This window comes from Opisthocomus hoazin, chromosome W (genome assembly GCF_030867145.1).
Source record: "Opisthocomus hoazin isolate bOpiHoa1 chromosome W, bOpiHoa1.hap1, whole genome shotgun sequence".
NCBI classification, from domain to species: Eukaryota; Metazoa; Chordata; class Aves; order Opisthocomiformes; family Opisthocomidae; genus Opisthocomus; species Opisthocomus hoazin.
This window is the reverse complement of record NC_134453.1, coordinates 25,312,110-25,384,198: the sequence shown is the minus strand read 5'-3', so window position 1 is coordinate 25,384,198 and position 72,089 is coordinate 25,312,110. Positions and strand designations below refer to the sequence as shown.

At 44.0% G+C, this 72,089-nt stretch overlaps 2 protein-coding genes across 2 annotated transcripts; one reads left to right on the top strand and one right to left on the bottom strand.

Annotated features, from left to right (window-relative positions):
• Positions 1–19,328: 19,328 nt before the first annotated feature.
• Positions 19,329–43,960, bottom strand: LOC142358788 (polyadenylate-binding protein-interacting protein 1-like). The gene is made up of 11 exons (XM_075446497.1): positions 43,566–43,960; positions 42,193–42,362; positions 32,855–33,043; positions 29,430–29,542; positions 27,508–27,619; positions 26,065–26,190; positions 24,557–24,663; positions 23,012–23,129; positions 22,825–22,879; positions 22,114–22,207; positions 19,329–19,691 (listed from the first exon to the last, which is right to left on the bottom strand). The coding sequence occupies exons 1-11, from the start codon at positions 43,786–43,788 to the stop codon at positions 19,598–19,600; spliced, it is 1,401 nt and encodes a 466-aa protein (XP_075302612.1). The 5' UTR covers positions 43,789–43,960; the 3' UTR covers positions 19,329–19,597.
• Positions 43,540–57,596, top strand: LOC142365590 (uncharacterized). The gene is made up of 3 exons (XM_075446496.1): positions 43,540–44,100; positions 45,007–45,193; positions 55,575–57,596. Exon 3 carries the CDS (start codon positions 55,636–55,638, stop codon positions 57,118–57,120), a length of 1,485 nt encoding a protein of 494 aa, XP_075302611.1. The 5' UTR covers positions 43,540–44,100; positions 45,007–45,193; positions 55,575–55,635; the 3' UTR covers positions 57,121–57,596.
• Positions 57,597–72,089: the final 14,493 nt, after the last annotated feature.

Below are 72,089 nucleotides of genomic sequence, written 5' to 3'. Positions count from 1 at the left end.
TAGAACTATTCCCTGTGCGTTCAGTACTGCAGTAAAGAATGCCTGCTTTCTAGAACTCCAACATTAAGTTTTAGGAAGTTAATTATTTTGCTGCTTTCTAGTAATAGATTTTGGGTACCCAGGTAGGACGCTGCTCTTGAACTTCAATGGTCCGAGGGATTGCAGGACCTCCAGCCGGCACCGAGGGATTCTCGGGGAGAACCTCTGATCACTGGACCAAAAAAGTTCTGAGCGTGAACCATTAATAAGGCAAAGGCATTCTTCCAGTATTGTTTTTTGTTGCCTATTTGTTAGTCATAGTAAAAGCTTCACAGCATTGAGCTATATCCCTGACGAGAAGGGAAAGTGTCCTTTCTAATCCTGAATTTAAAAGAGAGTACTCTTCCTGAAACTGAAGCTTGGGAATTTGTCTGGTAAATGTTGAATTATTATTGTAAGTCCTGTCTTTGCAATATTTGGATTTATGCTAAAAACTTGGTGTGCCTGTGTGTGTGTGTGGTCGCGACCATGAACGTGTGGTTTTATGTTACCATGTTTGTATTTCTGTGTTCTGATGGATTTATTTGGTTTCTGTGATCTAACGGATTTGTCTGGACTAAGTAACTGTTTTGTGTCTTTTGGTTTGGTAAGTTCTGCAGGTATTGACTATTTCTGGTTTTTGACTTTAGATTGTTGTATTTGGACTCTGATTTATCAAAACTTCGGAAGCATTTGATGCAGCAGGGAATAGATGTGGTGATGTTTGCAGCTTTATGCTTTTATGTACATTAATTTTAGCCTATATAGTTAATGAGTCATAGTTCTAGGTACATTGATCTTAACCTAGGTAATTAATATCGATAGCCAATACTAAATGTTATGGATGTTTGTATGTGTGATGAGTATACCTATAACCCAAGTGCAAATTTACTGAGCTCATATTATTGATACACTGCTATTTCGATGCCTGACGCGGTGAGATGCATTCCCTCCCATTGACAATAATGATATGTTGTGGTCAAGCGGTACTTTAGTCCCACCATCCACACAGGAAGAAAATTGGATACAAGTAAATCCAGCAAGAAAATTGAATACAAGTAAATCAATCTACACCAATATGCTAGATAACAGATTTACCATCAGTATGTATCATTCTCAAGTTAATTTAATCTTTCTTTATATCCAGCAGGTTGTGGTATGCACTTCACATCTCTATGTCTTCAACTAGCATTTGTGTTCTTATACTGTTAGTATTGTAGTTTGTGTGGGCCTCTGAAAAAGTGGTAGCAAGCTGAAGACCAAAATTAATGTCAGCTCTCATCATCATCAACAACCTCATCAACTATACCTGGCTTGCTCAAAAAACAAAAAGGGGGAATTGTGGAGTCCTGGCTGGACGAGAGGGGACATAGTTTGGTGCTGTTGAGCAACCCAGTCTTGGTAATGGAGATAGACCTTGAAAGTTGCGAACACGGAACACTGCTACAGAAGTAGATTGGTGAACACGGAACGCTGGGCAGAGAAGCAAGCCAGTGTTACCACAAAAGTCTTGCAATCCCTGCTAGAAGATCAGAGTAGTCTACGACATGCAGTATTGCAAAATAGAGCCGCAATTGATTTTTTACTGCTGGCCCAGGGACATGGTTGTGAGGATTTCGAAGGCATGTGCTGTATGAACTTGTCCGATCATAGTAAGTCCATCCACAAGCAATTATAATGGCTTGAACATCACGCCAATCAAATACAACAAAGCCAGGGATTTTTTGATGGATTTCTCACCTCGCTCTTTGGTAATCTGCCCGCTTGGCTTAACGGTTTAATTATAGAAATTTTGCGCATATGTATTGTGTTACTTGCTGTTGGAGTTATAATATGTATTTGCCTTAGCTGTCTTAAAAAGGCTCTCTCCAAGATGACGAAGCAAACCTGGCTTGCTCAAAAAACAAAAAGGGGGAATTGTGGAGTCCTGGCTGGACGAGAGGGGACATAGTTTGGTGCGTTGAGCAACCCAGGTTCCGATCCGGAGGTGAGCCTTGGGAGCGGCTGACACGGAACCCTGCTGGGAAGGCAGAGCGACGAGCTCGGGACACTGGAGCAGGGGGAACGTCACCGTTTCCTGCCACACTGTCACTTGCTTCCTGCCACGTTGTTGTTTCCTGCCACAGTACTGTTTTCACTTCGAGATGCAGCTCTGCACCAATCACAACGAGTTGCAGTAGTTTTGCCTATATATGGGTTGGGGTTTTAACCATTCAGATGCTGTAATAGTTTTGCTATATAAACCTTGTTTTGCTGACTAATAAAGCTGTACGATCATACTCATATTGGGGTCACATCGTTACAACGGTCCGTTACCCACGCCTACAGGAAGCTACTGAAGGTGAAGGGCTCTGGAGTAGAGGCTCGCGCTGAGGGACCCTTTCTCCAGTGGCAAAACTGCAGCGGCGAGGCGGCAAAAAGCGCCGAGAGAGAGAGGAGATCCCAGCCCCCCCCCCGTCCCCACACAAGAACACAGGTGTCCAGGTCTCTGGCTGCAGGGAGTGCCTGAGCCTGGCACTCGTACCAGAGGACAGCAGAGACAACGGCTGTGTTCAGTGCGAGCAGGTGAATGATCTGCTCAGCCTGGTGGCAGAGCTGAAAGAGGAAGTGGAGAGGTTGAGGAGCATCCGGGAGTGTGAGAGGGAGATCGACTGGTGGAGCCGCTCCCTGCCCTCCCTGAGGCAGAGGCAGCAGGAGACAGCTCCACGAAAAGCAGAGAACCCCCTACCCTCTTGACACCGAGCAGAAAGAGGGGCCCTAAGAGATGGGGGGGAATGGAAACGGGTCCCTGCTCAGGGGGGCAAGCGAATCTCCCCCCGGCCTCCCTCACCTGCCCAGTTGCCCTTAAGCAACAGATATGGGGCTCTGGAATGTGAGGGACCGGCCACAGAGGATGTGGGTGTAGGTGAAGCTCCATCCAGGGGGTTGCCCAGGACGAGTCAGACCGCCCAACGTATTACAACTGCCTCAGCTAAGAAAAAAAGGAGGGTAATTGTCATAGGTGATTCCCTTCTGAGGGGAACAGAGGGCCCGATCTGCCGACCGGACCCATCCCACAGGGAAGTCTGCTGCCTCCCTAGGGCCCGGGTTAGGGATGTTGCTAAGGAACTCCCTGGTCTGGTGCGGCCTTCTGATTATTACCCCCTCTTGGTAATGCAGGTTGGCGGGGACGAGACAGCAAAGAGAAGTCCCAAGGCCATCAAAAGGGACTTCAGGGCACTGGGGAGACTGGTTGAGGGATCAGGGGCACAGGTGGTGTTTTCCTCCATCCCATCAGTGGCAGGGAACAGCACTGAAAGGGGCAGGAAATGTCACCTGGTTAACAGGTGGCTCAGGGACAGGTGCCATCGGTCAAATTTTGGCTTCTTTGATCATGGGGAGGTGTACACAGCACCGGGCCGGCTGGCGACAGGTGGAACTCAGCTATCTCAAAGGGGAAAAAGGATTCTTGGCCACGAGCTGGCGGGGCTCATTGAGAGGGCTTTAAACTAGGTTCGAAGGGGGAAGGGGACATCACTCTGCTCACTAGGGCCGAGCCCAGGCTTGGAGTGCCAAGGCCAGGGGTGAGATTGACAGCCCAGCTCAAGTGTGTTTACACCAATGCACGTAGCATGGGCAATAAACAGGAGGAGCTGGAAGCCATTATACAGCAGGACGGCTACGACTTGGTCGCCATCACAGAAACGTGGTGGGACAACTCGCATGACTGGCATGCTGTCATGGATGGCTACAAACTTTTTAGGAAAGACAGGCTAACAAGGAGAGGTGGTGGAGTTGCTCTATATGTGAGGGAGCAACTGGAATGCATTGAGCTTTGCCTGGGGGCAGATGAGGAACGAGTTGAGAGCTTGTGGGTTAGAATTAAGGGACAGGCTCACATGAGTGACATTATGGTGGGTGTGTACTACAGGCCACCTGACCAGGAGGAGGAAGTTGATGAGGCCTTCTACAGGCAGATGCAAGCAGCCTCACAGTCACAGGCCCTGGTTCTCATGGGGGACTTCAACCACCCTGACATCAGCTGGGAAGACCATACAGCTAGGCAGGCCCAATCCAGGAGGTTCCTACAGAGCATAGATGATAACTTTCTGATGCAAGTGGTGGAGGAACCAACAAGGAAAGGTGCTCTGCTGGACCTTGTATTAACAAACAAGGAGGGACTGGTTGAGGATGTGAAGGCTGGAGGTAGACTCGGCTGCAGTGACCATGAAATGGTCGAGTTCAGGATCCTGCGTGGAGGAAGCAGGGCGATAAGTAGGATCACAACCTTGGACCTCAGGAGGGCTGACTTTGGCCTCTTCAAGGAGCTACTGGGAGGAATCCCGTGGGCCAGGGCTCTCAAAGGCAGGGGGGTCCAAGAGTGCTGGTCACTGTTTAAATGTCACTTCCTCCATGCTCAGGAGCGGTGCATCCCCCTGAGAAAGAAATCGAGCAAAGGAGGCAGGAGACCTGCATGGCTGAACAAGGAGCTTCTAGTGGAGATCAGGCAGAAGAGAAAGGTCCATGGAATGTGGAAAGAGGGGTAGGCCACTTGGGAAGAGTACAGGAATGTGGTCAGAGCGTGCAGGGATGCAACAAGGAAGGCCAAAGCCCACCTGGAATTGAAGCTGGCAAGGGATGTCAAAAACAAGAAGAAGGGCTTCTTCAACTACATCAGTAGCAAAAGGAAGGCTAGGGACAATGTGGGGCCGCTGCTGAATGAGGCGGGTGTCCTGGTGATGGAGGATGCAGAGAAGGCAGAGCTACTGAATGCCTTCTTTGCTTCAGTCTTCAGTGCTAAGACTGGCCCTCAGGAATCCCAGGCCCCAGAGGTAAGAGAAGAAGCCTACAGAGAGGATGCCTTTCCCTTGGTCGAGGAGGACTGTGTGAGGGATTGCTTAAGCGATCTGGACGCCCACAAATCCATGGGCCCCGATGGAATGTACCCACAAGTGCTGAGGGAGCTGGCGGATGTCATTGCTGAGCCACTCTCCATCATCTTTGAGAGGTCCTGGAGGACAGGAGAGGTGCCCGAGGACTGGAGAAAGGCCAATGTCACTGCAATCTTCAAAAAGGGCAAGAAGGAGGACCCAGGGAACTACAGGCCGGTCAGCCTCACCTCCATCCCGGGAAAGGTGATGGAGCAGCTTATCCTGGAGGCCATCATCAAGCAAGTGGAGGAAAAGAAGGTTATCAGGAGTAGTCAGCATGGATTCACCAAGGGGAAATCATGACTGACCAATCTGATAGCTTTCTACGATGGCATGACTGGCTGGGTAGACGAAGGGAGAGCCGTGGATGTTGTCTACCTGGACTTCAGCAAGGCTTTTGACACAGTCTCCCATAACATCCTCCCAGGGAAGCTCAGGAAGTGTGGGCTGGATGAGTGGTCGGTGAGGTGGATTGAGAACTGGCTGAATGGCAGAACTCAGAGGGCTGTCATCAGCGGTGCTGAGTCTAGTTGGAGGCCTGTAACTAGTGGTGTCCCTCAGGGGTCAGTAATAGGCCCAGCCTTGTTTAACTTCTTCATCAACGACCTGGATGAAGAGTTGGAATGTACCCTCAGCAAGTCTGCTGATGACACCAAACTGGGAGGTGTGGTAGACACACCGGAAGGCTGTTCTGCCATTCAGCGTGACCTGGATAGGCTGGAAAGTTGGGCAGAGAGGAACCTGATGAGGTTCAACAAGGGCAAATGCAGGGTCCTGCACCTGGGGAGGAACAACCCCATGCATCTGTACAGGCTTGGGGTGGACCTGCTGGAGAGCAGCTCTGCACAGAGGGACCTGGGTGTCCTGGTGGACGACAAGTGAACCATGAGCCAGCAGTGTGCCCTGGCTGCCAAGAAAGACAATGGGATCCTGGGGTGCATTAGGAGGAGTGTGGCCAGCAGGTCGAGGGAGGTTCTCCTTCCCCTCTACACTGCCCTGGTGAGGCCCCATCTGGAGTACTGTGTCCAGTTCTGGGCTCCCCAGTTCAAGAAAGTTGAAGAGCTACTGGAGAGAGTCCAGTGGAGGGCTAAGAGGATGATGAGGGGACTGGAACATCTCCCCTACGAGGAGAGGCTGAGGGAGCTGGGCTTGTTCAGCCTGAAGAAGAGAAGGCTGCGAGGGGACCTAATATATACTTACAAATATCTCAAGGGTGGGTGTCAGGAGGATGTTGCCAAGCTCTTTTCAGTGGTGCCCAGCGACAGGACAAGGGGCAATGGGCACAAACTGAAGCACAGGAAGTTCCGTCTGAACATGAGGAAGAACTTCTTCCCTCTGAGGGTGACGGAGCCCTGGAACAGGCTGCCCAGGGAGGTTGTGGAGTCTCCTTCTCTGGAGATATTCAAGACCCGCCTGGACAAGGTCCTGTGCAGCCTGCTGTAGGTGACCCTGCTTCGGCAGGAGGGTTGGACTAGATGACCCACAGAGGTCCCTTCCAACCCCTACCATTCTGTGATTCTGTGATTCTGTGGGAACCGACTTTCTCAAAAGGGGAAGAGGATCTTTGCCCAGGAGCTTGTGGGGCTCATTGACAGGGCTTTAAACTAGAGGTGAAGGGGGAAGGGGAACCTATCAGGCTTGACAGTGACAGGCTAGGGGATGATACACAATGGTTAGAGGGATGGGGGGGTTAGTAGCAGCCCTCAACCCGTTGCCCAGCAGCATGCGAGGGACACTGCAGCAATGTGGAAGTCTTGCGGAAGGGAGCTGGAGGCGCCTGAGGTATCAGGTGCCAACAAGAAAATACCCATGAAACACCTCAAGGGAAAAAAGGGGTGCTCTGCTATGAAGGTAACGAGGCCGACAGCTCAGATGAAATGCCTCTATACAAACGCACGCAGCATGGGAAACAAACAGGAGGAGTTGGAAGCAATCGTGCTGCTGGAAAGCTACGACCTGATTGCCATCACAGAAACTTGGTGGGATGAATCCCACGACTGGAATGTAGCTCTTGATGGCTACAGGCTGTTCAGAAGGGACAGGCGAGGAAGGAGGGTTTGGGGGCGTTGCCCTTTACATCAAGAAAACATTACAGAGTGAAGAGCTGTCCCTGAAGAATAACCACGAGCGGGTCGAAAGCTTATGGGTAAGAATCAGAGAGAGAGGCAACAAAGGGAACCTAGTGGTCGGTGTCTACTACAGGCCACCAGATCAAGAGGAGCTGACAGACGAAGCGTTCTTCCTCCAACTCCAGGAGGCTTTGCGCTCGCAGGCTCTCATCCTACTGGGGGACTTCAACCACCCCGACATCTGCTGGAAAAGCAACACGGCAAGCTGTAGGCAATCCAGCAGGTTCCTAGAATGCATTGAGGACAACTTCTTAAGCCAGGTAATAAGCACCCCTACCCGAGGGGATGAGATACTAGACCTGGTGGTCACCAGTGTGAGTGAGCTCGTTGGGGATGTCAAGATCGGAGGCAGCCTGGGCTGCAGTGACCACGCGCTGGTGGAACTAACGCTACTAAGGGAAATGGGAATAACGAAGAGCATAGTCAGGACCCTAAATTTTAGGAGGGCAAATTTCCAGCTCTTCAAGGAGGTAGTCAGAAGGACTCCCTGGGAAATGATCCTCAGGGACAGGGGAACAGAACAGAGCTGGCAGGTCTTTAAGGATGTATTCCGCAGAGCGCAAGAGCTCTCGATCCCCAAGTGTAAGAAGTCGGGCAGAGAAGGGAAGAGACCAGCGTGGCTGAGACAAGAGATGCTGGTCAAACTAAGGAAGAAGAGGGAACTGCACAGGCAGTGGAAGCAGGGACTGGCTTCCTGGGAAGAGTATAGGGAAGCTGCCCAGTTGTGTAGGGATGGGGTCAGGAAGGCCAAGGCACAGCTGGAGCTGAACTTGGCAAGGGATGCGAAAAATAACAAGAAGGGCTTCTACAGGTATGTCAGCCGGAAAAAGATGGTCAAAGAAAGCGTACCCCCGCTCATGAGCGAGACCGGCAAACTGGTAACAGCAGATGAGGAGAAAGCTGAGGTACTCAACGACTTTTTTGCCTCAGTCTTCACTGGCAACCTCTCTCCTCACCCCTCCCGAGTCGATGGATGGCATGAAGGAGACCAGGAGGGTAAAATCCCTCCAGCTGTAAGTGAAGACCAGGTTCGGGACCTCCTGAGGAACCTAAACGTACAGAAGTCCATGGGACCCGATGAGATGCATCCCACAGTCCTGAGGGAACTGGCTGATGTAGTTACCAAGCCACTCTCCATGATATTTGAAAAGTCATGGCTGTCAGGGGAAGTCCCCAGTGACTGGAAAAAGGGAAACATTGAGCCCCTTTTCAAAAAGGGTAGAAAGGAAGACCCTGGGAACTACCGACCTGTCAGCCTCACCTCTGTGCCTGGGAAGATCATGGAACAGATCCTCCTAGCACATATACTAAGGCACACGGAGGCCAGGGAGGTGATTCGAGACAGCCAGCATGGCTTCACCAAGGGCAAGTCCTGCCTGACCAACCTAGTGGCTTTCTATGATGGTGTAACAACAAGAGTGGACAAGGGAAAACCTATGGATGTCATCTATCTGGATTTTTGTAAAGCCTTTGACACGGTGCCCCACAACATCCTTCTCTCTAAATTGGAGAGCCATGGATTTGATGGGTGGACTGTTCGGTGGATAAGGAATTGGTTGGATGGTCGCAGCCAAAGGGTAGTGGTCAACGGCTCAATGTCCGGATGGAGACCAGTGACGAGTGGAGTCCCTCAGGGGTCCGTACTGGGACCGGTGCTGTTCAATATATTTATCAGTGACATGGACAGCGACATCGAGTGTACCCTCAGCAAGTTTGCAGATGACACCAAGCTGAGTGGTACGGTTGAGACACCAGAAGGACGGGATGCCATCCAGAGGGACCTGGACAAGCTGGAGAGGTGGGCCTGTGTGAAGCTCATGAGGTTCAACAAGGCCAAGTGCAAGGTCCTACACCTGGGTCGGGGTAATCCCCGCTATCAATACAGGCTGGGGGATGAAAGGATCGAGAGCAGCCCTGCTGAGAGGGACTTGGGGGTACTGATAGATGAAAGGCTGGACATGAGCCGGCAATGTGCGCTGGCAGCCCAGAGGGCCAACCGTGTCCTGGGCTGCATCAAGAGAAGCGTGGCCAGCAGGTCGAGAGAGGCGATTCTGCCCCTCTACTCTGCTCTGGTGAGACCTCACCTGGAGTACTGCGTTCAGCTCTGGAGCCCTCAGCACAAGAAGGACATGGAACTGTTGGAGCGGGTCCAAAGGAGGGCTACAAAAATGATCCGAGGGCTGGAGCACCTCTCCTATGAGGACAGGCTGAGAGAGTTGGGCTTGTTCAGCCTGGAGAAGAGAAGGCTGCGGGGAGACCTGATTGCAGCCTTTCAGTACTTAAAGGGAGCCTATAGGAAAGATGGGGACAATCTTTTTAGTAGAGACAGCAGTGACAGGACGAGGGGTAATGGTTTTAAACTAAAACAGGGTATGTTTAGGCTAGATATAAGGAAGAAATTCTTTACAATGAGGGTGGTGAAACACTGGAACGGGTTGCCCAGAGAGGTAGTGGAGGCCCCATCCCTGGAAACATTCAAGACCAGGTTGGACAGGGCTCTGAGCAACCTGATCTAGTTAGCGGTGTCCCTGCTCGCTGCAGGGGGGTTGGACTAGATGACCTCTAGGGGTCCCTTCCAACCCAAAACTTTCTATGATTCTATGATTCTATGGTAACCTTTATAGGGCTGGACTAGAGTTCAGAAAGGCACATTGTAGTCCTTGCTGAGTTCTGAAATTTGTATTTTATCCATCAAAAATGCAAATAATGGTACTTTTCTGTGGGAAACCACATAACTTGAGACAGAACAGCACTGTCTCATGACCCTGAAGGATCAGCGCATCCTGTGCCTCCCTTCTCTGTTCTCAGGAGATAAGCTGCTTTCACACATCCAGCTGCAAAAGATCCTGGAAAACAGCAACCGTGAACTGGCATTCGCAAAGCCACGAATCCAAAGCTGATTGGCTCTAGTAACTATTGTATTAGTATATAAGGTGTTCACTTGAGCAATAAAATGATTCTGATCGAGCACAAGATTGGGGTCCGTGAAGTCATTCACCACAAATGGCACCTGAACGTGCGTTTTCGGACATGAAGATATTCGGACATAAAGATATTTGGACATGAAGATATTCAGAGCTGGAGATTATTACCAGTGGTGAACCACAGCTGGGACCAAGAGGAGACACATATGCATGCGTGCGCACACACAAGAGGAGACATCACCTTTTGCTGGAACGATTAAGGTGAGCAGCTGTGGAAATTATAAGATGGGACAGTCAGCTACAAAGGAGCAAAAGCTCCATCAAGAGATTTTACAGAGAATTTTGAAAGAGCAAGGGTTTTCAGTATCAGTTACAAAGTTGGTTAAATTGTTAGTTTGAATAAGAGACTATTGCTCGTGGTACCCTTCCTCAGGTTCCTATGATAGCTCGTTGTGGGCAAAGGTGGGGGAGGAATTGCAGACAAAAAAGGACTTGTGGCTTGAAGTCCCTGAGGAAATCATTATGACTTGGAAAACAGTGTATACAGCTTTAAATGCTCTAAAACCTGCACAAACTATCTTACAAGCATCGGCTGCCCCTCCTCCACTATCTCAAAAGCAGGAACAGACTGAGCTGCAGTCTTTTAAAATATTTCGTCCTGCATACGATGAAACCCATAACTGAACACAGGGAATGCGGGGGGTAGATCCGCCAGAATCTGACGATCCTTTTGATCTCGGGGAAACAGACACCAAGGAGGGACCTGATGTATACCCACCACTAACTCCGGTGAAGGTTATGGCAACCCCCGCCCCCACAGCAGATGAAATTTTACAGGCGCAACAACAAAAATCAGTATCACGCATGTCACTTATTAACCCCCCCCCTTTTGCTCCTAAACTGCTCCCTTCTGCTCCTGCACCCCCCCACCCCCCACCCCCCCCTTTGGCTCCTACACAGCCTCTGACTCGTACGGCACCACTGAATGTTGTCGGACAGTTGAACGTATTGTTAGATAAATGTAGGATTGATGCGCTCTGCAAAGGAGATGTTTGATGTTTCTATCCTTCAAGCTATGCCTGTAGTATATAAGCCTAACCAAGCCCCAGAGTATGCTTATTTACCATACGAGGTTATTAAGGAAGTTCAGAAATCCATACGAGAATTTGGTCTCCAGGCTTCGTTTACTATGAACCTCATACAGGCTATAGGAGAATCTTATGTCATGACCCCTTCTGACTGGCGATCAGTACTTAGAATGGTTCTGTCATCTGCACAATATACCATCTGGGCATCAGAATATAAGGAACTTGTAATTGTGCAAGTTATGGAGAATATTTCTGCTGGATTAGGTATTGGAGAAAACGAGTTGCTGGGTCAAGATAATTACGCCATGGGGGGAGTGCAAGCGACACTGCCAAGACTGGTATTTGTGCAAGCCACAGATTTAACTCTCAAGGCCTTGCAAAAGGTGCCAGATCTTCGCTGGCAAGAAATATCTTTCATATCAATTCGACAGCGATCTCAGGAACCCTATGTTCAGTTTTTAGATCAGTTACAAACTGTTATTATGAGGCAAATTGAACAAGAGGAAGTCACTGAGATCTTGCTATTTCAGCTTGCAACCGAAAAAGTACAACAGGGTCGCTCTACAACAGTTGGTGTACCAGACCTGGGATCAAAGCAGGGTGAATTCCAGCGTAAAACCGCATATTCCGTCCGACACAGCACAGCCCGCAGTGCCGGGCTGGGTCTGGCCGCAGCGCCAGCAGCCACCACACCGGACGGGTCAGCAAACTTTACACCTGGTGGGGCACACGGCCCCCCCCGGGCCACCCCTTCCCGCTAGTGGGCTCCCCTCGCTCGACAACCAGCGGCGCCGCCCGGTCCGGCCCCCCCCGCCCTTGGCGCGTTGGCCTGTCCCGACCCAACACAGAAGCGGCGTGGCGAGAACCGTTTTCCTTATGTTCAAGCACTTGGTTGGAAAAAGTGTGTACAATTCAATTACTGCACTGTAATTCCTTGTGGACAAACAGCTGGCATTAGGTCACCTGGTACCATCTACTATTCCATGGAACACCCCTATATTTGTCAGTCCAAAAGAAGTCTGGTAAATCTGCCACAAGGCACGATGAATAGCCGCACAATTTGCCAGGTAGTCGTGGATGCAGCGCTAAAAGAAGTGCGGCAATCTTTTAAACAGATCTACTTATATCACTATATGGACGACATCCTCCTTGCTGCTGAAACACAAAATGTGCTGCTCACTGCTTTCACTAAATTAGAATCGTCATTAAAGATCTTTGGGTTACAGATAGCCCCGGAAAAGGTGCAGACAGAGCAGCCCTGGAAGGATCTAGGATGGAAACTCTTTACTTCACAAGTGTTCCCACAACCATTGCATATTGTTGATCAGGTCACCACTCTACATGATCTACAAAAACTATTAGGAACAATTAATTGGGTACGACCCCTTTTAGGCATTACGACTGAAGAGTTGTCCCCTCTATTTACCTTGTTGAAAGGGGACTCAGATTTGTTATCTTCCAGGAGATTGACACCAGAAGCAAATCTGTCTTGCAGAAAGTTTCGGATAAAATCGCAACTTCCTTTGCCTCCAGAATCAATGTCAAGTTAGCAATAGATTTGTATATAATTTATGCTTTTTTCCAGCCTTATGCTCTTTTAGGTCAGTGGTGTGCTAATGCGCAGGAGTTGAAGACTCTGGAATGGATCTTTTTGTCTCATACACCCAGGAAAACATTAACTACAAAGGTAGACATGATAGTGTCCTTAATAGCACAAGGTCAGAATCGCTGTCAGCAATTGACAGGATGTGACCCTAATGCTATTTACCTGCCGCTGGCTACAGATGACTTTGTGGTATTAAACAGGGAATCCTTATCACTGCAAGCCGATCTAGCTGCTTATTTAAATGAGATATGTTATACCCTTCCACAGCATAAGCTGTTACATTCCCTCTCTCAAATTCCATTGCAGCCAAAGAACCAATGTGTTCCTGTTCCTATTAAAGGAGCATGAACAGTGTTTCTGGATGGATCACGGAAAACACATAAAGCTGTGGTTGTGTGGAAACAAACAAATCTGTCAGATTGGCAGCCATCTATTTTAATTGTTGAAGGATCCACACAAATTGTTGAACTATCAGCAGCCTTGCACGCCTTTGAATTGTTTTCGACTGAACCACTCAATGTTGTCGCAGATTCTGCATATGTTGTGGGTCTTGTTGAACGCACTGAAGATGCAATGATAAAAGAAGTCAATAACAAACAGCTTTTTTCCTTGCTATTAAAAATTGTGTACATGTATATTTCATAATGCATATACGGTCATATACTACTCTACCAGGACCCATAACTGAAGGAAATGCTGTAGCAGACAAATGGACAATGGCAGCAGTACTGCCGCGCAGTTTTGAGCAAGCCCGATTATCTCACGACTTCTTTCATCAAAATGCCTCTTCCTTGCGTAAACAATTTGCTTTGTCTCGAGGGCAAACCACAGAAATTGTCCATGCATGCCCTGATTGTCAATGTATTACACCTGTATCATCATATACAGGAGTGAACCCTCATAGTTTACGAGCTAATGATTTGTGGCAGAGTGATGTTACACATTCTGATCATCAGTTATTTACAACAGCAGCTGACCGCCAATTCGGGATGGTCCCTCCATTTGTGGCTCAACCAAAAGTATGGTATAAAGAATTTGGGGAATCACAATGGACAGGTCGTGTAGAACTAATAATGTGGGGAAGAGGGTATGCGTGTGTTCTTCTTTCAACAGGCCCTCGATGGTTACCAGCAAAATACGTGAAAACATATCATGAGCTGAAAGAACGCAACACAGAATCCGATGCCAGAGATGACCACGCTCACACTCAAGGAGAAACCTCTGACGTGGAAGCAGAAGAGATCCACTCTGGATGATCCTATTACACGGGGAAAACTGAAAAAATTACAGCAAATGCAAGTACTCTGATGACTGCAGTGGGTGCACCACCCACACCGATTAATACATTCCTTGCATATTTGGCAATTATCTCCCACAACAGCTTTTGTATAATAAAGCAATCTTGGAGGACACAGTATATGTGATTTTAGAACTGAGGTTGTGCAGAAGCAAAGGTCAACCAGCGGACACCGTGAGAAAAAGTATGAACCTTCATCTGAGGGCTCCCGACAACTGCCCAGAGGTGCCAATGGACATGTGCAAAGGATATTAATATATGCTAAAAAAAAAAAAAGAATGCTAAGTATTTCTCAGAAATTTAGTGAATATGTATGTTAACATAAAAAAAAAAAAAAGAAAAAAAAGGGGGAAATGATAAGTGCTTCTCAGAAATATAATGATTATCTGTGTTAACACGGCATAAATATCTAGTAGTAGTGTCTTTTCGGTACGCACATTTGGGTGGAACTATCCCCTGTGCGTCCAGTACTGCAGTAAAGAATTCCTGCTTTCTAGAACTCCAAAATTAAGTTTTAGAGAGTGAATTACTTTGCCACTTTCCGGTAACAGATTTTGGCACCCCAGATGGGACCCTGCTCCTGAACCTCAACAATCCGAGGGATCACAGGACCTCCAGCCGACACCGAAGGATTCTCAGGGAAAACCTCCAATCCCTGGACCAAAAGCTTCTGAGCAAGGACCATCAATAAGGTAAAGGCATTCTTCCAGTATTGTTTCTTGTTGCCTGCCTGTTAGTTGCAGTGAAAGCTTCACAGCATTGGGCTATATCCCCAGGGAGGAGGGCAAGTACCTTCCTAAAACAGTACTAAATAGAGAGAGTTCTCTTCCTGCAACTGAGGCTCGGGGAATTTGTCTGTTATATGTTGAATATTATTGTAAGTCTCTATTTGTAATATTTGGACTTATGTTGAAAACTTGGTGTGCTTGTGCGTGTACAGTCGTGACTATGATTGTGTGGTTTTATGCATTTGTTGTCATCGTGTTTGTATTTCTGTGATCTGATGGATTTATTTGGTTTCTGTGATCTAACGGATTTGTCTGGGCTAAGTAACTGCTTTTGCGTCTTCCGGTTTGGCGAGTTCTGCAGGTATTGATTATTTCTAGTTTTTGACTTTGGACTGTTGTATCTGGATTCTGATTTATCAGGACTTCAGAAGCATTTGGTGCAGCAGGGAATAGATGGGCTGAAGTTTGCAGTTATGCTTTTATGTACATTGATTTTAGCTTATATAGTTAATGAGTTATACCCTTAGATACATTAAACTTAGCCTAGGTGATTAATATGGATAGCCAATACTAAATGTTATGGATGTTTGTATGTGTGATGAGTATACCTATAACCCAAGTGCAAATTTACTGAGCTTATATCATTGATCCACCATTATTTCGACTCCTGACATAGTGGGATGCATCCCCTCCAATTGGCAATAATGATCCGTTGTGGTTAGGTGCTGCTTGGGTCCCACCATCCACACAGAAAGAACATTGGATGCAAGTCAGTCAATCTACACCTATATGTTAGGTAACAGATTTACCATCAATATGTACCATTCTCAGGCTAATTTGATCTTTCTTTACACCCAGCAGGTTATGGTATGCACTTCTCATCTCTAGGTCTTCTATTAGCATTTGTGTTCTTATGTCTGTTTTTAGTGTTGTAGTTTGTGTGGGCCTCTGAGAAAGTGGTAGCAAGCTGAAGGCTGAATTATGTCAGCTCTTATCATCAACAGCATCTGGCTAAACAAAAAAAGGGGGAGATGGGGGAAATCATACAACCTGAGATAGAACAGCACTGTCATGACCCTGAAGGACCAGCACATCCTGTGTCTCCCTTCTCTGTTCTCAGGAGATAAGCTGCTTTCACACATCCAGCTGCAAAAGATCCTGGAAAACAGCAACCGTGAACTGGCGTTCGCAAAGCCACAAATCCAAAGCTGATTGGCTCTAGTAACTATTGTATTAGTATATAAGGTGTTCACTTGAGCAATAAAATGATTCTGATCGAGCACAAGATTGGGGTCCGTGAAGTCCTTCACCACACTTATCTGCTTTATTACTTTTTATTATTTATGGAAGATGCATTATATCTTTCTGTCAACTTCACTACTATGGTCAGAACCGTAAGTGTAGGAACTGTGCAATTAGATCAGGTAGGCTGAAGTAGAGATGACAAATCAGCAATTTACAGAGTGCAAACAGTGCAATATCTTCGTTAACTTTTGTCTGGAATGTCATTTTCTGTTCCTGTGTCAAGTACTAGGATCCACAGGCATAAACTGGATGATTAGAACTATAATTGAGTCAGAGAGAAGTTAGAAACTTGAACTATCACTAATTGAATGAGTTCTGTGCAGTAGGAAGGAAAGACAGAACGTGATAATGAAATACTGGCTCAGAGAGAAATAAACCAACATTCAAAAACCCAGTGACCATCTGTTTTCCTAATAAGCAAATATTTAAAAAAAAAAAAAAAAAAGGCCAATAGCAAGAAGTTCTTAGCAGATTTGAAAAGAAATTACTGAGAAAAAGTTGACTTCATTTCTGAATATGTAACTCATTGAAAAGCAAACCACATGCAAAGCAGCACCTCTTGCAGCGCCGTTTAAAACAGCTTTAAACGAAGTATGATTTTCAAATACTGAACATTTTCCTTAAGTCACAATTGATTTGTCAAGAGTAGCAAATATTATGCATACTTTTTCTGATGTATGAAGCTTGGTCATGTTCCAGAATTTGAACGTGAAGGATGTTTCTTTTCAGAACCAGCACTAAATAAGTTTGCTTCACTTCTCCCCTAAAGTTTACTTTCCATGCTTCTGTGCCTTCACTGGCTTACCAGAAAGCTGCTTGCTTCTTTTGCTCCCTCACATCTCACTCCACCATCACTAATTTGGCATTAGACTCCTGTGAGATTTAAGACAAGTAGGACAGATTGTTAAACATTTAAGGCAAAGATCATCCTGTCTTCCTTACTCAGTAGGACAGAGTTAAAACAAATTTTTCCTTACTTGCAATGCAGGCTTAAAGCTCTTACAAACCTTCATATGCAGAGACACCACAAACTTCTCCACTCTTTTGAGCAAAAGTCCCACTTTGATTTTTCAGTATTTCTGGTGGAGGAAAAAAGTTTATTTTGCAAACCTTGATCTGAATTCCCTTAAATACACAATTCTTAGTTCCCAAAATTTTTGTACAGGATGACTTAGTGTATTTCTTATCTACATCTAAGACATACTGTCTCCACAAGCTGACAGAGTATACATCTGGGGTCTGACAGCTACTTTTCAGGAAAAGACACTGTACAAAAGATGGAAAACTAAACATGTATGGCAGAGTCCCTCGAAGACACTATTACCTTACTATAATGCATATTTGAATGCAAAAAAAAAATTAAAAAAAAGTTTTTTTAAAAGCAAAAAGATAGTGGAAATTATACCAAAGGAAACAAAGCTAGTTAAATCTTCTTTTCCAAATCTCCAACCTAAATAAGTATGTTAAATAAACATCCAGAAAAGAGTCAGTGCTCGCTGTACTATCAGACACACAAATTATTTCACCAAACGAATAACAGAATTATTTGCGATGTGTTCTTTACAGTAGCTACCTTTTGGGAAATATTTCCCATGTGTTTTTGGTAAGAGGTTCTACTCAGTCTAACCAATAACAGGTAACAGGAAGAAGTACAACCGAGTTTGGCAACAACAACGATGGTGTATCCTAGGAAGACTAACATGATTATATGGGGTCAAAAAAGAGCAGTTTGCTTCAAAATGTTAACATATGAAAGGTCTTGAAAGCACCCAACTTCCAAAATACCATTTGCTTTTTCACATATAAACATATATTTTGGTTTGGTCTGGATAAATGCCAGGTGCCCACCAATACCACTCTATCACTCCTCCTCCTCAGCTGGACGGGGGAGAGGAAATATGATGAAAGGCTCGTGGGTCAAGATAAGGACAGGGAGAGATCACTCACCAATTACTGTCACGGGCAAAACAGACTGAACTTGGGGAGAAAAGGGAGTTTAATTCATCACCAATCAAATCAGAGGAGGATAGTGAGAAACAAATCCAGATCTTAAAACACCTTCCCCCCACCCCTCCCTTCTTCCCAGGCTCAGCCTCAACCCCTTTTTCTCTACCTCCCCCCCCCCCCCCGAGCAGCGCAGGGGGATGGGGAATGGGGGTTACGGTCAGTTCATCACACATTGTCTCTGCTGCTCCTTGTCCCTCAGGGGGAGGACTCCTCACACTCTTCCCCTGCTCCAGCGTGAAGGTTCCTCTCACAGGAGACAGTTCTCCACAAACTGCCCCAGCGTGGGTCCTTCCCATGGGCTGCAGCTCTTCACGAACTGCCCCAGTGTGGGTCCTTCCACAGGGTGCAGTCCTTCAGGAACAGGCTGCTCCAGCATGGGTCCCCCACAGGATCACAAGCCCTGCCAGCAAACCTGCTCCAGAGTGGGCTCCTCTCTCCATGGGTCAGCAGGTCCTGCCAGGAGCCTGCTACAGCGTGGGGCTCCCCACGGGGTCATAGCTTCCTTCAGGCTTCCACCTGCTCCAGCATGGGGTTCCTTCCATGGGCTACAGGTGGATATCTGCTCCACCGTGGACCTCCACAGGCTGCAGGGAGACAACCTGCCTCACCATGGTCTTCATTACGAGCTGCCAGGGAAGGCTCTCTGCTCTGGCATCTCAAGCACCTCCCCCCCCCCTCCTCCTTCACTGACCTTGGTGTCTGCAGAGTTGTTTCTTTCACATAGTCTCACTCCTCTCTCTCTCACTGCTGTCTCACCCAGAGTTTTTTTTCTTCCCTTTCTTAAATATGTTATCACAGAGGCGCTACCCGTTGCTTAGGCAGCGGCGGGTCCATCTTAGAGCCGGCTGACACTGGCTTTATCAAACATGGGGGAAGCTTCTTACAGCTTCTCACAGAAGCCACACCAAAACCTTGCCATGCAAACCCATAACAACATATAACATATATTCCAGGAAAAAGAGTCCAGACCTCATTCAGTGTTTTGGAAGAGGAAGGGAAAGAAAAAAAAAAAAAAACAAACCACAAAACACACACCACACAAAAACAGAACCCCCCCCAAAACAAACCCTTTGCAAACCACTTGTCATGATTTCATGATTGTGATGTACAGGAAAAAAAACCACACACCACCATATTTGGATCATATGCTCCTTAGTATACATTAGAACTTATCCTTTTTACAATATACAAGATCTGATTTTTTTTTTTTTTTAACTAAACCAAACAAACAATAAATTCAGATCAAGTTTTTCTTCCCCTTTTACCTCCCAAGGGAAATTTTATAGGACCCCATTAAATTTTAATTTCCATTATGATACTTTTAAAATCAATTTTATTGCAGCCAAAGCATGGCTCATATACCTGTACATAGAATAATCTATGATATATACACAATATTTAAAGTAACAGGGCACAGGGCATAAGTTCACAATTTTTGGCAGATTCTGTTTAACAAAATGGAAATTTTATGACTTTAGCACTTGAAAAAACTAAACTTCCTTGTTTTGGTACAAATGTTTTGTTCCCCCCTGTATTCTAACCATACCTAAACTGGCTTAATAAACTAACATTTGTGTGTAACATCTCACTGATTTCTCTTATGTTCTGATTCTAGACAGAATTTTTCATATGCTGCTTCAATTTCTGGATCCATCTTGTCATCAAGGTCATCAAAATACCTAAAATAAAAAAAAAACAAAAACAAAACCCAAAAAACACCACAAACAAAAACCAAACCAAAACATGCCAAAAATGTTAAGGTTATGTACAGATTTTCAGAAACAGTAAATAGGTGAAATACTTGTGTAGATGTCAAAAATAAAACAGAGCTTTATAAATGGTAGTTAAATATAACATTTACTAAAAGGGGACGAAGAAAAAAAATTTTTGGGTACTAGGAAAACAAACAGAAACCTCAAAGCAGCATAGATATGTACAAATAGCTACAGCGTTCATCACCATTTTAGATCATCTTACGCTGTCCACAGACTAAAAGACAGAAATAGTTTACAAGATGACAGAAAAATGCAATAATGCAATAGAAGCTTTCCAATAGCCGGGTGGAAGTTAATCACTGCTTGGGAGCACAGGGGCACCGGGCAGTGAGAGTTGATCTGTGCATTTCACTGTTTTGTTTTGCGTATTCTCCTTATCAGTATTGTTGTTACTGTTCTCTTTGCTTGCTGTTCTGTTAAACTGCCCTTATCCCGACCCACCAGTTTTTGCCTGTTTCTTTCCATTCTCCTCCCCCCCCCCCAGCAGGGGGAGGGGCGATAGAGCGACCGCGTGGCCCTTTGTTGCCAGCCAGGACCTAAACCGTAACAAGCAGTCTACATATTTATTTTATTTGTTCCTCCTTTCCTGTAGAAGTGTAGACTTGAGAAGGAACTCAACATAGAACCCTTGTTCCTTATGTCAGTCATGAGAAATAGCTAGCAGAGGATCAGGATAGATTTGTCTAAGCTTTTCTTAAGCCTTCAGCAAAGAAGGTGTCACAGTCACCTTTGCATGAAGGTTGACTCAGTCTTCCACATGTCACTCTTCAGATTTGCTATGTTTAAATACTGTCTGTCTCCATTTTGCATTTAATTCATTCTAAGCACAGCAGTTCACGAGGGTAGTTTTTTCCACAGTATGAGCTTGTTCATTTCTGATGACATCTCTATCTTCCAAAGTTCCTGTAGCTCCCCTCAGCTAGCTGCCATCTAAAAGTTTTCTGATTTGCTAACAAAAATATCGATCCAGACCAGCACTCTTATCACACATAAACACAACACTGAAAATGTTTTTGGGTATCAAATCATGATCTTGTAACCAAGGTGATGGAATCAGTTAACCATAAATATGAACAATGCTGCTATGTCCCTTGTACAGCCCTGCCCATCTGGACATTAGGTCTGGGAACAGAGGGTTTAGTCCCTAGGTAATCATTAATGTTAAACAATAGTGGTGGAGGGGGATTTTTAATAGAAATAGCATTACCTAATGGTTGCAGGTGCATTTGTGGTACCTATCTATTGTGTAAATTAACTGAAGCAAAAAGTCATACATCTCCCCCCCCCCAAGAAGTTAGTTTTAATTAAAACTAGCAGTTGCCTAGAACTGGTCAAGACGACCCGTGCCGCAGGGACAAGTGCCAGAAGAAAACTGAGTTTGCGCAGAAACTGTGATGAAGAGGATAAACCTTCATCTTGGGACCCCCGACGACCACCACTAGGAGGCACTGCACAAGTGCGGGTGGGAGGAGTGTATGAAAATGGACTGATTTGACTATGAAAGGAAGAGCTTATGTAATCAGATGAATATGTATATTTTGATCTATATAAACTGCACGGAAGGGGTATGGGGTATGCACGTTCGGTGGAATTATCCCCCGTGCATCCAGCGCTGCAATAAAGAATGCCTGCCTTTTAACACTACATTGGTGTTACGAGGTTTATTCCCGGATTTTCGGTGACAATCTGAAAGTCCTCCTTCAACCAGATGAGCACAAAGCTCAGAGCAATTTGTTTTAGACTGTATTTCTTTCATTGGTTTCCTATCAAATTCTTATAAACTGGTGTCAAAGTCAGACTATATTCCCACCTATTGCTTCCCCTTTTGCCACTAGGTTGCTTTTCTTGTTCTACAGGAATACTGAATAGCCATTTAATTGGGGGAATACTACTTATCCTGAAGAGAGAAACTTAATAACCTCCTCCCTTTGAAAGACACTGAAAATTTTGTAATTATCTCTAGCTAGGATGTATACGTGCATCAGTCAAATAAATTCAGGTTGCCTCACTACCAACACTTGAAGGTCTGGTGCTTCATTTTGCTTGCAATTTTATTTTTTTAAAATGCAGAAGAGAATATATTTGTACACGTGTAAAAATATCTGAAATTCAATTGCCCTACTCAGTTGGATAAATATAAAATTTGTTTCGAACTTGTGCGATTACAACTCAACTTACACCTGAACAAATACATAACTTCCAATGTAGGGCTAAATAATAATTATATAATTTAGTTTAATTTTCACCAAGACTGGATTCCTAAGTCTGCAGTAAAAATAACTAATGTTAAAAAAAACCCCAACTATCATTCAAAAAGAAAACATACTGATCTCCAGGTCCTGATAAATCCGTTCCATTTTCTTCATAATCTGGAAACAAATCCTCTCTTTCAAGCAGCTCTTGGTATTTTTCTTGGTAATCTGGCACAGTAAAAATGAAACCAAGTAACATATAAGACTAATCCTCTAAATTAACGTACATCTATACAGTTTAAAAATAGCCTATTTAATGAAACCATAAATGGCATGAAACATATTATAAAAAAAATTCCTGCTACGGTGTTTTCTCAGGACATCAACCAACCTCTAAGAACAATACCTATCTTCCCAGAGAACTGTAAAAGTAGTCAGAGATGTCTTTACCTCAAATGATGTTATGCCATGTTGTGCTCAGATTATAGAAAACAAAGAAACCAATGAAGAAACATACCCTTTTGCTACTAACAATGGGCAACCAAAAAAAAGACTTGAAGATTTCTGGCTTCCTGAAGAGACCAAGTGCTGAGGACTATGGCACAAATTCTTCTGAACTATATGAACTCCAATGCACATTCTCCATTTCAAACATTTACCTTCTTTTAATACAAAATAAGGCACATGTTACACAAATCCAGGAATTCAGACATGATTTTGTCTTTTAAGTTGTATGAGTTTCAGATATTTTAAGAATAGCTTTTTATGCACTTCAATAGGACAAACTTAATTACAACTTCTTAAAAGAAGATTGAGAAGACAGGTATACTAAGCTTGTGACGTACCTGGATCTGCTGCAGTGAAAGGAACACCATCAGAAGTGTAAAATGTTGGTTCGTTCTAAGAATAAAGTTATACAGTAAATTATATGTGTTCAGAGACAGCTGTTTGTAACTTTCAGCAATGTGACTGTCTATGAATCAAGTTAAATTCACATCAAATTAAGGACCTGAAGTGTCAGTACATTCTTACCATAAAATAGTTTGGGTCATTTTCAGGGGTAGCTTCTGTATGTGGAGAAGTTCCATGAACTCTACCCCAGTTACTTGATCGTAGTTCTACTAGTTTCAGAAGCATATGTTTCACATCTCTGAAATAAACAGAAGCATCACAAAAGTTAGAATGTTTTGTGCTAAGCAATAATTGGACTACATCTTGCATATACTAAACAGCTAAATCTCAAAAAAGCTCCAAAAAGGACAAAATTTGGTCCAGACTGCAGACAGTTTTGAGTTAGGTTTTTTTTTTTTCTCCTGCAAGTGTAGATGCTTTATGTGTCCCTCTGAATCATGAGACACTCACTCTCTCCATTTCCTCTGTGGTGAAATAAGGAGTCCATATAAAATAGAAATTGCTATAGTTTTTAAATCAAGATACCAAACCTGCAGCACAAGTTGAGGAACAAATCCTTTCCTTATAAAAGGACAGTACTGAGGAAAAGTGGACATGATCTTTAAATTGTATTTTAATCATCTAACTTGTGCTCCTAACTTTAGCTCTCTAAATCACATTGAAATTCTGTAGTCAACAGTGAGAAGTAATGTCTACAATACATTAGATGCCACCACCCATTTAATCCCCAAAATAAGAGAAATTGCTTTCTTCTTTTAAGCAAGTCCATGGAGAAAAGTTCAGTGAGTCTCATTAAGTAAAAAAAATTAAAAATCATCTTCATTTATTTCTTCTATAAAAAGAAGTTCATATTTCTGTGTATTTGAAGCCTTAGGCTTGTGCTATCTGTTTTCTCTGGTCCCTGAAGCAAGATTTTCCTTGTCTTTCCTGGGAGTCAGCTAAATTACAACCAACAGATACTACCAGCTATCTGCTGTCCTCCCTCCATATGGCAAGAGATCAGGTCACAATGTCTGAACCCTCTATAGGGTTTTAGTAAGTTTGCAAGAATGAGGATGAAATACAGCAGAATAAGATAACCTCATGCATGCAGTTGATTGCAAACTGAGAAGCAGAATACATTAGCCAACCACTCATTCTTTTCCAGCCTGTAGTAAGAACCTGCAAAAAATGTACAATCTCCAGAAGAAAAAGCATATTCCATTTTACCCTTACATTTATAGTGATTTGTATACTATATTTAATGCTGTTAAATTCAGATTTAAAAAGATAAACTATATCACCACTATTGTATTTTTGTATTTATACATGCTTTTAGAGTCTAAAGCACTCAAGGGAGATTTCAACACCTAAAGGTTTAAAAAAAAAAAAAAACCAAAAACCAAAACCCCAAACCCTCCCCAAAAAAACCACCACCATCTCATTAAGTGGAACATGCATCTCTAGTAAAAGATAAAAAAAAAAAAGACCAAAAAGTGAAACAACACACACACGCTTCACTGAAAATTACTTATAGTTACATGGGAAGTGACCCAAATATCACCTTACTTTTTGTAAGTGAAAGTTTTTAATGTAATGTTTTGGACATGTTCATTATTCTTGAAGATTTTTAAGGTGTTCTTTTAATATAAAAACAGAACACTGCACATAAATTGATCTTCTCACCTGCTACAGTTTGCATCCAACACAACATTTTCAATTCTCTGAATCATTTCCTCCATATCATTCTTTCCTTTTTCTTTCCAGGCATCTTCTAAAACTGAGCCTGTCAACTAAAGACAAGGGATTAGTAATTTTTTTTTTTAAAAAAGTAAATTATAAAACTTTAAGAAACTGTCAACAGAAGAGATTCTGCAACAATTCATCACATTTAGATGCATTGTGTGACTACCTGAGGGTTGAAGGTCCCAATCTCCTATATCTTTTTGCTAAACAGATTAACAGACCTTGTAAATAGCTTATTTTAGAATTACCATCCTGTCTGTAGTCTATGTCCAATGTTTATGTTGCCTAGAAGTTCACAGCCACTTCCCTCCTTTCAGTCTTGATTTTGAAACAACCCTGCAGCGATTTAATTACACTGTCAAACAGTCACATTACAACAAAACGCATAGTTGTAACAATTTTTTTTTAATATTGCAGCAATTTCTTGTGAAAAATCATTATACTTCTTCATCTTTCTGAAGTTGCACATCAGTGGGACATGGAGATTGCATTTGACCATACTGTTACTTGGGTCATGTCGACACAGAAATATTGCAACATTCTGAATCCTGCTCTCAAAGGTACGAAAGTACATCCATTGTCTCAAAAAGAAATATAACGCTCCCTGCGTATCTTTCCTTGTCTAGTAGGGCTTTTTGGGAAAAAAAAAACAACCCACACTCTCTCCATTTTCTCTTCCCAATCTTCAAGTACTTCATTTAGATATGCGAAAATTCTCATCTTTCTGACAAGAAAGTGTTTTATAACAGTATCACCTACACTTTATGTGTTCCAGAAGCACAACCCACTGCTCATTTCTCTTTTGAGGCATCCAGTTAAAGCATTCGCAGGGCATGGAAGCATACGAGCTGGACATCCAAGAATGACAGACAGTTGCTTAACTCCAATAATGTTCACGCTGATTAAGAGACGAAACACTCCCTCCCCTCCTTTTATCTAATAAATTCTGAATTTCTAATTACCCATAATTAGAAACCTCTCCATATTACTTCATTTAATTAGAGCTGTTAACCACATACTATAGTACCAACCTACAGAAGGAATCATGTGATGTGGCTACCTCTGTTAGCCTAGATCTTGAATCTGTGGCCCAGGAATCCATTCTAGCCTGTGACACAGAGAAATAGACTTTCACTGATTCCCCCCCCCCCCCCTTATTTTTTTTTCCCCACCAGTTCACCAGCAGGAACCATGTACGACCATATCTTGTTTTCCTCACTTTCCACTGTCAGCTGTCATGTACTCTATTTTTACTTATCCCAGATTAAAAAAAAAAAAAAAATCTTAAGAAGAAAAAAAACACAAAGCATCTTAGTATTTGTATTTAAAATATATTACGATCTACATATAATTATATAAACAAGTAGTGCTCATGAGCTTCCTTCTTTCATTCAGGACTATGATAATATATTTTAAAAAATTTTTTTTTTTTTAAACTACTGTCTCACCTTCAGCAGTTTCACTGCACATATCAAATTATTATCCACAGGATTAGAGAAGAGTGCATTTAGTAACTCTCGAAGGCCTTCTTGAAGAATTTCTGCTCGTGTTACCTGTCCCTTTGTTCCTTTAATCTGCAAAATATATTTAAAAAGAATCAAAACCAAACCATATTTAAAAGACTTAAGTTCTATAAATTAATTTAGTCACATTTTCTCTCTCGAATGCTGTATGATTTGGTTTGTGATTAACATAGTTGAGCTCTTCAGTTGGAAGAATACGCCAAATACTGTAAACACAGACTTTGAGTAGTATCCTTACAATTCTGACATATACATAACAATGCTCGCCTAGCATTTTGTTTCTTTACTAATAAATTGCTAAGAAAAGCTGGAAAATGCCTGGCAAGTGGTCCACATCATCCCAAATTCTCAGAATCCCATGTTCCCTCCCATCCTGTGTTATGCATTCTCTACAGCTGTAGAGTAGCTTACTTCTAGAAGGCCTCTTTATATATTTAAAAATTATAGAAAATGGTTTAAAAATAAATTATATACTCCAAACTGGGCAACTCCCCCTCCCCCAAACCCTTTGGAAAGCTTCCTTTTTACTTCTAGCAAGTGAAAATTAGATTTCAAGGCCCACTTATGAACAAAAATGGAAGAGTCAGAGTTTTGTTTCCTCATGCCAGCAGAACATTTTTATAGTGTCTGCTTAAATTAAACCTTTGAAATAATCCAGTGAAAAAATACTTTTAAGGACACTATAGTAGTCAGTGAACTTACTGAACTCACATGTACAAGAGTCAAATAATTTTTATGTGTACATACACTTTTTTGCATGTATTGGATACAAAAACCTGATCTAAACACAAGATCTCATGTTTCATTCATAAGTCAAGGACAACCTTCAGAAGAAATCTCTTTCAAGGTATGCATTTTTAATTGCTCATTTTGAAGACTCCCACGCCTTCCTCAAGCATTTGATAATAGCTTCTATTAGTGGCTGAATACTGAATTACATGGGTTATTGATCCTGATCTGCTTCTGCTAGGTTGTAAAGTTTCCTATGTTGGTTAAGTGTAGTCATCTGGTGATTTTACTAGACAAAAGAAAATACCAAAAGCTTCATTCCAAAGGTGGTTTATGGTTGGTTCTTTTTATGAATTATTACACTTCTTTTTTTTTTTAATCTTTATACATTTCACTTCTGATGATCTTGTCCTTTTTTGTTTATCTGTTTCTTGGACACACATAATGAAACTGTTCTGAAGTAGTTCTACTTTATTCCCCTCTTCCTTTAAAAAAAAAAACAAAAAACACAAACAAAAACCAAAAAACACCACCCCCCAAAACCAAAAAACCACACCTCAAATGATATTCCATTTCAGTGTTTACCTAAACACAACAAAAAATAATGAAGAACTATCAGACATGCAACTTTCTTCTTACCTCTAGGTTAAGGTAAAGTTCAGCTAAGAACAACACAAAGGCATGAAATTGTTTTCGAGTAGTCTCATCTCCTTTGGCAGCTTCATCTCTGTTTTCATACTCTATTCGACACCTGAAAACATTAAAACAAAAATCATATAATCTTTAGACATCCCAACGTATGTAACATGCTACTTATTAAACAGAATGCTAAGAACTTATTCACTGCATTAAAACTGTTAAATGCTGAATGCTAGGAAGTATGATTTGTGAAGGAAGTGAGAGGACTTCACAAAGACAATGTGGATTTTTGTCCTTCTAGATGACTACATATGATTACGTGATTGTGTTTTCAAGCACTGAGATATCTGAGACGGCAAAACGAAATAGAACAAAATTGCAACATGTAAAAATTAAAAGACAGTTACACAGTTTATATACTAGAATATGGGTCCAGGAAGTTTAACATGGGCAGCCAAAAATCAACAGAAATAAAGTAGGTATACTCTGAAAGACATTTTCCCCCTTTCAGGGTGCTGCCCACATTGTCTTAGATGCCTTTACACTTATTCGATAAATTCTTTGTACTACCATTTTAAGTGATAGTAATGCGTAATTTAAATACAAATGCAAATACAGAGGATTAAGATAACATGGTAGTAAGGTAATTTTCTAGTATTCAGCAACTGTGTCAAAAATATACAAATTTACATAGCAGTTCAAAAACAAACTTAAAAATATTTGAAATAAAAAGGAAAGCAAGACCACCTCCAATGTATTCTCAATGCTTATGTAACAGATTAAGAAACACCTGAGAAACTGAAAAATCTAAGGAGTTGAAATAAAAAATTTGAAGTAGAAACTTGAGCTGAGAAACAGGAGTTCTCTGTATTCTTATTATTAGCTTGTTTATTTCCCTTATCCCCCCCCCCCATTCCATCTATATTAGCAATAAAAACATAAGCAACTTTAAATTTATGCCTTCAGGGTGCTAAAAGGAATGTTGTCTATTGGGTTGGCTTTAAAATCGGGAATCAGATAATCCAATATTAACAGGGATTTCCTTCATGGTATTGTTCAAGTAACAAACGTATTTAAAAAAAACCAACACAAAAGTGATAATTTTGAAGGCAATTTCAGCTTCTCCATAAGGTACTGCTCCTGATTCACAGCAATGCAATGCATTTTGATGATCTTTTAAGTTTATCATGCCTTTGCTCCTAAACATAGGTGGAATAAGTGAAACTTTTAAAATAAGAAGCAAGTCCGAAGCTTAGAAAGTCAAAAGTCCTTAAAGAAAAAAGGTTAATTTCTAAAGAATTCTGAAGTATTGAAGTGTACTACTCCTTCAAATGTCATACAGTAAGATTTAAAAGGAAACACATCCATTTAAAAAATGCTGCATTTTTGTCAACTATGAGGTCTAATCATTATTAAACTGTAAGCCCCCAAATTCTGTAGTAACTGAAAACTGAAGAAATTTATCTTTCTGGATTTTATGCATCTACTTCATAGGTGTCAAGTCAGTTATGAATAAATCTTACATAGCAACTCCAGCCAGAAAAGTAATTAAAGAAAAAACACAATGAAATAAGTCCTAGCAAGAGTCAAAGGACAAGGACAGTACATATATGTGCATTTAGTATACTTTTAAAGTTGACTAGCTTTCAAATTTACCCTGTAATTTGGTATCAGCCTAATATACTCAGTTCAAAAGAGCCTACAGAACCCCAAATTGAGTCCTATTTCCATATTTAAAAATATAAAAATATTTTAAAATGTATGTATTCAATATCCAGTATGTACCTGTGCTTTAATAATCCTAAATCTAAACTTCTATTTTAAATATATACTTCTTTGCATGCTATGTTGAGTTACATACAAAAGAAGACAACACTCAACCTGAGAAAGTAAGGAGCTTAAAATGACATGCTGATACTGACCTTTGAAGTAACAACTGTCGGAAGTTCCCACTTTGTGGACTAATGGTTAGATGGTGAGATAGATAGTTACACAACCGTGCTCCCATGTAGGAAAAATTTGGAACAGATGTGGCCTTCCAAAATAAAAGTGAAAAAATAAATTATTCATAAAAGTCATGATTAGGTTATCAGGAAATATCTTTAAAAGCTTTTTGGAAAACTGTGTTTAATGACAGTTGACTAGACAACTGAAGAGCAGAAGATTAATAATTATTATTTCTCATATTAATTTTTGTATCTCATCACTTTGCTACATGCATTTCAGCACTTGGGAGTTCATTACACTGCAATTTTGTGGCTTTAAGAAAACCACCACCATTATGCCATGTGTCCTCAATTCTACTTCTCCATTGTGACCTACACTAAAGAGTGTCTGAAAGTCACTTACAAATTGTTTGTACCAAAAAAAAAAAAAAAAAAAAAAAAAAAAAAAATCAACAATGGACATTAAGACACTTTTTCAAGGACACACACTCTCTCAAGGAGCAATGAGTGCATTAAAACAAAAATAAGTAAATTAAAAAAGAATCAAAGAATCACCTTCATTCAGTCTAAGTGCTATTTATCCCAGAATCTATTTTTGTCAATAGTGAATGCCCAGGGAAAGAGCACAAGAACATGGCAAGTAAAGATAAATACTTTCTCCTGTATGTGCTCCAGCAAGCTGCAGAATAGCAAACTCCCGATTCAGATATTAAATCTGTATCATTACAGTTAATAGCTCTTGATGGGTTCTTTTTTCTAAAACAGATACTGTTACTGTTGAACATTTTACTTTTATCATCTAAAAACAGGTGGTATCAATGAAATTTCACGTGTGTTATACACTGTCTGAAAAATATTTTGCTTTAAATCTGAAACTCGAAAATTCCAAGAGGTGGAAAAAGTAATTGGGAATTCATTAGTGTCTACATTCAACCTCTCAGAACTTAAAGCAGAACATTCTCTTATTTTGGCAATTTATTACTGTTCATTTGTTTTGAACTGTCTTCTAACAAGACTTGAATTTGAGATTATTTCTCAGATGCAGCTTCATTGAAAAGAGGCTCTGGTCTAAGTAACTTGATCAGCTCTGCTCAAAAAAGCCCAGGAATACTAAAAATTCATTTAACTTCTCCTTTGGCTTTATCATCTTTGAACATTCCTTTTATATCTTGATCATCTATTAGCACGATAGATGTGCTTGCATGCTTCTGCTTCTAAAGTGTCTGAAAAAAGCATCTTGCCATTAGTATGTCAATGCACTACAGCTCGTTACCTTCTACAGGCAGAAGAAAATATGCACTCAATGTAACTGCACTACGTGCATAACATTACTTAAATTAGATGTATCTTCCAAAGATACCTCAGTTCTTTCCAGTAATTTAGTCAAATTGACTTTAGTTTCCAGTAAGAGGCATGTGAAATAGCTAATGAGCTTTTTGGTGCTTTGGTTCAATCAGTTGCTTGGACTAGAAGAGGTGCCCCTCTTTTTATCATCTTAATAATCAATCATTATAGGGCAATAATGTTGCTTGGTAAGCCCAGCTTATCTCCAACTCAAAAAAGTCACATTCTAAGCATGAAGGCTAGTCTACCAATACATATCTTGAAAAAATTTAGTTACTATAACAGCAACAATCCACTGTATGAACTAGACAACAGTCAAGATTCTTAAGCCATGAAGTCAGAGCGTTCAGCTTTTGGAAAGCAAGAGAACTGGCACTTCACTGTCAAGACATAAACGAATTGGGAAGAACAGGGGGAAGCAGATAATTAATTCTTATAGACAGGCTAAGATACCTGATATCCAGAGGAAGGGAAGACTGTACAGGACTTGGGTTTCTTCCATTTTAACCTTTTTCCTTCACAAACCTAGCATCTGTAAATCTGCTCAAACATCACTGAGGCAGATGCTTATAAACACATTTCAGCAATTTTAATTGAAGTTTTGTGATAAACCAGGATGAGTACATGAACACTTTAGCAGAAGCTCAAGACAGAAGAATAATAGGCATAGCTGACTGACACTCAAACACTATCATATCCTGACATACGACAAAGCTAAATCATATGCTTTTGTATACTAGGACAGCATTTTGCACTGAGCTAAGTTTTATTTTTCACATAAAACTGTTATATTTCAGACTGATAACACTCAACGCTTCTCAGTTAAGGAAGGCACATTCAACCCCAACATTAGACTTGTTTTAAATAGGGGGACAGAAGAAGAGGCAAAATTAAAAGACTTACATTAAATGAGAGCAAATTTATTTAACATATATGAAGTTATAAATAGGATAAATTCCTTTTTTCCTTCTAATAAATTTATATGGAATATTTTAATCTTTTAACAACTATTCTCCATGTGTCCAAACAAAAGGATGAGAAAATGATGCTGCCAAACACAGCACAGGTAATCTTAATGTTTAACTAAACTGTTCTGAATTAAATGTGCATCTATTCTGTATTATAATAAAAAACTTAAGACTCTATAGTTCTGTACAATGACCAACCAGTCATGCAGCTTCTACTTACCCCAGATTATTTCATAGTAAAAAAATTCTGCAAATATCTGCACTTAAAAGGTGAATAAAGTTTACATCCTTCAAGGTAGAATTTGAAAGCAACTTGGGAAAGTGAGACACTCCCAATGTAATAGATAATAAGCACAAGTGTGACTTCATTCTCTGCAGCAAGCCCAGAAGATGGTAACAGCAGCCCATTTGCTTAGCAACACAGGTTAAACTGTTCTTTCCAATGGCTCCCCCAATTAGTACAGAGTTCAGTTCAAGGTCTCTGTCCTCATTTTCATGGCCACCAATGGGACTGGACCTAGTTACCAGCAGACTAGTTTTCCTTTTTTCCAATTATGCTGTTCTGAAATAGGTATAATTCCAAATGAAGAACAAAGCCTGCCAGTAAAAGAGCATTTCCCAAAGAGTGATGTGCACAGTAGGTATAAATTTATTTTTAAAATACCAAGGAATGAAAAATATCTAGGTATTATGAAGAATGTTTTTGTAACATAGAATAAAAACGTACAACTGACATTGCTTAAGAGTTTCTTCAGTCTCTACTATATAAAACCAACAATTCAAATATAATTCCTTTAATTAACTGCTATAATTTCAACTCTAGTATGTGACCCTGGGAGATTCAAATACATAGCAAAGGAAACAGAGTAAATCAGGAAAACTTATCAACCAGCCAAGTATCCCACACTTGAGCTATCATTTCAGTTTACTGAGAAAAATCTTTCCCTGTATGTTTCAGTCTAAAAAGAAAAATTCAAACCATTAAAATACTACATAGGTACAATGATATAATAATACTAGTATGCATATCTTGGACACTAGGTAACAGAGACATAACATCCATGTTATAAGATAGAATACACAGGCTACCTGCTGATATATGAGTTCAACAAGTTCTTGCAAAGTTTCATCTGCAGTGACCCAGCCATTCAGGGTTTCAGCAAACTGCTCTATTTCAGTTTCAAAACAACCTGGTTGCTCGGCGAGGTGATTTAGGAAGTCTTGTACATATTCTGCCAAAGTCAGATAGCCATCATATCCATTTTCAAAGGAAGAATCCTATAGCAGTGAAAGAATATACCAGCTATTTAAAAGGAACTTCAAATAAAGTTGTTACTGTCTCCAGAAGTAACCACATAGCCCTTAGTCTTGAGTAACTCCTGATGCTCTGCATACTTGATAGCGATCTTTATTACACGGTTCACTTAAACATTTTTAGATAGCATAGACCTCAATGCATCAGACAGCTCCAGTAGCCCTATCATCTTAAGAACTAAGTAACATGTTTTTATAGAGATTAGGGTTTCCCAGCAAAACACAAAATACAGATTAAAAAGAAATCAGTTTGCCAAGTTGGGTGTAATATTAGCTAACAAACTAACAAGTAAGTATACGTGTTAAGAATAAAACTACCAAATTGAGGCTCAACACCCTTCCCTGATGCGCACACAAATTGTATATATTATATATATGCGCACACAAATTGTATATATTATATATATGAACTGTAGAAGGAAATATAATTGAAAATTGGAAACAAAATATTTTGAGCTTACATAGAGCACAAAAGTGCTCCAAAATATGCAGGAGGGGGAGAAACTACAGAAATACAATAGTGTAGTGTTCCCATGTATAAAATATACCCAAGAAAACTGGTCTTTTAAAGTCAGCAAATTTGCATCTCTTGACAATGGATGAAAGACTACAAGGCATGAAATGAAACTATTCAAATAGTATTGCATTAATTTGCACTTACTGAGGTTAAAAACCAGACAGTAAACACACCTGGTCCCTAAAGAAAAGAGGAGCTAGAACAACACCACTTTATCAATGTTTATGCTCCTGCTTAAGTGAACAGAAGGCTGCTAATTTTGTCCTTTCAAAAATCAATGTATGTAACAGTCTCTAAAGTCAGTGCTGTTCTGGATGATTACAGTGCTAGTATATGAAAGGAACAGCACAGGAAGCAACACACTTTGTTATGTCACTAGTAATAACACAGTACAAATAATTCACTTTGTCACACTATACAAAAGATTATGAAATGTATCTCTCATGAGATCTCAGAAATGCAAGCAGAAGCCTGAAGAGGGATTGCTAAAGAAATGACTTATAATTAGTGATTCAAGACATAAGGGTAACATCAGAACTCTTAACTGATCTACTATTTAACATGAAAAGGATTTAATCGTTCATTACAGTAGATATATTTTAAGCTAAAAATGATAAACCACTTTTTCTTTACTTAGTGGACAAACACATTGATAAGGTTTATAATTATATTCTCCCTTCTCCCCACCATCCCTCCCTTAATGAGGGGATATCCTTTACTTTCTGTCTTCAAAATGCCTCGATCTCTCCTCTACTGTGAAGCAACATGGATCTGTGAAAGATAAAAGCCCTGGATACGAACTGTGGAGAAAGACAGATACACATTGCTAGAAATCAAGTATTGACATTAGTTTCACAACCTGTGAAGAATAATGCAGTTTCGCTAAAATTCTTCAAAGACCCATGTTGTAAGGGTATATAACTTTAGCTAATGAGAGACACATCAATATAACAGAAGAAAAATTAGACATATTTCATATGATGTTTAATTAAGTAGAATATTTGCCCAGTGAATAATACTGAAGACAAAGTTACTTAATGTGGCCCATCAGAAATAGGAAAAAAAATATGGGTTTAAGGAAATGGTGGCAAATTGTTACTACTCATAAGGATAAAGCTTTCAACAACCTGATCCAAGTTGGTTTTGCTTTGACTTGGGAATTGGACCAGAGGAACTTCAGAGGTCCTTTCCAACCTTAATTATTCTACGATTCTAACGGTTTGGAGCTTATGAAGCCAAAGAATAAAAGCTAACAGGCCTCTGTGTAACTTGCTAAATATTCTATTTCTCTAAAGGACATCAACTTTTACTAGGCAATTTCAAATAGCCCAGTAAAAGTTCTGTACAATACAGTTAAACTATTTTGTCCCACAGAACTATTACATTATTGTGCAACAACTGCAGCTTAGTCACATACAGCTGAACTAGCACCTCTTCCAACAACCTGTTTGAAAACTCTCCAGACGGGTTGCAGGGGATGCAATTGCTATAGCTAGTAAAAGAAGCTGCTCTTCCTGACTGCCATCAGGTTGTTATGAGATCCTCGTTTAGCACAGAGGAAGATATCTTCCTCTCAATCTCACCTGATAAAAATTCAATAATGGAGGAAAATGTCCTTGTTCTGGATGGGGCTCCAATCCTATTTGGTATATTGGTGTCATACTCCTCTTCCCATTTTGTAATTAAAAGGCTAAACACAGAGGCTAAACTCAGCACCACATTCATCTACCTGTACTAAATATGCAACTCCAAAGGCAGTCTAGGTTTTAGTAACTATGCCAGGGAACAGAACAAATGGGAGAGAAAAATTAATAATTCAAACATTATTATATGTTGTATATTGCTAAAGTAGTAACACTCGATACTTTATAAACTAATTAGATTTAGTCCAGTAACTTCTAGACATAAACCACTCCTGTTTCTCACTGGCAGATTTTAAGATTTAACAGAGAAGACAGCACCACATACTATATCAACTAAGGGAAAGTAAAGCAAATTCCTCTTGGTTATTTTTAAACAGTAGTTGGCGAACAGGAGGCTGTAAATTTACACATTCATTACGTATTTATGATTCAAAGCCATGAAAGTCAACTAGAAATTTTCCATTAATTTCAATGATTTCTCAGTCAGGCCAACACTGTCTAATCCTTCTCCTTTATGTTTGATAGCTATAAGACTGAACCCTGGATTATTCACAAAAAACCCGCAAGAGTCACTAACTTAAAGGTAACAGATTTGCCTCTCCTACTGAGTCAGTTAGTGAGTTTAAAGACATAACAATGAAAAGGCTAAGTAGGTGCTAAAATTAATCTGATTTACATAAAGATAAAAACCAGAAAGTCTATAGAAAAGATCCATGAGCCAAATCTGCTCTCAGGCTCTGTTTCAGTACACGTGCTAATTACCGCTTTCCTATACCTGAGAAGTATTTACAACATTTCCACTTAGGAACTTAGTCACCAATAATTTACCATTGATTTGATTTCTTCAGACTTCTTAGGAACAAGCTTTTTCTTTTCCCCCTTCAGATTATACATACTCAACAAGTTTACAATAGAGTTATTGCAAAATTAAGTACAAAAACTGTTGCACATACAAAATCACCTATTCATGTTGTATGAGGTTAAGTGGCACCCACATGCTTGGCTAAAAATATAAAACTGACCACTGAGGCTGCTTGGCCTCCTTTTTGAAATGAGTTGGGGGGGAAGAAGCGGGGGGGGGGGGAGATTCCACCTAAGATAATAGAAATCTCACTCCTAAAACTGTCAAGTGAGAACATTATGCCCTTCTCATGGGGTGACAGCCATGTCATATTATTCTCATATACCCATGCCAGAGAACAAATCTGACATTTCCTACTGGCAATCCAAACCTAAATCTAGTCACCAATTCTACTGCAGACATCCACAACTTCCTATGTGATGGACAGCTGTATGCAGAGAATCCCACAGACGTCTTTCTTCCCCAAAGTACTGGTAAAGTTTTTCTGAAAACTCTAGCATGCCTTGGATGCTGTACCCCTTGAAGTATCTTCACAGGTAACTGACAGTTTTGAGTACCAGAACTAACTGGAGATTAACTAATCTAATAATCAAGTGTTATATGGACACACATAGTAATTACAGTAATGTACAATCGAACAAGGAATCAACGTATTATTTCTAAAACAATAAATGCTTAATAGCAAAAACAATGTGAGTTTTCAGATCTATAAATTCCAGGGAACATGATAAATGAACCTAAGAAGTATCAATTCTAAGTCAGAAAAACAGAAGTTTCTCAAAACTTTGTTTTGATTCAAATTTTAAAACTCATAGTGAAAATCTGTGTAATAGTAATGTGTGCTAAATTCCTTATTTTTATTGCAGGTGGACCCAGTTTATGAAATTATTTCAGTTATTAAAGTAAAAAAAACAAACAAACAAACCAAAACACACCACAAAAAAACAAACCCCCAAAACCCAAACTTGGTAATAGTGAAGGACTAACAAGTCTGAAACATCACTATTCTATGCCTAGCATACTCTGATTAGATTAGGGTCCCTGCAACATACTTCTAAATAAATGTTCTAGGTTTTGCTAGCATTTTAAGAGTTATTTTCATTAATAGACGAGTCACTTATATTCATAGCATATTCCTACAACATAGCAACCAGAAACTCCCATATGCTTGTGTGTTTTTGCAAAACAGCTGAAAAGCAATATTGCTGGCCTCAAAACTTTGTAATTATATGTATGCACACACATGCCATTCCATATAGCATTTTTTCTTTATTTACAGAAATCATGTAACGTACTGGGGCAAAGTAGTATTTTTTCCCCTAGATTACCCATTCACTGAAGCATGTTCATATTGGCATTTGTCAACAGGTGTATATTGGCTATGGGCTTGTATTATCCAGGAGACTGATTTTGTTCAGTAAGCTGGCAAAGCTGGTAACACCCAGATAACATCAATTTTACTGGTGAGGAAAAAGCTTCAAGACACCAAACCACCATGTTTAGCATTCAAATCAAGTGTTTTCCTGTAAGTTATTAAAAAACTAACCCGTTCCAGTATAATCATTTATTATCACTTGAATGTATTTGTAAAAGTAATAGTTCCCATCTACTTACATATAGTACCAGAGTTTGTCTGCTTGTATAAAAAAAGGATATTCCAAGAATTCACATAGATCTTCCCTGGAGTAGAATTATTGCAGCAATAAATACGGAAGACGAGGGGACTAGAAAATAGGAAGTACCAACTTTTAATACATGATGAATCTACAATATTGATCTGAGATTACCCTTAGTCTGGCTGCAAATATATTTCACGTTAGGTATGTGGCTAAGTACACTGCTAGGAATGAGCCCAACCTTACTTTTTTGCCCTTTGGTGACACAATATCACTGAAGGAATTAAAAGACACATGATGGTACATAAAATTAGGCAGTCACGGCCAATCATACCCATGTGTCGGACAGAATCACAGAATGGTAGGGGTTGGAAGGGACCTCTGTGGGTCATCTAGTCCAACCCTCCTGCCAAAGCAGGGTCACCTACAGCAGGCTGCACAGGACCTTGTCCAGGCGGGTCTTGAATATCTCCAGAGAAGGAGACTCCACAACCTCCCTGGGCAGCCTGTTCCAGGGCTCCGTCACCCTCAGAGGGAAGAAGTTCTTCCTCATATTCAGACGGAACTTCCTGTGCTTCAGTTTGTGCCCATTGCCCCTTGTCCTTTCGCTGGGCACTACTGAAAAGAATTTGGCCCCATCCTCCTGACACCCACCCTTGAGATATTTGTACGCATATATTAGGTCCCCTCGCAGCCTTCTCTTCTTCAGGCTGAACAAGCCCAGCTCCCTCAGCCTCTCCTCGTAGGGGAGATGTTCCAGTCCCCTCACCATCCTCATAGCCCTCCACTGGACACTCTCCAGCAGCTCCTCAACTTTCTTGAACTGGGGAGCCCAGAACTGGACACAGTACTCCAGATGGGGCCTCACCAGGGCAGTGTAGAGGGGAAGGAGAACCTCCCTCAACCTGCTGGCCACACTCCTCCTAATACATCCCAGAAGCCCGTTAGCTTTCTTGGCAGCCAGGGCACACTGCTGGCTCATGGTTAACCTGTCGTCCACCAGGACGCCCAGGTCCCTCTCCACAGAGCCGCTCTCCAGCAGGTCCACCCCAAGCCTGTACTGATGTATGGGGCTGTTCCTCCCCAGGTGCAGGACCCTGCACTTGCCCTTGTTGAACCTCATCAGGTTCCTCTCTGCCCAACTTTCCAGCCTATCCAGGTCACGCTGAATGGCAGCACAGCCTGCTGGTGCATCCACCACACCTCCCAGTTTGGTGTCATCAGCAGACTTGCTGAGGGTACATTCTAACTCTTCATCCAGGTCGTTGATGAAGAAGTTAAACAAGACTGGGCCCAGTACTGACCCCTGGGGGACACCACTAGTTACAGGCCTCCAACTAGACTCAGTGCCGCTGATGACAACCCTCTGAGTTCTGCCATTCAGCCAGTTCTCAATCCACTTCACCGACCACTCATCCAGCCCACACTTCCTGAGCTTCCCTGGGAGGATGTTATGGGAGACAGTGTCGAAAGCCTTGCTGAAGTCCAGGTAGACAACATCCACGGCTCTCCCTTCATCTCCCTAGCCAGTCATGCCATCGTAGAAAGCTATCAGATTGGTCAGGCATGATTTCCCCTTGGTGAATCCATGCTGACTACTCCTGATAACCTTATTTTCCTCCACTTGCTTGAGGATGGCCTCCAGGATAAGCTGCTCCATCACCTTTCCCGGGATGGAGGTGAGGCTGACCGGCCTGTAGTTCCCTGGGTCCTCCTTCTTGCCCTTTTGGAAGATTGGAGTGACATTGGCCTTTCTCCAGTCCTCAGGCACCTCTCCTGTCCTCCAGGACCTCTCAAAGATGATGGAGAGTGGCTCAGCAATGACATCCGCCAGCTCCCTCAGCACTCGTGGGTGCATTCCATCAGGGCCCATGGATTTGTGGACGTCCAGATCGCTTAAGCAATCCCTCACACAGTCCTCCTCGACCAAGGGAAAGTCGTCTTCTCTGTAGGCTTCTTTCCTCCGGGGCCTGGGATTCCTGAGGGCCAGTCTTAGCACTGAAGACTGAAGCAAAGAAGGCATTCAGTAGCTCTGCCTTCTCTGCATCCTCCGTCACCAGGACACCCGCCTCATTCAGCAGCGGCCCCACATTGTCCCTAGCCTTCCTTTTGCTGCTGATGTAGTTGAAGAAGCCCTTCTTGTTGTTTTTGACATCCCTTGCCAGCTTCAATTCCAGGTGGGCTTTGGCCTTCCTCGTTGCATCCCTGCATGCTCTCACCACGTTCCTGTACTCTTCCCAAGTTGCCTGCCCCTCTTTCCACATTCCATGAACCTTTCTCTTCCATCCGATCTCTGCTAGAAGCTCGTTGTTCATCCATGCAGGTCTCCTGCCTCCTTTGCTCGATTTCTTTCTCAGGGGGATGCACCGCTCCTGAGCATGGAGGAAGTGACGTTTAAAGAGCGACCAGCACTCTTGGACCCCCCTGCCTTCGAGAGCCCTGGCCCACGGGATTCCTCCCAGTAGCTCCTTGAAGAGGCCAAAGTCAGCCCTCCTGAGGTCCAAGGTTGTGATCCTACTTATCGCCCTGCTTCCTCCACGCAGGATCCTGAACTCAACCATTTCATGGTCACTGCAGCCAAGTCTACCTCCAACCTTCACATCCTCCACCAGTCCCTCCTTGTTTGTTAACACAAGGTCCAGCAGAGCACCTTTCCTTGTTGGTTCCTCCACCACTTGCATCAGAAAGTTATCATCTATGCTCTGTAGGAACCTCCAAGACTGCGTCTGCCTAGCTGTGTGGTCTTCCCAGCTGATGTCAGGGTGGTTGAAGTCCCCCATGAGAACCAGGGCCTGTGACTGTGAGGCTGCTTGCATCTGCCTGTAGAAGGCCTCATCAACCTCCTCCTCCTGGTCAGGTGGCCTGTAGTACACACCCACCATAATGTCACCCTTATGAGCCCATCCCATAATTCTAACCCCTAAGCTCTCAACTCTTTCTTCATCTGCCCCCAGGCCAAGCTCAATGCATTCCAGTTGCTCCCTCACATATAGAGCAACTCCACCACCTCTCCTTGTTGGCCTGTCTTTCCTAAAGAGTCTGTAGCCATCCATGACAGCATGCCAGTCATGCGAGTTGTCCCACCATGTTTCTGTGATGGTGACCAAGTCGGTGATGGCACACCGGACTTGTCCAGACTTATTGGTGCCAAAAGCAGAAATCACTGAGGGTCAGCAGGGAGCAGTGGGGTTTGGGTCTGAGCAACATCTTGAACTACATGCAAGACTTGAGCCACATGTTGCAAGATTTAAGCAATATGCTTACCTTGCAAAACCAACAGGATGGGTTGCAGTCTAACATTCAAATCCACTGAGTGACACCTGGGGTGAAGCAAAGGCCTTAGAGCCCGATGTTGCATCAGCAAAACCAGCTAGACCATCTGTACCGAGTTCCCTGCCTCCATGCTGAACCATCAAGCCCCACTGAACTTTCATAATTAGCAACCCTTGCTAATGGCAAATCAGCACACAATAATTGACTTAGTCCCACCTCACCAAGAGTAGAAATCTGGCATTTAGAATCCTCTATTTTAAGGGTGAGAACTCCAACTAACTGGGTGGGTTGATGGACCTGGACCTCTCTCCTCCCCAAGCAGGTATGCCTCTTTGGTATGATTTGTGCCTCTGACTATGTTGGATGATACCCAAGGAAACTGTTAATATTAATTAATTAATTACTGGCTAGTCTTAAGACATTTAGCACTAAATGCAGCAATTGCATTTATTAATGGTGATTCTGAATTTGTTATATCTGTTGCCTTAATAAATCATTTATCTTTTCAACTTTGTGAAGCTGTTTCAGTGAAAGTCCTTGAGAGGGCTCTGATGTGCAAACATTGACTCTGATAAGTAGCTACACACACTCCTTTAGGCACAAACTGTTGACCAAGTCTGGATCCAGCTGCACCTAGACTCTTCTCTGAAAAAGAGTTTAGAAAGCAAGGGGGTCCTTTCTCAACCTTGTGACTCAACGGGAGGGCCTTCCACCCCAGCCATGCGTCAGACTCATAATCCTAATGTGACACCATGGCACAGTAAATTTAAGAAAGGTAATGCCTATGCTTAGAAAAGCTAAAGTTCAAGCTTTTTCCCCCCACACACTTACTTCAAAAACCTATGAAATCTGAATAAAAGTGCAGCTAAGCTTTTATTTAAATTGCAGTGCAGATGTAACTACAACAGAGGCAGTTGCCAAAAAGACAGCTTACTCTGATATTGGGTGTAATCAACAAGGAACAGGGTTATCTGCAGCAAGCTTTAGCAAAATATCCCACACTAAAGGCTCTCACACATAGCATAATATTCACTCATTATCACTTAACGTTCTGACTGTGTCTCTAGAGGTTATCATCTGAATTTTTGGAATCTCTTCAGCAAATGCAGCATTCGAGTTATCTGATACACAAGATCTCAAGAAAACATTGTTAATTTGAATATAAGTAAATTAGCATATACGAAGAAAAGATAAACACTCACTGCAAAGTTCTGGTTGTATCCTGATGGATAGAACTCAGGTGCTTTAACAGACAACTTTGATGTTACCACAGGAACCACAGCCACCTGAAATTCAGCCATTTCCGGTCCAGAATCAAGAACTGAAACCTGATCTTGTGATCCAGATGAAATTCTTGCCTGTTGCAGGTGTTCTGAAAAGTTTTTAACAGTTTTTCTTAGAAAACACTAAATTAGTATGTATTCACACAGAGTACACACAGAATACATGACTTTTTAGACTTTACAGTATAAGTAAAAGTACATTTATACTTTCAAGTATACTTCAAATACATTGTTTTTATTTTTTTCTTAAATATGGATGAAGTTTTCACTTTAGCAAACTCTAGATGCCTTTCTACATGACAGAAAGTGAACACAATGTTCATGTGAAGGTGACCAAAAAAGGGGAAAAGAGCCCTCTCCTCCCCCATGAAAGCATTTTCTAAAAGAGCTAACCTGAGAAACTAGTAAATCTTCATGTGCTTGCTGGTTTTGTGGGTTTTTCATAGATTTCAGATGCAAAAGCAAGACTTTGAAGGTCAATAAATGGAAAATATCACCAATTTTTAACATAATCCTGAAAGACATTTACCTATCATTGTTCTCCTACACCATTTGCAAAAAAAAATAAAAGTGGTTTTTAAACCACATTTTCCAAATCTATCTTTATAGACTAGCTCCTAAGTTTATTGAAAACAGAATCTGATACCTACCTGAAAAAGCTAAGCAATAAACAATGTTACTGTTGGGTTTATTTTTTGGCAAATCTTTAGACAGAAAGTTCTTCAATAAGGGGAAGACTAAGACCATCTGCGGTCAGATTAACAAATGGTTAAAGCATACATACAGATGTGCGGGAACAGAAAGGGAGGGATGGACAGAGAGGTGTTGCAAGCAGGTTGCAACACAACATCACACCTTCACTTGGGCACAGGTCCATAGCCCAAAAACGCGACCGCTCATCTAAGGAAAATTGCAGTTGCTAGGCCCCCCACGCGGCTCATCTCCACATGGCGCCGAGAGGAGCTAGGCAGGCGCCGGGGACGCAGGGAGCGCTGGCCCTCAGGCCACAGCGGCCTCTTAACCCCTAGGTGCTGAGGGTGAGAGAAAAGACGCGTCCCCGTGACCAGGCCGGGGGGGAGGGGAGGGAAGCCAAGCCAAGCCAAGCCAAGCCAAGCCCAGCCCAGCCCAGCCCAGCCCAGCCCCATGGCTCCACTCTCAGTAGGACGGCGAAGGGGACTGGAGCAGCAAGCGAAGCAGGAATGTGGCGGGCTTCAGGGGGCCGCTCCCCGACACCTTCGGCACCGGAGGCCTCCGGAAGGGCGGGGAGGGAGCCGCTGCAAGGCGGCCAGTACCTGCGTTTCCGGTTCCCAGGGGCGCCGTCTTCGGAGGTCGCAACGGTTCCTGCTGCGGGAAGAGATCGCCTATTTGGTGCTGCTGCCCAGCCGAGCTTGAGCTGTGGAAACCTCTACCCCCGAGGCAGGCCTCACCACTCTCCGACGCGCCGGCGCTGCCAAGAGGAGCGGCGCCTCCTCGACCCCGGCCAGCACCTGGAGCTCGGTCGAAACTATCCGACATACTCTGGCGCTCATGGGAAGAAGCCAGTGATTCAGTCCCGCTTCGCTGCGGCCCAAGCCCTTCACTTTCGGTTGCACCGCCACGGCGGTCGCGACCCAGAGCGACTCACAGGGCCCCCTCGCGGCCTCACACCGCCCGTCGCCATAGCAACCTCAGCGCTGCCGGGGCCTAGCACCGCCCGCCGACGGGAGGGGGAGGAGCGCGGCTCGCCAGGCGGCCGCGGCTCCGCCGCGCCGAGGGTGCCCGGGCCGCGCCGCTACCGCCCGCGTGTGTGGACCAGGCGGGGTATCCGCGAGAGCTGTCATCGTCGAGGTCAGTTCGGCTGCCACGGGTTAAAGGCTCTCGCCCGGATTTCGGGCCGCGTTGCCAACCCCACGTGTTCAGAACTGATGAGTCAGCTCCCGCTCCCGCCCCCGCTCCCGCCGCCCCCCCCCCCCCCCCCCCCCCCCCCCCCCCCGTGATCGACTTCCAAAAACAAACAAGCACGGGATTTATTTGTGTCAGCAGCCCGTTCTGAGGCCTTGGAATGTATATGAGTCACACCTTCCTCAAAAATCACAAAAGCTTGGCAATAGCATTTTCAAAAAGACAATATTCTGTTATAATTGCTTCCCTAGAGGAACAAATAGCATGCTGTGACTGTAACAGGACCAAGCTACACATGGTAGTGAAGGAAGGTGTTAAAAAAATTTTGGTGGAGCATTGAGCGCTGTCAGTTTAGCTCTTTGACATGCACAGCGGAGGGCTGAGCTGATGATGCTTAATGTTTTGCTAACTATTGTGTAGATTAACTGAAAGCAGAGAGTTTTGCGTTGCAAGGGGTGGTTCCTGATGGGGGCTAGGAGGCGCCTTAGGGAACCGGTTAAGACCGACCCCATAGTTTGGATGCGCAAGTCTGCACAAGAACAAAAGGTTAACTAGAGGTGACAAAGAGGAGTCACCTATCTTCATCCCCACGACCCCCGACGACCACCACAAGGAGGCACTGTGCAAGCACAGTCGGGAGAAGTCTATGCAAATGACCCCTTGGAACTAATTTTAATACGAAGCAGGGATAGGTTATGCATATGTATAGGCGTATTGGGAAATCTAATGCATATATAATACTTGATTGTATAAATTGAAGAGACAAGTTGCTGCTCGGTGCACATGACTTCAGTGGGGCTACCCCCATGCCACCTGGCGCCGAATAAACGTACCTACTTTACGATCTTACAGATTGTGGAGTCTGCTTTCCGCATGTCAGTTTTGGCGAGCCAGGCAGGAGATCTCTACTCGACCGTGGGAGCGACTGCGGAGTGGACGCTCCTAGGCACACCCCGGGCACGTTCCTCGGAGGAGCCTCCACTGCCGGCTGCTCACCCAGAGAGCAGACAATAACCTCCTGAAGCCGCGGATATGAAAGGTATGTTTTGTAGGGAAGGGCCTGTAAGTCGCACGCGTGGCCGGGGCAGCTGGTAAATCGCGCAGAGATGTCTGGCGTGCAGCATAGTCCCCGTGGGGAAAGGGTACCCTTGACGTGCAGAAAACAGACTTCTGCATACTTCGAGTCTGTGTATATATTCACAACTTTGCCTTGGGCCAATTCCAAGGCACGGATTAAAGCAATTATTTCTGCCTTCTGCGCAGAAGTGTTTATGGGCAAAGGTCCTGACTCTATGACTTCTTGACTGGTGGTGACAGCATACCCCGTGTGTCTCTTACCACTCAGGACATAGCTGCTTCCATCTGTGAACCAGTTTTCCCCATTCTCCATAGGGCTGTCTCTCAAATCCGGGCGACTCGCATAGGTTGCTTCAATGGTCTCCAAGCAGTCATGATGCACCGGTTCTCCTGTGTTTCCGCTGAGAAAGGAAGCTGGGTTGACAATGTTAGTAACTATAATCTCTACATCATCCTGTTCTACCAGTATGGCCTGATATCTCAGATGTCTTTGTGGAGAAAGCCAGTGTCCTCCTTTTGCCTCCAATACTGCGGATACTGTGTGGGACGCCAAGACAGTCATTTTCTGGCCCAAGGTAAATTTTTGGGCTTTCTGTATATGTAATATTACAGCTGCAACCGTTCGCAGGCATCCAGGCCAACCCTTCGCAGTTGCATCCAGTTGTTTGGAGAGATAGGCAACTGCTCGTCGATATGGACCTAGATCTTGTGCTAGTATCCCCAGAGCAATCCTCTGCTTCTCGTGAGAGAAAAGGAAAAACGGCTTACTCACATCTGGGAGCCCTAAGGCGGGGGCCGATAATCGAGCCTTTTTCAGTAGTTCAAAGGCTTGCATGGTCTCCTTGTTCCATTTAAGGTGATTTTATCCAGTAGCTGTTAGTGCATATAGAGGTTTAACGAGTAGTCCATAATTATAAATCCACAGCCGGCACCACCCGGTCATTCCCAAGAAAGTCCGTAGCTCTTTCACTGTCTGAGGTCTCGGAGTTTGGCATATTGCCTCCTTACGGGCCTGTCCCAAAGTTCTTTGTCCAGCACTAATCTCATAGCCCAAGTAAATTACCTCGCGCTGCATTATTTGGGCCTTCTTCTTAGATACCCGGTACCCTTCGAGCCCCAAGAAATTTAGTAGACTCACCGTCCAAGTGATACAACCATCCTCTCTTTTGGTGGCAATCAGAATGTCATCCACATACTGTAATAATTTCCCTTCTTCAGACGGGATTTCCCAGGATTCCAAGTCTTTTGCAAGTTGATTGCCAAAGATGGTAGGACTGTTCTTAAATCCTTGTGGCAGCACTGTCCAAGTGAGCTGAGTCTTTCGACCACTTTTGGGGTTTTCCCATTCAAATGCGAATAATTTCTGACTGGCTTCATGGAGAGGGAGGCAAAAGAAGGCATCTTTCAGATCTAAAACAGTAAACCAGGTTAATTCGGGAGCCAATACCATCAACAAAGTATATGGGTTTACTACTACTGGGTAGAGGTCCTCTGTTATTTTGTTTACAGCTCGCAAGTCCTGGACCACCCGGTACAACCCGTCAGGTTTACGGACAGGTAGCATAGGGGTGTTAAAATCCGACTCGCACTCTTTCAATAATCCTAATTGTAAAAATCTTTCTATCTCTGACCGGATTCCTTCTTTATCTTCCTGTTTTAGGGGATATTGCTTAACTCTTACCGGTTGCTGGCCTTCTTTGAGTCTAACTTCAACGGGTAGAGCATTCTTTGCTCTTCCAGGCACACCAGTGGCCCATACCCCAGGGTATACCCGGTTTAGGACCTCCTCAGGAATTTTCCTTCTGTGGGGGGACTGGTTAGAAATAGACTCAGTACCTGGATATATTATTGATCCTTCACCTCCAGAGTAATTTCTCCTTTTTCAAATGTAATATTTGCACCTAATCGTTCCAACAAATCCCTTCCCAGAAGTGCCTTTGGGGAGTTGGGCATATACAAGAATTTGTGGATGCCCCATTGTTTTCCTAATTTGTCTTTTAAAGTTTTACAAAAGTATGCCTTTTCACTTTGGCCAGTTGCCCCTTTTACCATGATATGGTCGCTCCCCAGGGGCATCAAGGCTTGATTCAAAACCGAGTATGTTGCCCCCGTGTCAACCAAAAATTCTACCTCTTGTTGTTCCCTCCCTAGCTTCATTATAACCAGTGGATCCGCTAGGGTGGATTCCCCAGGTCCCCGTCAATCTTCCTTTACATAGGCTATTGTTTTTTGTAACTGGTGGCCTCGTCCCTTCTCCTTATTTTTTGGACATTCCCTTTTCCAATGACCAAATCTCTTACACAGCGCGCATTGGTCTTTACCCAACCGGGACGATTCCCATCTAGGACTTCTCTCTACCTCTTCCCTGACAACCACCACCATTCTCCTCTACCCTTGCCTGTATCCCTCCTCTCTATTGCTAAACACTCTCCACGCTTCATCCAACAAGACTTCCAAGTTTCTAGTTTCTGTAGGACGCAACTTCTGGAGTTTGCGCCTAGTGTCTCCTATAGACTGACCCAAAAATAGGGAGACTAGTTGTTGTATCCCTACCTCTGACCCAGGGTCCATCGGTGTGTTACGGCGCATTACATCCCTCATTCGGTCCAGGAATTCGGATGGGGACTTGGAAGGACCCTGTTTAACTGCATATAAAGCTGACCAATTTATACTTTTGGGAATGGCCCTTTCCATTCCTTTAGAAATCCACTCTTGGTATGCCTGCAACCTTTCCATGTGAGCAGACCTGTTAGCATCCCACTTCGGGTCTTGGAGGGGGAAATAATCCTTAACCTCACCCCCCACAGTTTTGTAGTGGTCTTCAGCCAAATCACCCACAGTTTGAAGTGTTTAGTGACACCTACTGGGTCGACCCGATATTCCAGGGCTACCTTTTTCCAAGCATCTAGATCGGTAGTGGAAAAAGGTATTTTGATTAGCATGGTTCCACCATCAGGTCCTACTGCCTCTCGGAGAGGTGCTTGTAAAGCCGTTGAGGCGGTTTTCTTCCTAGTCCAGGAAGATACAGGGCTGTCCGGAGAATCACAGAATCACAGAATCACAGAATAGTAGGGGTTGGAAGGGACCTCTGTGGGTCATCTAGTCCAACCCCCCTGCCGAAGCAGGGTCACCTACAGTAGGCTGCACAGGATCTTGTCCAGGCGGGTCTTGAATATCTCCAGAGAAGGAGACTCCACAACCTCCCTGGGCAGCCTGTTCCAGTGCTCCGTCACCCTCAGAGGGAAGAAGTTCTTCCTCATGTTCAGACGGAACTTCCTGTGCCCCAGTTTGTGCCCATTGCCCCTTGTCCTGTCACTGGGCACCACTGAAAAGAGCTTGGCCCCATCCTCCTGACACCCACCCTTCAGATATTTGTAGGCATTTATAAGGTCCCCTCGCAGCCTTCTCTTCTTCAGGCTGAACAAGCCCAGTTCCCTCAACCTCTCCTCGTAGGGGAGTGGGTATTTCATCCGAGTTTGCATTCTGTTCCTGTGGTTGAGGGGGAGGCTTAAACAAATCAGTTAGATCTTGTTCTGGCGCCTGGTGGATTTTATTAGGTTTAGTACATCTTTGCCCAATGGTACATGCTGAACAACACCGCCTCACTTTACCTCTAAGTTCTTTGTTATTTTCTCACTCAAGTGCGAGTACCATGGGGTCCTGTGGTGGTATCATTCCACAGTCCCTTTGCCACTCCGGATGGTTTCGGAGGGTGAAAAACATATCTGCATATGAGACCTCATCCCACTTTCCTTCTCTCCTCAAAAACAGCATTAGTTGTAAGGGAGTATTATAATCTATTGACCCATTTAATGGCCACTTGGCCCCATCTTCCAATTTATATAGAGGCCACCATTGATTGCAGTATTTGATAAGGGTCCTTTTACTTTCTATGCCTCCGGTCCCAACAGTGTCTTTCCAGTGAGTGAGTACATAGCCTAAAGGACTCTTTTTCAAAACTCCTCCCTGAGTGTCACCCATTTCGCGACTTATTGCCCCTTTAACTTGCCTTTTGCTGTTCTTTTTTGCTCATCTCTGTAGGGTTTCTGGAGAAACAGGGACATATTGTGAGCTACCCAGACACTCTGAATATGGACTCAATCAGTTTGTAGTAGTGCAGGCTTCAAGCAGCACAGGCCTCAAAGCTTTTCTCAGGCTGGTTGTGGGAAAGCAAAACTTTCCCAGGCTGGCTGCAGGAAAACAGGCCTTTCTCAGGCCGGCTGCGGGAAAACAAACCTTTCCCAGGCTGGCTGTGGGAAAGACAATCGTTCTCAGGCCAGCTGCAGGTAAACAGTTGTTCTATAAATACTGACCAATCATAGCTGAGTATTGTACCGAGTGTTTATGTATAGTGACTAATCACAATTGAGTGCTGTCTATATAATCTAGATTCTTTGCTAATAAAGTTGACTGTTATGGATCATATTGGTCGAGTCCTTGATGCCGCCGAAACAAATGGCGCCCAAACAGGGACCCTCAGATCGGCATTAGCATCTACGGGTGATTTTTCCAGGAAGACCGAACCCTGAGGGAGCAGAACCCGCCCGAAGGTGAGTGCTGCCCCGGCACTCGGGAGTCACTAGCGCAAAAATCGGGAAAAGAAATCCCGGAAATCCTGCCCTGATCAAGCAGGCGGCCGGGGAAGAGATGGGGTCCACACTGACAAAGGAAGAGTCAGCAGTGGTTAAGCTCCTCCAATACATCCTCTCCGTGAGAGGGTTACAATGTGACTCGACTACCTTGAAGTCTCTGTTGCTGTTGGCACGGAGAAAGGACTTAATCCCCTCAGTTAACTCTGCCTTTGATGTTCAGACTTGGGCGGATATAGGAACGAAACTGTGGGAAGAAATTAGTACGGGATCCAAGGAAGCGAGCAAATTCTCCACGTTGTGGAGGCTAATACATGACACTTTGAAAGCTATGATAGCTGAGAGGGGAGCCGTTGCTTCTGCTTTCGCTGCGTTAACACCCGAGGGAGGGACCTGCTCGGCGACAAGTCTGCTGTTTCAGGGTCCTAGTATCCCTCTGCCGCCTGTGAAAGCAGGAGGGGGTCAGAGTCGGCGGCCCGTGGAGGCAGGGGAGTCTACAATCCAGCAGCAGGAGCAAGCGCGGAGCGACTCGCTGGCGCAGGAGTTTCCACCCCCGCCGCCAGAATCGCTGCCGTCGTCACCGCGCCGCGGAGAGGGGTGCCCGGAGGCGGACCGGCCGGACGCCGCCGTCGCTTCTCCCGATCATCCCACGTCACCGGATGCTGCGCCGCGACTGTATCCTTCACTTCCTCCGCCTACGCCGCTGTCTTCCGGATATCCAGTGACTCGTTGCGCTGACGAGAAAGCGGCCGCCCGGGAGGTCCGAGAGGACCAACTCAGCGAACTGATATCTAAGCTAGAAAAACTGCAAATGCACCTGGACCAGTCTCCCAGAAAGACTACGGACCTTTCGTTGTCGGAGCCACCAGTCCCTAACCCACCTAACCCGTTTTCTCTTCCAGCCCCGCCTTGCGCCGTGCCGGGGGAGGGGGGGGGAAACCGGGGGAGGGTCGGGGGTACGGTGGAGAGGGATAGTTCGCGATGCGCTGCTGGATGGGGTTTTGGTGCCAGCGGCGTATCCAGTTTTGATTGATGGCCAGGGTGTGCATGCCTGGGAGGCATTGGACTGGAAAATTTTAAAAGAGGTGAAGAATTCGGTTACATAGTATGGGTTAAAATCACCATACACGCAGTCGCTTCTCCAACATATCTTTTCTGCTACGTTATTAACGCCACATGATATTCGTATGATAATGCAAATGCTCTTGTCCCCGTCCCAACAGTTGCAATTTTTCCAGCACTGGCAACAAGGATGTGATAGAGCAGCTGCAACACCTAGGCAGCAGGGGGACCCGCTGTATGGGGTTCAGGCTCAAATGTTGTTGGGAACAGGTCCTTTTATAAGGGTGGACTGGCAAGCGCAGTTTGCGGCGGAGGTTTTGCAGTTAAGTCAGGATTTAGCATTCAAGGCTTTGGCCGTAGTGCATGACGATAAAATATTGCCTGCGTTCACCACGGTGAAGCAAGCGCCTGGAGAGTCGTTTGCAAAGTTCATCGGTCATCTGCACGGGGCTATTATGGCACATCCGGATATGACTGAGGACATGAAAGCGAGGTTTTTAGACTTACTAGCTTTTGAGAATGCCAATGATAAGACCAAAAAGGCTCTTAGTTTGTTGCCTCGGGGGGCAAACACTGGGGCCCTATTGGAAGCTGCTGATCGTATGTTAGAACAAGAAAAGGCTACGGTGATGTCAGCTGCAGTTGAGGCGGCAGTCCGACCTTTGGTTGCCAATCAGACAAAGGAAGGAAGGGACCGGAGTTGTTTTAATTGTGGTAAAAGGAGTCACTCTCAGAGGGAATGTAAAGTTATGGGCTCGGATAGCCGAGAGGGAAGAAAGTGGTGCGCAAGTTGTAAGCGGGATAACCACAATACCAGCGAATGCAAGAAACCGGGAAACAGATTAGTGAGCGCGAGGCGCCCTCGTGCGACGACACAAGTGCAGGGTGCTTGGACAGCTGCGCCGCCGCCACAGCCGGCAGCGCAGGGGTGGATGTGGCAACAGCAGTAGAGTTCACGTTGCTTACTCAGGAGGTTAAAACAGTTGATTCGAATTTACAAGGTCCTTTAGGTCAAGGTTTAAGTGCTTTGATTTTAGGACGGTCTTCAACGTCTAGACGAGGTGTTTTTGTAGTCCCAGGGTTAATAGATGCGGATTATCAGGGAATCATACAAATAATGGTTTATACTTTGACCCCACCAGTCAGTATTCCCAAAGGTTCAAAAATTGCCCAACTAATACCTTTTACAGCAAGTGTCCCGAGAGCAGAAACAAGAGTGAGAGGTGCCAGAGCTTTTGGTTCCACTGGAGAGGCGGAAGTGATGTTAGCCTTGGACATAGAGAAGGGGAAACCACAGGAGTATGTACGTATATTTCATCCGATAGGTGATTCCATACAGCTGAAAATGCTGGTGGACACAGGAGCCGATGTAACCATTGTGCCAAGGAGTTTGTGGCCTAGAAGGTGGCCAACTATCCCGGCTACTACAGCTGTGGTAGCAGTAGGAGGATCTCAGCAAACGCTTATTAGCAAAACGCCCGTGATGATTGAATTTAGGGATGGTAAGAGTATGACCACTCGACCTTATGTAATGGCCATACCAATTGCCCTGTTGGGGAGAGATGTATTGTCACAGATGGGAGTAAAACTTGTCACTCAGGATTTTTAGGAGCGGCCATTGCACAGCAGCCAACCATTAAGCTCACCTGGACCACCACAACACCGGTAAAGGGTGGACCAATGGCCGCTGAAGCAAGATAGGCTGCAGATTATTAATGACTTAATTGATCAACAACTGAAAGCAGGCCATATTGTTCCATCCACAAGTCCATGTAACACCCCTATTTTTACAATTCAGAAAAAATCAGGAAAATGGAGACTGCTTCAAGATTTGCGAGCAGTCAATGAGGTAATGCAAGACATGGGAGCCCTGCAACCGGGGCTGCCATCTCCAGTTATGATTCCAGAAAATTGGGAATTGCTAATTATCTATCTAAAAGATTGCTTTTTTACCATACCTTTGCATCCAGATGATGCTGAAAAATTTGCGTTTACCGTACCCGAGATAAATAAGGGGGGACCAGTGAGAAGATACCATTGGGTGGTCCTGCCACAAGGCATGAAAAATTCACCTACCATGTGCCAAATGTTTGTCGCTTGGGCCCTGCAGCCATTTAGGACAAGACACAAGAACCTATTAGTTTATCACTACATGGACGACATACTGATTGCAGGAGAGAAAATAGAGTCAGAGCTCATATTGCGGGAACTCCAACGGAAGCTTAAGCTCAGGGGGTTGAAGATAGCACCCGAAAAGGTCCAGAAGAAGGGGCCATGGTTGTATCTGGGTTGGATCATCACAGGAGGGGCTGTGCGGCCACAGAAGGTAGAGCTAAACACGGAAATAAAGACCTTAACAGATGTGCAGAAACTTTTAGGGGACATTCAATGGGTTAGAGCAGTTTGTGGAATCACAAATGATGACCTAGCACCATTGATGCCATTATTGGGAACATCATGTCAAGCAGGGGGGCGTAGGCATTTAACAGAAAGTCAGAAAGAAACATTGCAACACATCGTCCAGAAGATACAAAAAGGTATAGCTGCCAGGAGACTTTCAGACTGTCCCTTGCAGTTAATGATTATAAATTCATCACTGCGCCGCAGATACCCCTTAGGCCTCATTGTTCAACAGGAGGAGCAGGGAGTTCGAATCTTGGAGTGGTTATTTAAATCGTTTAACCCGAAAACGACGGTCTGCACTCGAGTGGAGTTGTTGGCGAACCTGGTGATTAAAGGCCGACAAAGAATCATTGATCTGTCAGGTCTGGAGCCAACGGTAATATACTTGCCTATAGTCCAAAGTTATTGGCAATGGCTGGTGACCACCACCGACCTAGTACAGATAGCGATTGCAGGTTTCCCGGGAAAAATTTCTAGTCATTACCCCTCTGAAAAATGGTTACCTCTGCTTCAAGTGCAGGAATTTGAAGAAAAACCCAATAAATCAGAGACACCAGTGCAAGGCATAACAGTATTTACAGATGCCAGAAGAAAATCAAAAAGGGGGGCAGTCACGTGGAATTTGGCAGGTCAGTGGTACTATCATGTTTTGCAGGGTCAGGAGAGTGATTCGCTACAAACCCTTGAATTAAAAGCAGTAGTATGGGCATTTCATCATTGGCAAGATGAACCTCTTAATGTTGTTTCCGATTCTTTGTATGTTGTAGGTGTCACAGGTCGCCTGGAGAGAGCGATGGTGAGGCAGATCAAGAACAATACTCTGTATGTCTTGTTATTACAATTGTCTCATCTTTTAGGCCAACGCCAACATCCTTATTTTATTACCCACATTCGCAGCCATCAATTCAATCAGGGTTTGGCAATAGGCAACAATGCTGCAGACCGGTTAGTAAGTGTTAGCGCAATTGGGAGCGGTAAACCTGTTTGAGCAAGCCCGTCTGTCTCACGATTTTTTCCATCAATCGGCAAAAATACTTTCAAAACAGTTTAGTATCTCAGTGGGAGACGCCAGGGGGATTGTACAGTCCTGCCCAGCCTGTCAGAAGGTGGGTTTTGGGTTGGGATTGGGTGTCAACCCACGAGGTTTGAAGGCACTGCAAGTATGGCAGATGGACGTTATTCATGTCCCTGAATTTGGTCGACTCAAATATGTTCATGTATCCATCGATACCTTTTCACACGCAATGTGGGCGACAGTTCAGACAGGGGAAACTGCTAAACATTCAATTAAACATATGCACGTTGCCATTTCTGTGTTAGGAATTCCGCAAGAGTTAAAGATGGACAATGGACCAGCTTATACATCTAAAACATTTGCGCGGTTTTGTCAGATGTGGGGCGTTCGCCACATTACTGGTATTCCGCACTCGTCCACAGGTCAAGCTACAGTTGAGCGGGCTCACGGAATCCTAAAATCGCTTTTGAATAAGCAAAAAGGGAAAACTTTGGAGAGCCCGACGGAGCATGTTGCAAAAGCGCTGTATGTGCTGAACTACTTACGTCTCACAGAAGATAGGGGGTCTCCTCCTATGGTGGTACATCAGTTGTCCTTACAAGCAGGAGTGCAGGAGTCAACGCCTGCCAAAGTCCTGTATCGTGACTTAACTTCCGGAGAATGGAAGGGACCAGTGGAGGTGAAATTGACTGGCAGAGGTTATGTTTGTGTCTTGACAGAAGCAGGACCTCGATGGGTGCCAGCAAGGTGGGTTAAGCCATGGTTGAATGACTTGGGAGGAAGCGGCGCCAAATCTGCAAGAGCAGCTGATCAACAAACTGAAACCATGGCTGACTGCACTGCACCCACTGAACCATCTTAATTTTATCTTTGTGGAGGAGGCGGACCTGAGGGATTCGTGGTAGTTAGTTGGGGATTCGCAAATCCGGATTCCCTGTGTATGTGTGAGCTATCTGGCGAGGACAGCAGTTACACAGCTCGATGCATGGAGTGAGATGTCAGCTGTGGGAAAACTGCTCTGTAGCTCATGTAAAAGGGAGATGGTTCTAATCATTGGTCGTGCCCGCGGAGCCAGTTGCAGGTGGATCTGTTCACTCATTTCCAGTGGGCAGAACAATTCCTGCAGTGCTTATTAGGCACCCAAGGCAGTATTTTTTAGCTTCAGTGCAAGGATTTGTACTGGAGCACGAGAAAAAGGGTTATTATTGTTATGCTTTATAAGGTAGTTAAGTTTTATAACCGCTGTTATTTTACTCTTAATAATCAAATCGTAGGTAAGCGGCGCAGAGGGATCATTCTTTCTGCTCCGAGATCGTGGTGTGTGCGACCCGAAGAATGGGAGAAGGAAAAGAACTGAAGGCAACGAAGTTCCAGAAGGATGCCTCGAGAGTGATAATAGGACTGATAAGTGCCTTATTGGGGTTAGCAAAGCCTCACGAAATTGAGCCGATGTACAAAATTAACCCTAGGTCTAATATGTGGTTAACCTTTGCGAATCGGACCAATCAAACATCATTTTGTATTTCTATGCAATCGGTAACTGATCCTTTTAGAACATGTTTAATTGGAACACCGTATTGGGACCCAAACGATTGGAAGGGTTGGGTTTCAAATGAGACCATTCTACGGGAGACAGTGGTGAATGCCAGCTGCTCTCGACTAGAAACATATCACGGACCTCAGTATCAAAAGCTGCCTTGCGGAGGCTATGCCGCCGCTCTTGTGATTAACGCCTTAAATGTTTCCCTACCATGGGATCCGCAGGAGATAGATCTCCTTGGATCCATGTTTGGAAATGAATCTTGCTTCCACTTTGCTGGAAGTGCTCTTACAGGAACTAGCCATTATCGTAGGTTTGATTGGATAGGGTGGACCAATGTCACTAGTCGACAAGTGCAATTAAGTAAAAAAAATGAGCCGAAACCAGCTTACGATTACAAAAACAAGGATGACTATTGCAATGGGTCAGCAGGATCCGGGATAAAGAATCCAAAAATAAGCGTATGGGTAAACAATTCAACAAAAGCCATTCCCCCAGGGTATTTTTTGATCTGCGGAGATAGAGCATGGCAAGGCATTCCAAAGCGAGTGATGGGAGGACCGTGTTATTTTGGAAAATTGATTATGTTTGCCCCACCTATGAGTATCCTGAAAAATCGTACAAGGGCAAAACGAGCGCTTAGACAATTGACACCACAGTGTGATGGGAGATTATCAGTCTATGACAGAGCAGGAAGGGTAGCATTGTCACTGTTGTTACCTTGGGGAGCTGCTTCAAAAGCTTTAACAGATATAGGGAGATTAGTGTGTTTAGTAGCTAAGGAAATAAATGCAACATCAAAAATGATATCAGAGTTAACTCAAGATATGGATAGTGTTCGACATGCAGTATTACAAAATAGAGCGGCAATTGATTTTCTGCTTTTAGCACATGGTCATGGGTGTGAGGATTTAGACGGAATGTGTTGCATGAATCTGTCGGACCACTCAAAATCAATCCACAAGCAATTACATCAGCTACAACAGAATCTGAACGCTATTACGGTAGACTCGGGGTTGTCAGACTGGCTTAGTCACCTGAGCATCCGTGGGTGGTTGGCGGATTTGGTCAAACAAGGAATAGCGACGCTGGTTACGATTCTGATCATGCTATGCATTTTTGGATGTTTGATAAGTTGTGCCATAAAGCTGGTTAAGAAGACGTTTAACGGTATCTGGGTTGCTCAAAAACAAAAAGGGGGATTTGTAGGGTTTCTGGAGAAACAGGGACATATTGTGAGCTACCCAGACACTCTGAATATGGACTCGATCGGTTTGTAGTAGTGCAGGCTTCAAGCAGCACAGGCCTCAAAGCTTTTCTCAGGCTGGTTGTGGGAAAGCAAAACTTTCCCAGGCTGGCTGCAGGAAAACAGGCCTTTCTCAGGCCGGCTGCGGGAAAACAAACCTTTCCCAGGCTGGCTGTGGGAAAGACAATCGTTCTCAGGCCAGCTGCAGGTAAACAGGCGTTCTATGAATACTGACCAATCATAGTTTGAGTATTGATTATGTAACCGGGATGTTTTGCTGATTGTATTGTGTGGAGTCCTGGCTGGACGAGAGGGGACATAGTTTGGTGTGTTGAGCAACCCAGGTTTCGATCCGGAAGTGAGCCTTGGGAGCGGCTGACACGGAACCCTGCTGGGAAGGCAGAGCGACGAGCTCGGGACACTGGAGCAGGGGGAATGTCACCGTTTCCTGCCACACTGTCACTTCCTTCCTGCCACGTTGTTGTTTCCTGCCACAGTACTGTTTTCACTTCGAGATGCAGCTCTGCACCAATCACAACGAGTTGCAGTAGTTTTGCCTATATATGGATTGGGGGTTTAACCATTCAGATGCTGTAATAGTTTTGCTATATAAACCTTGTTTTTGCTGACTAATAAAGGTGAACGATCATACTCATATTGGGGTCACATCATTACAACGGATCCATAACCCACGCCAACATTTGGTAGCAGTGGATGGACGGTTTCCCTGCAGGAGTCCCTCAGTCTGCCGTGAGCAGCTAGAGAGGGGGCGTGGGAACAACGGCTGGGAGGGTCCTTCCTGGGTGCGAACGCGCAGGGCAGACACGGACGGCCGACTCCCAGGAATTTTCGAGCCACACTGGGGCTGCCTGGCGCAGCTAAATTTTAACGTGGAGGCCGTGGTCGCAAGCAAGGAGATAGGGGCTGCGGCAACGTTGCTCGTCGGTATGCTCTCTAAGAGAGGAATAGACGCAACGGCAAAACAACTCGTGAAGTTGATTGGGCCGGGGAGGAGATGGGGTCCACACTGATATAGGAATAGTCAGCAGTAGTTAAGCTCCTCCAACCCATCCTCTCCGTTCGAGGGTTACAATATGACTCAGCTACCTTGAAGTTTCTGTTGCTGCTGCACAGAGAAAGGACTTAAGCCGTTACTTGTGCTTTCGCTACATTAACACCCGAGGGAGGGACCTGCTTGGCAATAACTCTGCTGTTTCAGGGTCCTAGCCTCCCTATGCCACCTGTGAAAGCAGGAGGGGGTCCGAGTCGGCAGCCCGTGGAGGTAGGGAAACCTGTGGTCCAGGAAAAGGAGTACGCGCAGTGAGACCCACTGGCACAGGGGTTTCCACCCCCACCGCCAGAGTCACCGCCACCGCGCCGCGGAGAGGGATTCGCTGAGGCACCACCGCCCGCGGGTCGACCGGGCACTGCTGCTGCCCCTTCCGATCGTCCCATGGTATCCTCCACTTCCTCAAAAAAAAAAAAAAAAAAAAGGTGGCCAGAGTCATTCAGAAAAGTCCTTTTGTTGCAAATGTACCACCTGAAGAAAGCCGTGAGCAGGAGCTGGGTCTGTTCCCCCCCCCAGCTCGCTGGAGGATGGGACAGTCACCTAGAAAGGAGCGAAAGCTCCATCAAAAAATTTTTACAGTGAAGTCTGAAAGAACAAAGTCTTGCAGTTTAAAATCCCTGAGAAAATCATTACTTGGAAATCAGTGCATACAGCTTTAAATGCTCTAAAACTTAGAGAGACTATCTCAGAAGCAGCTGCTACTCCTTCACTGTTATCTCAAAAGCAAGGACAGAGCAGCAGTCTGTTGAAATTTAACCCTACATACGACGAAATTCCTACCGAACATGAGAAGTGCGGGAAGTAAATCTGCCAGAACCTGACGATCCTTTGAGTCCAGAGATATGGGAAGTGGGGTGTAAAAATCCGGCATCCCGAAAGTGCATGACAGGGTCTCTCGACAGCAATTGGCGTACCCGACCTGAGATCAAAACGAGGTGAATTCCAACATAAAACTGCACAGTCCCTCAGACACTGTACAGCCGCCGCGCCAGCAGTCACCACATCGAACGGGTCAGCAAACCTTACACCTGGTGGGGCACATGGCTCCCCCCGGGCAACCGGCGGCACGGTTCGCCCCCCACCCCCTTTCCCCCCCCCCCCCTTCCCTCGATCCCAGCGCACCGGCCTGTCCTGGCCAGCCCAGAAGCGGCGCGGTGAGAACCATCTTTCTGACATTCAAGGACTTGGTTACAAAAAAATGTATACAATTCAATTACTGCAGTAGAATTCCTTGTGAACAAACAGCTGGACTTTATTATCTTTCCAAGGTTCAGATGGTCTATCTAGATTATGTTATTCACTCTGTTGAAAGGTGAAAATATTGACATTATGACTGAAGAGTTGTCCCCTCTATTTACTTTGTCAAAAAGGACTCAGATTTATTATTTTCCCGAAGATCAATGCCAAAAGCAAAAACTGTTTTACAAAAGGTTTCAGATAGAATTGCAATTAACTTCAGCTCCAGAATTAATGTCAATTTACCAACAAATTTGTATATAATTTATGAGGTTTTTTGTTTTCCAGCCTTATCCTCTTTTAGGTCGGTTATGTGATGATGTGCAGGAGTTGAAGACTCTGGAATGGATCTTTTGATATCATATGGCCAAGAAAATATTAACCACTTCTCGGGAATGTAATGATTATGTATGTTAACATGGCATAAATATCTAGTAAGAGTATCTTTTCGGTACACACATTTGGGTAGAACTATTCCCTGTGCGTTCAGTACTGCAGTAAAGAATGCCTGCTTTCTAGAACTCCAACATTAAGTTTTAGAAAGTTAATTATTTTGCTGCTTTCTAGTAATAGATTTTGGGTACCCAGGTAGGATGCTGCTCTTGAACATCAATGGTCCGAGGGATTGCAGGACCTCCAGCCGGCACCGAGGGATTCTCAGGGAGAACCTCTGATCACTGGACCAAAAAAGTTCTGAGCACGAACCATTAATAAGGCAAAGGCATTCTTCCAGAATTGTTTCTTGTTGCCTGCTTGTTAGTCATAGTAAAAGCTTCACAGCATTGAGCTATGTCCCTGACGAGAAGGGAAAGCGTTTTTTCTAACCCAGAATTGAAAAGAGAGTACTCTTCCTGAAACTGAAGCTTGGGAATTTGTCTGGTAAATGTTGAATATTATTGTAAGTTCTGTCTTTGCAATATTTGGATTTATGCTGAAAACTTGGTGTGCCTGTGTGTGTGTGTGTGGTCGCGACCATGAACGTGTGGTTTTATGTTACCTTGTTTGTATTTCTGTGTTCTGATGGATTTATTTGGTTTCTGTGATCTAACGGATTTGTCTGGATTAAGTAACTGTTTTGTGTCTTTTGGTTTGGTAAGTTCTGCAGGTATTGACTATTTCTGTTTTTTTGACTTCAGACTGTTGTATTTGGACTCTGATTTATCAAGACTTTGGAAGCATTTGGTGCAGCAGGGAATAGATGTGGTGATGTTTGCAGCTTTATGCTTTTATGTACATTAATTTTAGCCTATATAGTTAATGAGTCATAGTTCTAGATACATTGATCTTAACCTAGGTAATTAATATGGATAGCCAATACTAAATGTTATGGATGTTTGTATATGTGATAAGTATACCTATAACCCAAGTGCAAATTTACTGAGCTCATATTGTTGATACACTGCTATTTCAATGCCTAACGTGGTGAGATGCATCCCCTCCCATTGACAATAATGATATGTTGTGGTCACCCACATGCTAGGTAACAGATTTACCATCAGTATGTATCATTCTCAAGTTAATTTAATCTTTCTTTATATCCAGCAGGTTATGGTATGCACTTCACATCTCTATGTCTTCAATTAGCATTTGTGTTCTTATATCTGTTAGTATTGTAGTTTGTGTGGGCCTCTGAAAAAGTGGTAGCAAGCTGAAGACCAAAATTATGTCAGCTCTCATCATCATCAACAACCTCATCAACTATACCTGGCTTGCTCAAAAAACAAAAAGGGGGAATTGTGGATTCCTGGCTGGATGAGAGGGGACATAGTTTGGTGCTGTTGAGCAACCCAGGCTTGGTAATGGAGATAGACCTTGAAATTAGCGAACACGGAACACTGCTACAGAAGTAGATTGGTGAACACGGAATGCTGGGCAGAGAAGCAAGCCAGTGTTACCACAAAAGTCTTGCAATCCCTGCTAGAAGATCAGAGTAGTCTACGACATGCAGTATTGCAAAATAGAGCCGCAATTGATTTTTTACTGCTGGCCCAGGGACATGGCTGTGAAGATTTTGAAGGCATGTGCTGTATGAACTTGTCCGATCATAGTAAGTCCATCCACAAGCAACTACTATGGCTTGAACAGCACGCCAATCAAATACAACAAAACCAGGGATTTTTTGATGGATTGCTCACCTCGCTCTTTGGTAATCTGCCCGCTTGGCTTAACGGTTTAATTATAGAAATCTTGCGCATATGTATCGTGTTACTTGCTGTTGGAATTATAATATGTATTTGCTTTAGCTGTCTTAAAAAGGCTCTCTCCAAGATGACGAAGCAAACCTGGCTTGCTCAAAAACAAGAAGAGGGAATTGTGGAGTCCTGGCTGGACGAGAGGGGACATAGTTTGGTGCGTTGAGCAACCCAGGTTCCGATCCGGAGGTGAGCCTTGGGAGCGGCTGACACGGAACCCTGTTGGGAAGGCAGAGCGACGAGCTCGGGACACTGGAGCAGGGGGAACGTCACCGTTTCCTGCCACACTGTCACTTCCTTCCTGCCACGCTGTTGTTGCCTGCCACAGTACTGTTTTCACTTCGAGGTGCAGCTCTGCACCAATCACAACGAGTTGCAGTAGTTTTGCCTATATATGGATTGGGGGTTTAACCATTCAGATGCTGTAATAGTTTTGCTATATAAACCTTGTTTTTGCTGACTTATAAAGGTGAACGATCATACTCATATTGGGGTCACATCATTACAACGGATCCGTAACCCATGCCAACAGTATTGCTGATAGATGTTTTCATGTATAGTAGCCAATCATAGCTAAGTATTGTACCGAGTGTTTATGTGTAGTGACTAATCACAATTGAGTGCTGTCTATATAATCTAGATTCTTTGCTAATAAAGTTGACTGTTATGGATCATATTGGTCGAGTCTTTGACGCCGCCGCAACACATCTCCATCCAAAAGGCTAGTTTTTGCTGGAACATAAGTTCCCGGAACGGCAAGAATTCTACCAAAAAGAATTTCTGCAGGGGACACTCCTACAGGTTGTCTTGGAGTGTTTCTAATATCCCATAAAACTAAGTTCAAAGCTTCTGGCCACTTCAATCCAGTTTGTTTACAAACCTTAACTAACTTCTTTTTAGTAGTTTTATTCATTCTTTTTACTTGTCCAGAGGACTCTGGATGATAAAGGGTGTGTAATTGTTGTCTAATTCTTAAAGCATGATATATCTGAACCAAAATAGCTGCCATAAAGTGTGCTCCCCTGTCTGAGTCAATTATTTCTGGAACGCCATATCGTGGAATTAATTCATTTAACAAAATCTTAACTACTGATTTTGAATCATTCTTTCCTGTTGGGAAAGCTTCTACCCATCCAGATAACTGATCTACAATCACTAACAAGTATGCATAACCCAGAGTTTTAGGCATCTCAGCATAATCAATTTGGAGCTTTTGAAAAGGAAAGGTGGCCGGAGGCCTTTTACCTTGTGGTGGATTAATTCGCAATGTAGCATATTGCTTGCAGAGTTTACAGTTCTCACAAACTCTTCGTGCTGCAGCGTAAATTCCTGGCTCTGCCCACAGTCGTTGGATTCGGGAGGCTATGCTCTCCGGTCCTCCATGAGTTTTCTCATGGAACCAACGGGTTAAGGGTAATAAATACCTTTTTGGCAACAGAGGTTTGTTGTTCAAAATCCATTGCTCTCCTTGCCTTTGAGCTCCTAGTTGTTCCCATAAGGATCGTTCATCTTCGGTTAAGGATTCATAGAGTTGGCACATGTCCGGTGGGCTTGTCCATTCTTCCTTTGTTTGCAGTACAACCATAAGAAGGTTGCAATGCCTAGCAGCTGCTCGGGCTGCTTGATCAGCCAAGTGGTTACCTCTTGAGATGGCATCTTGTTTTCCTGTGTGAGCTTTAATATATATCACGGCTAAAGCTGTCGGCAATTGAATCATTTCCAGTAAATCTTTTATCTGTTTTCCATGAGCAATCGTTTTTCCTGCTGAAGTTAGAAATCCTCTCTCTTTCCAGAGGGCACCTGTTGCATGACACACTCCAAAAGCATATTTTGAGTCAGTATAAATGTTCACTTTTTTCCCTTTTGCATACCTGGCTGCTTCTGTCAGTGCGACAACTTCCGCACCTTGCACTCCCAGAGACAAAGGTAGAGGTCCAGCAATTAATACCGTTGTTTCTGTCGTCACCGCAAAACCCACAACCCATCGTCCTTTGTCATAATATGATGATCCATCTGTGGAAAGACTCATCTCCGGGTTATCAAGTGGTTGATCTGTTATGTCGTCTCTAGACTTGCTAGTAAATGTAAAAATTTGCATACAGTCATGAGTATCTTTTTCACCATCAGTTGGCAAAAGTAACAATGTGGCGGGGTTAAGCATGTTGCACCTTTCCAATTTCAAATTGTCAGCTAATAACAATACCAATTCATAATGATGTGCTCTTTGGGGTGAAAGAGACTTTTCAGCATATTGTTTTAACAAAATTTCCACCTCATGGGGTACGCATATGGTTAGTGCATGTCCTAAAACAATTGACCTAGATTTTTCTACCATCTCAGCTGCAGCTGCAATTGCTCTGATACAAAATGGAGTTCCTTTTACTACGGGATCTAACGTAGCTGAAAAATAAGCTACTGGTCTTTCATGAGGCCCTAAAGTTTGGACTAAAACTCCTCTGGCTGTTCCCTTTACCTCATCACAATAAAGTTCAAAGGGTTTGGTATAATCAGGGAGTCCTAATGCTGGGGCATTCAATAAGGCATTCTTTAGTGTCCGAAAAGCTTTTTATCTTTCAGATCCCCATGCTACAGGTTCCACCTCCTCATTCCTGGTTGCTTCATGCAACAGTTTTGCTATTTCACTAAATCCAGGGATCCAAGGTCTGCAAAATCCAACTTGCCAAAAAAATCCCCTTAACTGCTTCTTAGTGGTAGGTCTTGGCAGTTCCTGTATTATTTTAACTCTTTCAGGATCAATTTCTCTTTTTCCTGGACTTAATAAAAATCCCAGGTACTTTACCTTAGTCTGGCAAAACTGCAGTTTGGATGGAGAGACTCGATGACCCTTCTGCACCAAATGAAAACACAAATATTTAGTATCACATATACAATTTTCTTTTGTCTTGCTCACAAGTAAAAGATCATCCACATATTGTATAAGAACAGACAAACAGGGAAAATTTAAATCTTGTAAATCATTTCTCAAAATCTGAGAGAAAATAGTGGGTGAACTAGTAAAACCTTGCGGCAATCATGTCCAGGTTAACTGTTTCCCTTGCCAGGTAAAGGCAAAAATATGTTGATTTTGTTCTGCTATTGGTATACTAAAAAAAGGCTCCTGTTAAATCAAGCACAGTATAATACTGGCCCCAAGGAGGTATTTGAGTTAATATCCAACTTGGGTCTGGAACAACTGGATGGGGTGCAATGACATGCTCATTAACTGCTCGTAAATCTTGAACAAACCTATATTCAGGGTCTCCATCCTCGTCCAACCTGTTTTTACTTACAGGTAGAATTGGGGTATTATAAGGGCTCCTACATTTTTTTAGAATTCCCTCTTTTAAGAATTTATCAATTTGTTTACCAGTACTAGGAATTGCTTCTGAAACTATTGGATATTGTCAAATAGAAGGAGGTGTCCCTCCTTTTGTTTGGATTACCACAGGTTCAGCTGATTTTAACAGCCCTACTTCATCTCCAGAAGTGCTCCATAATTCATGAGGAATATCAGAGAGTTCCTCAGGGATCTTTTTTTCCTCCTTTTTATTTTCTGGTATTTTGATTAAAGACATGCCAATTACTATTAATTGGATACCAGTTGGAGTTAAAGAGATACAAGTGCCAAATTCTTGCAACAAATCCCGTCCCAGCAAAGACACAGATGTTTCAGGGGAGACGACAAACTTTTCCCAAGCCATTTTTCCTCCCAATACCACCGGAAGGGGAAGCGAAAGGGGCAATTCCTTACCTCCCACCACTGCATCTACCTTTATTTTTTCTCCTGATAATTGCGGAACAAAAAAGTTTAATAACGATATTGTTGTTCCCGTATCTACTAGAAAATTGACAAAAGTACCATTTACCTTTGCTGTGACGTGACCGTTATGATCTACCTTAACTCCAACCGCTTCCATCAATTACTGTGAGTGAGGTCTGGGAGGTCTTTCTCCGTAGTTTCTAACTTTGACTGTCGAAGTCACTGGTCTCAAGGGGCATGCACGCTGTATATGACCTAAATTACCACAATAAAAACATTCAGGAGTGTTAAAATATGGGGAAACAGGGGGAGGAAGACCTCTGCCTCTTTGGCCTCTTCCTCTGATTCCTCTTTGGGGAAATCCCTGGCCTCTTCCTCTTTGGCTATAATTCTGAGCAATCGCTGCAGCGAGCAGGCCGATTTCTCTTACTCTTTCTTTACATTCTCTCTTCCTCTCTGCCTTCAGTTTCTGCTCTTCTTGCTTCTGTTGTTCTTCGCTCCTTCCGTCAAAAACAAAAGTTGCTATGCTCAGGATTTTAGTCAAAGTTTCACCTTGCCAGCCTGGCATGTGTTTTTGGAAATATTTATTAATGTCAGGAGCAGACTGGTCCACAGACACACTTATGGCCAATGGTTCCTGAAAATTTTCATGAGTCATTCCCCCATATTTTAAAAGTGTAGCTTTTAGTCTTCCCCAATAATCACTGGGATGTTCATCAGGTTTTTGCCTACATTCCATTACTTTGGTCCAATTTGTGACTCGTTCTCCAGTTTGTCTAACTACTTCAACTAATTGTTGAACAGCAGTTTGAGATGCTTGAAGTCCTTCTGTAGTAGTTACATCCCAGCCTGGATTTTGCTCAGGCCATGGATTAAGTCCATTTCCCCTCTGAGCAATTTCCCTATCTTTTTGTAAAACTTTTTCTCTTTCGTCTGGTTGGAATAATTCTCGGAGGAGAGTTCTTATATCACTCCAATTAGGAAAATAATCAGTTATGATGCCAGATAATAATTGAGCACATTTTTCTGCATCATCTTGTAGTCTCGGCATTTTTGCTTGCCAAGCTACTAAATCTCCTTTTTTCCAAGGTTCATGTCTCACCACGGCTTGGATTGCAGAGACCTCTGTTGGGGCTCCTGGTCGAGCCCTAGGGTTTGGAATGTAATCCAATTTCATGGGATACATTCCAATCCCTTTTGAGGTAGAATTATCATTGTCTGCCTCCGGAGCAGAGGGAGTGTCCTGGGTTCGGCCAGGACAGGGTTAATTTTCACCGGAATCCAGGAAGGGAATCCAGGGAGGGACACAGCCGTGCGGGCTGACCCAACCTGGCCTGCCGAGTTTCAGCATCCGTGCAGGGACAGGAACGACTCTCACACATTGATGCAATGCACAGTCAGTTCACTTTATTGCTCCACTTGCGTGGTTATATACATTTTTCATATCTGTACACACGATCATGCTTATTCGGATAGTCTACAGACATAAATCACGCACTGTTCACGCACCCCACATTCCCTTATGATTGGTAACTATGCACTAACGCCAATAGCAACAGACCATCTCCACATCCTTGAACACATCTTGTTTTTGCTAACCCACACCATGTGCACTATCAGAACTTTCTCAATTGCTATTCTTAGCTGCCATTTCCAGCGGCCTGTCCAGCTATGCTAACTGTTTTGCTTAAGCGGCCTAGTCATGCTAACTCTCAAGCTACATCAACCCCAACACTGGCCAAACAGAGCAGGGTATTCCATACCATGTGCCGTCATGCTGGGTTCCGGTGGGGGGGGTGGCGCGGCGGGAACTCTCTCGTGGCTCGGGAGCGCACAGTGGCGGCGGTGCGGGAGAACGGCTCTCTGGGTTGTGCGGTTTGTGTTGTGTTTTCCCCTTATCTGTATCGTTGTTGTTGCTGTTCCCTTTGTTTGCTGTTCTGTTAAACTGCCCTTATCCTAACCCACCAGTTTCTGCCTCTTTCTTTTCATTCTCCTCCGCACCCCTGCGGGAGGAGGGGCCGCCGTGTGGCGCTTTTGTTGCCAGCGGCAGCCAAACCAGAACATTGAATTTGGTGCCCAAGCATGAGGCGGGGATAATGGCAGGGCTGAGCAGCGGGTGTTAAAACAGCTTTCTTAGATTTTGTTAAAATTCATCATACGCATTTACTGTGTTAGTTAAACAGTCGCCGATAAAAATGTTTCCGAATTTGATCAGATGGCTCTGGTATTTAAATCCGTACTTGCTTTAGTTGTTCGTTGCCGTGTTGTTTATCATCGTGGGAAAAAGGATCAGGATTATGATTTTACTGTACTGTACGATACAGACTTATGACATGATAACATCACTGTGCATGAAATTAGACTTGTATTTGCATGCGGCACTGCGGTCATTTCCGTACCTCGGATCCGATGTCTTAGAATTTGTGAATAATCAAACCCAATCTGTGGGGAAAACCGAAGGGGATACCTTCCCCCACTCTTTCGCCCCCGCCCTCTCCTTCAGGCTGGTCCTAATGGCTTTTGAGAATTTCGAGTACCCGTGGGATGCTCAGGCCAGCGGGTTTCTATTGTTCTGCCTCCTGAATGGGTTTCGGGTTTTGTTTAGGGTTAAGCAAACAGTTAAGAACATCATGCAGAGACCTGCCCTGGGGCTGGATAGCTGTGAGTGGCTGGGTGTGTGGGACAGCATGGGCAGGTGTCTAGGGCAGTGGGCACCCCCGGTGTCTTTGAAACTCACCCCTGAACAAGTGCAGGATCCGGACAAACTAGTAAAATATCTGCAAAAAGTGTGCTGCCACCCTGGGAACTCCAGAGAGACACAAATCACTGCAATGTGCTGGGGTCTGGCCCACGCCTACCGAGCCCTGTTCAACACCGTTCAGCGCCTTAAAGGGGAAGGGGGGGGAAACGAAGCGGCAGGCACTGCGGCTAGCACTGACCCCCAGCCAGCCCTGCAGCCCCTCCAGCCCAGCAGGCAGTCACAGCCCCCCCGACCGGCACCACAGCTGCTGCAGCCACTGGCGTTGTCCCGGCTCCGCCGGCGGGCAGAGCAGCTGCTCCAGCCCCAGCTCCAGCAGCAGGCATCGCGGCTGAGCCCAATGACCAACCTGTGCCGGTAGCAGTCGCCCCTGTAAAACGAGGGAGGGACGACGATGAGCCAGGGTCATCGCGGGAGACAGAGACAGAGATCATCACCCGGTCCCTGTCCCCGAGCGAGCTGCGAGACATGTGGAAAGATTTCAGCCGCCACCCAGGCGAGCACATTGTCACCTGGCTGCTGCGCTGCTGGGATAACGGGGCCAGCAGCTTGGAATTAGAGGGCAAGGAAGCCAAGCAGCTGGGATCCCTGGCCAGGGATGGGGGCATTGACAAGGCCATTGGGAAAAAGGAACAAGTCCTCAGCCTCTGGAGGAGACTTCTCTCAGGCGTGAGGGAGAGGTACCCCTTCAGTGAGGATTTTGTATGCTGTCCTGGCAAGTGGACCAATATGGAAAGGGGTATTCAGTACTTGAGGGAATTAGCTGTGCGGCAGCTGATTTACTGTGACACAGACGATGAGCAGTTACCCACAGACCCAGATGAAGTCCAGTGCACACCATCTATGTGGAGGAAGTTTGTGCGGAGCGCACCATCCTCATATGCCAACTCACTGGCAGTAGTAGACTGGAAAGGTGAAGAGGCACCAACAGTGGATGAGGTGGCTGTCAGACTCCGGCAATATGAGGAAAGTCTCTCTTCCTCCCTTGTCTCAGCTGTGGAGAAACTGGTCAAGCGACTAGAAAAGAATATGTCCTACTCCCCACCTGTACGGGCCAGCATCTCAGCTATTAGGGGCAAGCGTTTCTCTGCTCAGGAGAGGGAATACAGAGGCTATACACCATGGGGCACCCTGTGGTTCTACCTGCGTGACCACGGAGAGGACATGAGGAAGTGGGGTGGAAAACCCACCTCAAGTCTAGAGGCACGAGTGCGTGAGTTGCGAGGTAAATCACCAAAGGGGATTCTGTTAGGAAAAATGCCACTCCAGTTTCCAGCAGCCAGCTCTCCAGACCAGGTAGACAGTTTGATCTTGATTCCGATCCTCTGGAAGGGACCTCCAAGTCATTTTTACAGCAGGTGAGCAGCAAATTCTCTGACCAGCATTAGAGGGGCCCTGCGTCCAGCCAGGTGGAGGAAAGGGACAACCGCGTTTATTGGACGGTGTGGATTCGGGGGCCTGGCACGTCAGATCCACAAGAGTATAAAGCTCTAGTGGACACTGGTGCACAGCGTACTTTAGTGCCATCAGATTCCAAAGGGTCAGAGTCCATTTGCATTTCGGGAGTGACAGGGGGGTCCCAAGAGCTGAGTGTACTGGAGGCTGAAGTGAGCCTCACTGGGCAGGAGTGGCAGAAGCACCCCATTATAACTGGCCCTGAGGCTCCGTGCATCCTTGGTATAGACTATCTTAGGAGAGGGTATTTCAAGGACCCAAGGGGGTATCGGTGAGCTTTTGGCATAGCTGCTTTGGAGACGGAAGAAATTAAACAGCTGTCCATTTCACCTGGTCTCTCGGAGGATCCTTCCGTTGTGGGGTTGCTGAGGGTGGAAGAAAAACAGGTGCCAATCGCAACCACAATGGTGCACCGGCGACAGTATCGTACCAACCGAGACTCCCTGATCCCCATTCATCAGCTGATCCGCCAGCTGGAGAGTCAAGGAGTGATCAGCAAATGTCGCTCACCCTTTAATAGTCCCATATGGCCAGTGAGAAAATCTACTGGAGAGTGGAGACTGACAATAGACTACCATGGCCTGAATGAAGTCACACCACCGCTGAGTGCTGCCGTGCCAGACATGCTAGAACTTCAGTATCAGCTGGAGTCAAAGGCAGCCAAGTGGTATGTGACAATTGACATCGCTAATGCATTCTCCTCCATCCCTTTGGCAGCAGAGTGCAGGCCACAGTTTGCTTTCACCTGGAGGGGCATCCAGTACACCTGGAATCGACTGCCCCAGGGGTGGAAACACAGTCCCACCATTTGCCATGGACTAATCCAGACTGCACTGGAAAAGGGTGAAGCCCCAGAACATCTGCAGTACATCGATGACATCATTGTATGGGGTGACACCGTGGAGGAAGTTTTTGAGAAAGGGGAGAAAATAGTTCAGATCCTCCTGAAAGCCGGTTTCGCCATTAAGCAAAGTAAAGTCATGGTGTCGCCTTCGTTGGCGTGGCGACCTGGTTCAGGGACGGCTCGGCGACCCACCCCTCGGCCGCTCGGGTCATCAGCACGCAGACACCAATGTGGTGGACGGCAAATGGCGTTTATTGATAAATAACACAGCGTTATATAGCCTAGGTTTACAGCATCACTTCCGTCTGCTTACTTCACGGGTTAAACGCTATTGGCTATTAGGACAGGGGGGGGACACTACCTTTCCGTACAGCGCGACATCTTCAGACCGCCAAGCCTTAACTACCCACATTTCCCCCCTCCTTATGCTCAACTAAATAGGCTAATATGAAATATAAAGTTGTAATACTTAACTTAACTTAACTTAGTATTTAACTTAAGACTTAAACTTAATATTAATATTATTAAGACTTAAACTTAATTAATCTTAACTATAATTTAAAAATATAAATATTAAGATCTTACGATAACAAATATAAGACGCCTTGAACAAATGCATTTGTAAATTAGCTAAAACATAATCTTAAAATATGTATAATATAATCTTAAAATATAATCTTAAAGTCTTAAAAATTCTATCGATATTCTTATTTTATATTTATTCTATATTTTACAATAGTTTTAAAAAGGATATGCTATAAACCTGAAAAAGTATAAGGCACAGTAAACAGGTAAAAGTTGAGGTAAATTTTTAGGATAACACTGGGTAGGTACATTTTTAGAGCAGCTGACGTTGTTCTGCGAACATAATGTTAACTTTCTCCAATCGACTCTTGACAAACGACACGATTCCATTCAGTATACAGGGTCCAAAAATTAGTGTTATTACAATCATCGCGATTGGTCCTATCAAGGTGGATAGCAGGGTGGTTAACCATGGGATTAAACACTGCCAGAGATATGCATGGAGTAAGGCCTGTTTTGGAACAGATCCATTGAGCTCCTTCAGAGGGAATAACCCATTTTTCTTTGGTTTTTCCCACTGTGGACGAGACAGAACTACAGAGCTTCCGTTTTTGTCCCCACACATTGCCTATACAGGTCCCAGATCCAGAAACATATTGCATGGTTATCCTCCTTTCTTCTCTCCCCAAGAACACTGAAGTGGTACGGATCGGGTTTCTAGGCTATATGTTGTGTTTACCCCTATAGCCTCATAAAAAGGGGGTTTCACGTCATAGCACAACCAACAGTGTGCAGTTAGGTTTGGGTTGGTTTGGTTCAAGGTGTCATAGGTAGCTCGCATTAGTTTCCATAAGGGGGGTTCCCTCATCCCATCGAGGGAGGATATTACATCACTTTGGGTGGTCTCCAGGGGGCTAGCAGTTATCTGTGGTCCACTAACAATTGGATTGGGGCCAACTCCATGAGGAGGGTTTTTTATTATTTCCTCCTTCCTTATATGTATCAATCCACCTCGATCTTGTCCTGGTTCCCAATACCTAATTCCCCAAGTTCTTCCCGTTACCCATCTTGAGTCTTCTGGATGAATTACTTGGAGGATTATAGCGTCACAATTACTGTACCCTACAGATCCTCCAGACCAATCAAGTCGTGGATGTTTGCAAC

Bases quoted from the DNA above. Each gene is read 5' to 3' on its own strand.
- LOC142358788 (XM_075446497.1), bottom strand. From the start codon at position 43,788: ATGTCGGATAGTTTCGACCGAGCTCCAGGTGCTGGCCGGGGTCGAGGA. The intron at 33,044-42,192 runs GTGAGTGTTTAT...TCACTGCTATAG, and splicing joins GATACAACCAGAACTTTGCA to GATTCTTCCTTTGAAAATGG. The intron at 24,664-26,064 runs GTGAGACAGTAG...CCTTGTCTTTAG, and splicing joins GTGCAGTGAAACTGCTGAAG to TTGACAGGCTCAGTTTTAGA.
- LOC142365590 (XM_075446496.1), top strand. From the start codon at position 55,636: ATGGGAGAAGGAAAAGAACTGAAGGCAACGAAGTTCCAGAAGGATGCC.